Genomic DNA, 52,153 nt, shown 5'->3' on the forward strand with positions numbered 1-52,153 from the left:
TATATTTTTATTTAAATGTGTTGATTGACATGTAATTGCAATTAACCCAACGTAAAATTGGCCAAACATCATCATTAATGCACTTTGTGACTACATTGATACTTGGTCCAGATGATAACAGAGTTTGATCGTCCGCATACATATCAATGGAACTATTTTCAAGAAATAATGGTAGGTCATTAATAAATAGAAGAAATAATAATGGTCCTAAAATCGAACCCTGTAGTACGCCATGTCGAATATTGACAGCATCCGACTGTTTACCCATCAAATACACAACTTGCTTTCTGTCGGTTAAATAAGAATTAAACCAAACAAGGGAGATTGGAGAAATGCCATAAATTGAGAGCTTATTTAATAATACATGTTCATCTACCATATCAAACGCCTTGCTTAAATCAAGGAAAAGCAAACCACACACTAAGCCATCATCCATATTGCTAAGTAATGCATCGCATAGCTTAATCATAGCTGTATGGCAAGAATGTGATTTTCGAAAACCTGACTGCGATTTAGAATTTAAATCATTACTATTCAAATAATGGTATAAGTGATCATGCACGTGTTTTTCAAAGATTTTTGAGATTATTGGGAGAAGCGAAATTGGACGAAAATTACACAAGTCCTGGGATCCACCCTTGTGTAATGGAATAACTTTGGCATGCTTAAACATGTCTGGAAAAATACCTGATGAAATGCTGAGGTTGAATAAATAAACAATACTTTCACAAATGAATGGAGCAGAAATACGCAAAATGAAATGTAATGCTTACTACTTGAAACATCAAAAGCTGAAAATTAATTAATTATGCAAATTAGGTAATTAATAAGCACTGATATTAAAGTAAAAACTATCAGGTTTGTGCAGTGTCCTATGATATCTATGTACCAAGTTTCATTGATATGTGATGATTAGTACTTTAGATATCAGTGGAAAAAACGAAAATTGACTAATAATTATGCAAATTAGTAATTAGGTAATTTTTACCAAAAACTAATCAAAACCTAGCATTAGTTCAGAGCATCTATGTACTAAGTTTCATCGAAATCCAATGAGCGGTTGATTAGATATCAGTGGAACAGTCATGGAACAGCAAAAATTTAGCTAATTATCATGCAAATTAGGTAATTAATATTCATGGCATTTTACCAAAACTTAATCAAATCTGCGCATTGGCCCAAGGCATCTATGCAGCAAGTTTTATAAAAAACTGATGTATGGTTCTTGAGATATCAGTGGAAAAAACAAAAATTGACTAATCATTATGCAAATTAGGTAATTAGTAATTAGGTAATTTTTACCAAAAACTAATCAAAACCTAGCATTAGTTCAGAGCATCTATGTATCACGTTTCATCGAAATTCAATGAGCGGTTGTTTAGATATCAGTGGAACAGTCATGGAACAGCTAACAATTAGCTAATTATCATGCAAATTAGGTAATTAATATGCATGGAATTTTACCAAAACCTAATCAAATCTGCGCATTGGCCCAGGGCATCTATGCACCAAGTTTCATAAAAAAAAACTGATGTATGGTTCTTGAGATATCAGTGGAAAAACCAAAAATTGACTAATCATTATGCAAATTAGGTAATTAGGTAATTTTTACTAAAAACTAATCAAAACCTAGCATTAGTTCAGAGCATCTATGTACCAAGTTTCATCGAAATCCAATGAGCGGTTGATTAGATATCAGTGGAACAGTCATGGAACAGCAAAAATTTAGCTAATTATCATGCAAATTAGGTAATTAATATTCATGGCATTTTACCAAAACTTAATCAAATCTGCGCATTGGCCCAAGGCATCTATGCAGCAAGTTTTATAAAAAAACTGATGTATGGTTCTTGAGATATCAGTGGAAAAAACAAAAATTGACTAATCATTATGCAAATTAGGTAATTAGTAATTAGGTAATTTTTACCAAAAACTAATCAAAACCTAGCATTAGTTCAGAGCATCTATATACCAAGTTTCATCGAACTCCAATGAGCGGTTGTTTAGATATCAGTGGAACAGTCATGGAACAGCTAACAGTTAGCTAATTATCATGCAAATTAGGTAATTAATATGCATAGAATTTTACCAAAACCTAATCAAATCTGCGCATTGGCCCAGAGCATCTATGCACCAAGTTTCATTAAAAACTGATGTACGGTTCTTGAGATATCAGTGTAACAGTCGGACACACAAACATACATACACACACACGCACCCTCCCACCCACCCACCCACACACACCCACACCCACACCCACACACACACATACATACAGACACACTAACTGAAAAGACTCTCATTTTGTGCTTCGCACATGGGAGTCAACAAGCAGAATAAACAGATGAGTTCTGGTAGCCATGGCAACCAGAGTGGCAACAACCGTGGTAATATTAAACCATGGTATTGAAGCTTGGAAAAAAATCCATACACAGGATGTACGTCGTTTAAGAGATGCAGAATTACACAATTGTTACAAGAAAGGACACATCGAGAAATGTAAAACAAGCATAGAAGCAACAGATCTAGACCAAGTGATAAATGACATTAGTGTCGACACTATTGACACTATTTATACACTTATTCAATGTTGTGCGGGTAGGTCATGGAAATTTGCGCCCTCTAGAGATTGAAATTGGTTGAATGCATTTAAATAGACTTAATTAATTAAGTAGACTGAGATTTATCAGATGAAATGTACCCGTGCTTTTGAGACACTCCAGTAAATCAGCGGGAAGGAAGAAAATGCTATGCATCTGTGTGGGCCTGTATGTCATGAGTGTTGAGTACGTCAGGAGCTTGGCATTCCGGGGTGTGGCGAATAGGTCCACTTGGGACTGTCATTCAGCCAAAACAGTCTGGAGGCTACCTATTGGGGTACCTGCCACTTGAAACAGAATCGCCATGAGAGGGAGTCCACTTGAATGTTCCACACCCCTGGAATGTGGTGTGCAGTTAGCTCCACGTTGCTTTCCAGACACCAATGGAGAATTTTGCTCCTCCAAAGCTGACAGCATTGGGGATCTGGTCCCCTCTCTTCGTTGATGTAGGACACCACCTCTGTGTTGTCTGTGCGGAGCAAGACACTGTGGTCCCGAATTACGGGTCGAAAGTGTATCAGTGCTAAGTGTACTGCTTTCAGTTCAAGCCAATTGATATGAACCTAATGTAGGGCTCATATTACTTGGACTTGTTCGTCCATTAGGTGTGCTCCCCAACCTGTGAGTGAGGCATCTGTTATCTAAGTCATAGAAATGGCGAGTTGGTCCAAGGGGACCCCCTGTCCGAGTTGGCCTATTGCCACCCACCAGGGAAAGGCATCCATCGCTTGGTCTGTGAGGGTAACTCGCCTCCCCAGTTCCCGCCGGTTAGACGTTCAGCTAGACTGCTTATCGCGAGGCAATGAGTCTGCGATGGACGTACAAAGCCTGCCTCTGTGTCAAACTCCATGTCCAGAAACACCAACTGACGGGTCGGGTGTAGATAGGACTTTTTTTAGATTTACTAGAAAGCCTAATTGGTATCCTAAATTCTGTGTTAGTCTTACCTGCTTGGCCACCAATCCCTTGCTTTGATCGTGTAACAACCAGACATCTAGGTACGGGTTGATGTGTAGTGATGACTTATGCAGCAGCAGCACCACATGTTTAAACACACTGGTGAAAACGAAGTAGAGCACCACGGATTTGAATACTTGGTCCAAATGGGCAAGTCAATGACTTACTGGATGCATCGGCATGTGCCGGTAAGCATAGCCTAAATCTAGCATGGGTAACCAATCAAATGGTGCACGGAGAGTAAAACAGTGCTTGGAGTCCTTATGCGGAACCAACCCAGACTTACTGCAGGGTCTTTTACCCTGTGTAGGGCGCCTCTGTCTTTGGGGTTCCCCCGTCAGTGCCTCAATGGGAGGAGGCATTGACAGGGGAGGATAGAAGCAGAGTTTCGTAACTGTGCATCGCCACCTGGAGTGTCAAGGGGTCTGTTACCCATTGGTTCCAAGCAAGAATACATTGACGCAATCTGTGTGCGACAGGGATATGCTGCCATGAGTTTGATGGTTCTACATTGGGGCAAACTCTCTTCCGATGAGGTGAGTCCAGATTCTGCCCCAGCCGAACACTTGCCCATCCCTCTTGTTGCAGATGTAAGCATCAAACTTGCTTCCTGTGACATGGGGGCGACCACCCGAGGAAGTTTGCAGAGAGAGTAGGATGCTTCCAGACAGTGGGTGTCGACTTTGGCTGACACGTTTTCATCGCTTGGAGTCTCATCTGTACCATCTGGTCAGTGGCTTCCCGACGTTTTTGAAACTGTACCCTCCGTCTTCTCATCAAAAAAGGTGGAGGAGGAGCAGTCTGCGTAATTGAGGTGGTGACGCAACCTGCGACTCAGTTCGCCAAAAAAACATCCCTCTGCACAAAGGTAGCCTCTGCAAAGACAGCCAGATGACACTGCAGGATATCACACATAGCCATGTGATGTCTCGCTAACAGATATGTCTAGGAGGCTGGTGCGTTCCGCCTCTGAGGCTTCCCAGAGTCCCAGAAATGCACCATAATACATTCCCGTGTGCTAGCCACAAAAGTTGATAGGTCGCAATTCTCAGGGTGTGGTGGACTGTTTCTGACTAAGATACTGAGAATCTGTCCAGTTGGGGGCATGAGGTTTTGCTCCAGACTCTGCTGGCTCCATTACCCAACATTGTACCGATTGGATAGTGCTTGGTCCAGCAGAAGGTGGGTTTTAGTACTATATTCTTCCGCAGAGGACCAACGCCTTCCATCAACACCATCTGTGCGCCCTGCCACATTCAGCAATCTGCTGGACCAGGGGAGCCATGCAATCATTGTTGCCTTGGATCCGACCGTCTCAGATCACGGAAGCCACAGAACTACCAGAATGACTGCTTCAGGACCGAGGGTGATGATGAGGGTATGAACAACATGCTCTGCAACTTGTCCATCCGACATAAATGAAACGAAATTTGTCCTGACAGGCTCTCGAACATCGCCAGAATCCCAGAGGCAAGTTCGGTACCCAGTGAGGATATACCCACAAAGGACCCCACAACAGGCCTCATAGAAGAACTAGGCTCCAGGCACACGACCATTGCCGACACGATCAAGCAGACCCCAGCCTGCAACAACAGGCTGCAAGGATGCTCTCCAGTCAGGGGTGAGACCTTGGTTTCACCACTGCTAGGCTCCCACTCGACACCGCAGCACCCAAGGTACTGGTAGTCGAACAGGAGGACTTCCCACTCATACTGACACTCCTCTCAGTCACACATGTAAGGCCCAAACTGACGGCGCGACTAGCCCGAGGACGGGCGACACGATCAGTCTCGGCAACATGAACACGGTTCTAAAACTATCCCAGATTTTCGGGTCCCAATTAAAGCACACACACTCGTGGCAAAAAACCCGAACACCAAACGCATTCTAAACAAAGGTGACATTTGCTATGTGGCAATTCCTGCCAAACCGAGTCGATTTATTGGATGATGACCCGGTAGGATAAGAGCTCTTCTTGGAGTCCATTTTAACTACACTAAGAAATGACCAAGGCATGCATGAGTCGAATGCAATTACAGTTCAAACTGACACAATGAAGCCCTACAGAAGAGGTCAAATGCATCATCCGGGTTGTTTGTGTGCAGTACAAAAAGAACATGGCCCCTAATAAGAATATGTTATCTTACCAGACACCACGTCTTACTGTTACCAATGGTCACAGAAGGAGTACCTCAGAAAACTCAGTCGAAAAACTGCTGACTGAACCGCACTGTTTTGCTGCAATGCACCTCGTTGCGGAGAAAAAAGGGAAGTTAAGATGGAGCAAGATGGCGCTGGCCACTTTGCCTCAGTCACGGGTTACGTAATGTGGAATCAAATCTATGAGGGCATGTGGCTTCCCTTGACCTAGATTTCTCTCTCCGTCATTGGCTGTATCACAGATTAATGTCTAATTAATAATAATGGGTAATTGAACATAGTGAATTTGAGAATACAAATGGTTATTCTTCCATTACGATGATTGCTACATACAAGCTACAAAAAAAAACTGTACAACATAATGAATAACTAGCTGAGGACACAATCGATGAGCACTGTGGTAGTTAGCGTAAAATGGTGACATAAATGTTATTTCTTGGAAATTCAAATTTGCTATATGTAAAGTATTTACCTAAAGTTCATTGTCCACACTGAAACTGATGCAGGCTGTAGAAAGCAGGACTTATTAGCGTAGCCATGGTATCATGGAGCCGGCATACAATAGTCTCAGTGGCAGTAATGTTCGGGTAGTTTAAGTGACCAGTTAACAACCGTTACCGTAAGAGCGTTCGGTTGATGCCGGGACACAAAGAAGTTGACTTTCATATAGGTAGAAGGCAAAACCATGAGAGTTTCCTGAAACAGATGCAAGGAATAACCACAAAGTGCACAACCACGTGTAGCCGTCAAACCACGCCTGAAACATGCAGCTTCTGTTCAACTCAAATTCAACCACAGTGCTGAAATTCAGACCACATGGCTACCCTATTTAGTTCTTCCAGGGAGTGGGTTTAACATATATCAAAATATGGCTCAGACTGCCATTGAATATGCAAATCAGATTAAATAAACTTAAGACAGAACAATTACTATAATGAATAAATTTGTATAAATGCAAAAATACATTGCTATGATATAAAATATTAAATATCGTCACACCTCCCTTCACAAAAAAGACAGCGAGGAGTTTTAGATGTCATACATTCTTTACAATGAATTACATTATATATATATATATATATATATCAGTAATTTTAATGAAAAAAAAGTACATTTATCTTAGTAATAGTGACACCTGTTGTTTAGTGTGATGAACCCCCACGGTTGGGTACAGGAGCATAGAAGTTTTTAATTAAAATTGTTTTCCATAAGAAAAATGAAACCATCATACATGGCCTTATAAACAGCCTTTTACTTCATAGTGGGGTGGGTGGAGTAAAGCTGTGATTATTTTTATTACTTTCTGACCATCTAGTTTGCCATTTACCATGTCCATATAAACTAAAGCTCCAGCCAATATCAGATTTGACTACTTGTTTCAAGCTATGGCACTTGGAAATGAGTGTTGTGACATGTGGCAAATGTCCAACTGTCTTGGTTAATAAGATTGGCTATATTTCAACTAGAAACAGGTAAACCAGTATACCTGTATGTACGAAGCCAGTGAATGTTATTCAAGCCAAAGAAACTGCATCTATTTATATAAATACACATGGACAGAGAATATTTTCTTGGAGCACTAAATGTGACAATTGCCCTACTGTCTGTGATAAATATACCACACCAGCTACATAGTGCCCGACGAGGAGTTGGGTAGGTAGTGAAGAAAAACATTGACTGAAGCCTGGCAGAGGACTGAATTGTTGTCAACAGCAACAAACATACTGGGAAAGTCAAAGACAGTGAAAAAAAAACAAAAAAAAACACACAGGCATATAAATACTAACTTTCTAGGATCTTTATTGACTCCAAGTAATCCAGAGTAGAACGAGATGAATCAACGCTATACTCCGCCATCTTTATTTTAATATTAGATGCAACCATTATTCTGTAGGGGACAACGGGTCATAACTTGAGGGGAGTTAACACCCATGATTTTTAAAATGCCTTGATCAATAAGAGTCTAAGTTACAGGGAACATTATTTTCATTTTTCAGTGGACCAATAAATGCATTTGACAGGAAAATAGAAAAACTCTACCACAACAGCAATTAGAACAGCTTGCTGCATTATAAGTATCACTTCCCTGTCAAATTAGTGGTTCATGCTTATTTGAATCTGAACATAACAGGCCAATTCTATCACACCTTGCTAGGCTTGAACTTCCATCCAATCAGAGCATTCCAAATGAACATGTTTCTCCACAATACTAGAGGGCGCTCTGACCAAAAAATTGCCATGATCTAAATAAAAAGAACTGAATGTCCACAGTTATGTCTGTAGGTGTACCTTACCTGCATGCAAAATAAAGTCCAAGATTGGTCGGTTATGTACGTACTTATCCAAAATGAATTCATAACCATTTTAACACGTAGCCATGGTAGTGAAATTAAACGGTACCCACCGAAAAATACACAGGGTCAGAACCCTGACCAACACATTGAAATAAAGTCCACGATTGGTCGGTTATGTACGTACTTATCCAAAATGAATTCATAACCATTTTAACGCATAGCCAGGGTAATGAAATTAAACGGTACCCACCGAAAAATACACAGGGTCAGAACCCTGACCAACACATTGAAATAAAGTCCACGATTGGTCGGTTATGTACGTACTTATCCAAAACGAATTCATAACCATTTTAACACGTAGCCATGGTAGTGAAATTAAACGGTACCCACCGAAAAATACACAGGGTCAGAACCCTGACCAACACATTGAAATAAAGTCCACGATTGGTCGGTTATGTACGTACTTATCCAAAATGAATTCATAACCATTTTAACACGTAGCCAGGGTAGTGAACCAATGCATTGCCTGATATTAAATGTTAACTAACATCTTAGTACATAAGTATAAGCATTCAGTAATTTTAATGAAAAAAAAGTACATTTATCTTAGTAATAGTGACACCTGTTGTTTAGTGTGATGAACCCCCACGGTTGGGTACAGGAGCATAGAAGTTTTTAATTAAAATTGTTTTCCATAAGAAAAATGAAACCATCATACATGGCCTTATAAACAGCCTTTTACTTCATAGTGGGGTGGGTGGAGTAAAGCTGTGATTATTTTTATTACTTTCTGACCATCTAGTTTGCCATTTACCATGTCCATATAAACTAAAGCTCCAGCCAATATCAGATTTGACTACTTGTTTCAAGCTATGGCACTTGGAAATGAGTGTTGTGACATGTGGCAAATGTCCAACTGTCTTGGTTAATAAGATTGGCTATATTTCAACTAGAAACAGGTAAACCAGTATACCTGTATGTACGAAGCCAGTGAATGTTATTCAAGCCAAAGAAACTGCATCTATTTATATAAATACACATGGACAGAGAATATTTTCTTGGAGCACTAAATGTGACAATTGCCCTACTGTCTGTGATAAATATACCACACCAGCTACATAGTGCCCGACGAGGAGTTGGGTAGGTAGTGAAGAAAAACATTGACTGAAGCCTGGCAGAGGACTGAATTGTTGTCAACAGCAACAAACATACTGGGAAAGTCAAAGACAGTGAAAAAAAAAACAAAAAAAAAACACACAGGCATATAAATACTAACTTTCTAGGATCTTTATTGACTCCAAGTAATCCAGAGTAGAACGAGATGAATCAACGCTATACTCCGCCATCTTTATTTTAATATTAGATGCAACCATTATTCTGTAGGGGACAACGGGTCATAACTTGAGGGGAGTTAACACCCATGATTTTTAAAATGCCTTGATCAATAAGAGTCTAAGTTACAGGGAACATTATTTTCATTTTTCAGTGGACCAATAAATGCATTTGACAGGAAAATAGAAAAACTCTACCACAACAGCAATTAGAACAGCTTGCTGCATTATAAGTATCACTTCCCTGTCAAATTAGTGGTTCATGCTTATTTGAATCTGAACATAACAGGCCAATTCTATCACACCTTGCTAGGCTTGAACTTCCATCCAATCAGAGCATTCCAAATGAACATGTTTCTCCACAATACTAGAGGGCGCTCTGACCAAAAAATTGCCATGATCTAAATAAAAAGAACTGAATGTCCACAGTTATGTCTGTAGGTGTACCTTACCTGCATGCAAAATAAAGTCCAAGATTGGTCGGTTATGTACGTACTTATCCAAAATGAATTCATAACCATTTTAACACGTAGCCATGGTAGTGAAATTAAACGGTACCCACCGAAAAATACACAGGGTCAGAACCCTGACCAACACATTGAAATAAAGTCCACGATTGGTCGGTTATGTACGTACTTATCCAAAATGAATTCATAACCATTTTAACGCATAGCCAGGGTAATGAAATTAAACGGTACCCACCGAAAAATACACAGGGTCAGAACCCTGACCAACACATTGAAATAAAGTCCACGATTGGTCGGTTATGTACGTACTTATCCAAAACGAATTCATAACCATTTTAACACGTAGCCATGGTAGTGAAATTAAACGGTACCCACCGAAAAATACACAGGGTCAGAACCCTGACCAACACATTGAAATAAAGTCCACGATTGGTCGGTTATGTACGTACTTATCCAAAATGAATTCATAACCATTTTAACACGTAGCCAGGGTAGTGAACCAATGCATTGCCTGATATTAAATGTTAACTAACATCTTAGTACATAAGTATAAGCATTCAGTAATTTTAATGAAAAAAAAGTACATTTATCTTAGTAATAGTGACACCTGTTGTTTAGTGTGATGAACCCCCACGGTTGGGTACAGGAGCATAGAAGTTTTTAATTAAAATTGTTTTCCATAAGAAAAATGAAACCATCATACATGGCCTTATAAACAGCCTTTTACTTCATAGTGGGGTGGGTGGAGTAAAGCTGTGATTATTTTTATTACTTTCTGACCATCTAGTTTGCCATTTACCATGTCCATATAAACTAAAGCTCCAGCCAATATCAGATTTGACTACTTGTTTCAAGCTATGGCACTTGGAAATGAGTGTTGTGACATGTGGCAAATGTCCAACTGTCTTGGTTAATAAGATTGGCTATATTTCAACTAGAAACAGGTAAACCAGTATACCTGTATGTACGAAGCCAGTGAATGTTATTCAAGCCAAAGAAACTGCATCTATTTATATAAATACACATGGACAGAGAATATTTTCTTGGAGCACTAAATGTGACAATTGCCCTACTGTCTGTGATAAATATACCACACCAGCTACATAGTGCCCGACGAGGAGTTGGGTAGGTAGTGAAGAAAAACATTGACTGAAGCCTGGCAGAGGACTGAATTGTTGTCAACAGCAACAAACATACTGGGAAAGTCAAAGACAGTGAAAAAAAAAACAAAAAAAAAACACACAGGCATATAAATACTAACTTTCTAGGATCTTTATTGACTCCAAGTAATCCAGAGTAGAACGAGATGAATCAACGCTATACTCCGCCATCTTTATTTTAATATTAGATGCAACCATTATTCTGTAGGGGACAACGGGTCATAACTTGAGGGGAGTTAACACCCATGATTTTTAAAATGCCTTGATCAATAAGAGTCTAAGTTACAGGGAACATTATTTTCATTTTTCAGTGGACCAATAAATGCATTTGACAGGAAAATAGAAAAACTCTACCACAACAGCAATTAGAACAGCTTGCTGCATTATAAGTATCACTTCCCTGTCAAATTAGTGGTTCATGCTTATTTGAATCTGAACATAACAGGCCAATTCTATCACACCTTGCTAGGCTTGAACTTCCATCCAATCAGAGCATTCCAAATGAACATGTTTCTCCACAATACTAGAGGGCGCTCTGACCAAAAAATTGCCATGATCTAAATAAAAAGAACTGAATGTCCACAGTTATGTCTGTAGGTGTACCTTACCTGCATGCAAAATAAAGTCCAAGATTGGTCGGTTATGTACGTACTTATCCAAAATGAATTCATAACCATTTTAACACGTAGCCATGGTAGTGAAATTAAACGGTACCCACCGAAAAATACACAGGGTCAGAACCCTGACCAACACATTGAAATAAAGTCCACGATTGGTCGGTTATGTACGTACTTATCCAAAATGAATTCATAACCATTTTAACGCATAGCCAGGGTAATGAAATTAAACGGTACCCACCGAAAAATACACAGGGTCAGAACCCTGACCAACACATTGAAATAAAGTCCACGATTGGTCGGTTATGTACGTACTTATCCAAAACGAATTCATAACCATTTTAACACGTAGCCATGGTAGTGAAATTAAACGGTACCCACCGAAAAATACACAGGGTCAGAACCCTGACCAACACATTGAAATAAAGTCCACGATTGGTCGGTTATGTACGTACTTATCCAAAATGAATTCATAACCATTTTAACACGTAGCCAGGGTAGTGAACCAATGCATTGCCTGATATTAAATGTTAACTAACATCTTAGTACATAAGTATAAGCATTCAGTAATTTTAATGAAAAAAAAGTACATTTATCTTAGTAATAGTGACACCTGTTGTTTAGTGTGATGAACCCCCACGGTTGGGTACAGGAGCATAGAAGTTTTTAATTAAAATTGTTTTCCATAAGAAAAATGAAACCATCATACATGGCCTTATAAACAGCCTTTTACTTCATAGTGGGGTGGGTGGAGTAAAGCTGTGATTATTTTTATTACTTTCTGACCATCTAGTTTGCCATTTACCATGTCCATATAAACTAAAGCTCCAGCCAATATCAGATTTGACTACTTGTTTCAAGCTATGGCACTTGGAAATGAGTGTTGTGACATGTGGCAAATGTCCAACTGTCTTGGTTAATAAGATTGGCTATATTTCAACTAGAAACAGGTAAACCAGTATACCTGTATGTACGAAGCCAGTGAATGTTATTCAAGCCAAAGAAACTGCATCTATTTATATAAATACACATGGACAGAGAATATTTTCTTGGAGCACTAAATGTGACAATTGCCCTACTGTCTGTGATAAATATACCACACCAGCTACATAGTGCCCGACGAGGAGTTGGGTAGGTAGTGAAGAAAAACATTGACTGAAGCCTGGCAGAGGACTGAATTGTTGTCAACAGCAACAAACATACTGGGAAAGTCAAAGACAGTGAAAAAAAACAAAAAAAAACACACAGGCATATAAATACTAACTTTCTAGGATCTTTATTGACTCCAAGTAATCCAGAGTAGAACGAGATGAATCAACGCTATACTCCGCCATCTTTATTTTAATATTAGATGCAACCATTATTCTGTAGGGGACAACGGGTCATAACTTGAGGGGAGTTAACACCCATGATTTTTAAAATGCCTTGATCAATAAGAGTCTAAGTTACAGGGAACATTATTTTCATTTTTCAGTGGACCAATAAATGCATTTGACAGGAAAATAGAAAAACTCTACCACAACAGCAATTAGAACAGCTTGCTGCATTATAAGTATCACTTCCCTGTCAAATTAGTGGTTCATGCTTATTTGAATCTGAACATAACAGGCCAATTCTATCACACCTTGCTAGGCTTGAACTTCCATCCAATCAGAGCATTCCAAATGAACATGTTTCTCCACAATACTAGAGGGCGCTCTGACCAAAAAATTGCCATGATCTAAATAAAAAGAACTGAATGTCCACAGTTATGTCTGTAGGTGTACCTTACCTGCATGCAAAATAAAGTCCAAGATTGGTCGGTTATGTACGTACTTATCCAAAATGAATTCATAACCATTTTAACACGTAGCCATGGTAGTGAAATTAAACGGTACCCACCGAAAAATACACAGGGTCAGAACCCTGACCAACACATTGAAATAAAGTCCACGATTGGTCGGTTATGTACGTACTTATCCAAAATGAATTCATAACCATTTTAACGCATAGCCAGGGTAATGAAATTAAACGGTACCCACCGAAAAATACACAGGGTCAGAACCCTGACCAACACATTGAAATAAAGTCCACGATTGGTCGGTTATGTACGTACTTATCCAAAACGAATTCATAACCATTTTAACACGTAGCCATGGTAGTGAAATTAAACGGTACCCACCGAAAAATACACAGGGTCAGAACCCTGACCAACACATTGAAATAAAGTCCACGATTGGTCGGTTATGTACGTACTTATCCAAAATGAATTCATAACCATTTTAACACGTAGCCAGGGTAGTGAACCAATGCATTGCCTGATATTAAATGTTAACTAACATCTTAGTACATAAGTATAAGCATTCAGTAATTTTAATGAAAAAAAAGTACATTTATCTTAGTAATAGTGACACCTGTTGTTTAGTGTGATGAACCCCCACGGTTGGGTACAGGAGCATAGAAGTTTTTAATTAAAATTGTTTTCCATAAGAAAAATGAAACCATCATACATGGCCTTATAAACAGCCTTTTACTTCATAGTGGGGTGGGTGGAGTAAAGCTGTGATTATTTTTATTACTTTCTGACCATCTAGTTTGCCATTTACCATGTCCATATAAACTAAAGCTCCAGCCAATATCAGATTTGACTACTTGTTTCAAGCTATGGCACTTGGAAATGAGTGTTGTGACATGTGGCAAATGTCCAACTGTCTTGGTTAATAAGATTGGCTATATTTCAACTAGAAACAGGTAAACCAGTATACCTGTATGTACGAAGCCAGTGAATGTTATTCAAGCCAAAGAAACTGCATCTATTTATATAAATACACATGGACAGAGAATATTTTCTTGGAGCACTAAATGTGACAATTGCCCTACTGTCTGTGATAAATATACCACACCAGCTACATAGTGCCCGACGAGGAGTTGGGTAGGTAGTGAAGAAAAACATTGACTGAAGCCTGGCAGAGGACTGAATTGTTGTCAACAGCAACAAACATACTGGGAAAGTCAAAGACAGTGAAAAAAAAAACAAAAAAAAAACACACAGGCATATAAATACTAACTTTCTAGGATCTTTATTGACTCCAAGTAATCCAGAGTAGAACGAGATGAATCAACGCTATACTCCGCCATCTTTATTTTAATATTAGATGCAACCATTATTCTGTAGGGGACAACGGGTCATAACTTGAGGGGAGTTAACACCCATGATTTTTAAAATGCCTTGATCAATAAGAGTCTAAGTTACAGGGAACATTATTTTCATTTTTCAGTGGACCAATAAATGCATTTGACAGGAAAATAGAAAAACTCTACCACAACAGCAATTAGAACAGCTTGCTGCATTATAAGTATCACTTCCCTGTCAAATTAGTGGTTCATGCTTATTTGAATCTGAACATAACAGGCCAATTCTATCACACCTTGCTAGGCTTGAACTTCCATCCAATCAGAGCATTCCAAATGAACATGTTTCTCCACAATACTAGAGGGCGCTCTGACCAAAAAATTGCCATGATCTAAATAAAAAGAACTGAATGTCCACAGTTATGTCTGTAGGTGTACCTTACCTGCATGCAAAATAAAGTCCAAGATTGGTCGGTTATGTACGTACTTATCCAAAATGAATTCATAACCATTTTAACACGTAGCCATGGTAGTGAAATTAAACGGTACCCACCGAAAAATACACAGGGTCAGAACCCTGACCAACACATTGAAATAAAGTCCACGATTGGTCGGTTATGTACGTACTTATCCAAAATGAATTCATAACCATTTTAACGCATAGCCAGGGTAATGAAATTAAACGGTACCCACCGAAAAATACACAGGGTCAGAACCCTGACCAACACATTGAAATAAAGTCCACGATTGGTCGGTTATGTACGTACTTATCCAAAATGAATTCATAACCATTTTAACACGTAGCCAGGGTAGTGAACCAATGCATTGCCTGATATTAAATGTTAACTAACATCTTAGTACATAAGTATAAGCATTCAGTAATTTTAATGAAAAAAAAGTACATTTATCTTAGTAATAGTGACACCTGTTGTTTAGTGTGATGAACCCCCACGGTTGGGTACAGGAGCATAGAAGTTTTTAATTAAAATTGTTTTCCATAAGAAAAATGAAACCATCATACATGGCCTTATAAACAGCCTTTTACTTCATAGTGGGGTGGGTGGAGTAAAGCTGTGATTATTTTTATTACTTTCTGACCATCTAGTTTGCCATTTACCATGTCCATATAAACTAAAGCTCCAGCCAATATCAGATTTGACTACTTGTTTCAAGCTATGGCACTTGGAAATGAGTGTTGTGACATGTGGCAAATGTCCAACTGTCTTGGTTAATAAGATTGGCTATATTTCAACTAGAAACAGGTAAACCAGTATACCTGTATGTACGAAGCCAGTGAATGTTATTCAAGCCAAAGAAACTGCATCTATTTATATAAATACACATGGACAGAGAATATTTTCTTGGAGCACTAAATGTGACAATTGCCCTACTGTCTGTGATAAATATACCACACCAGCTACATAGTGCCCGACGAGGAGTTGGGTAGGTAGTGAAGAAAAACATTGACTGAAGCCTGGCAGAGGACTGAATTGTTGTCAACAGCAACAAACATACTGGGAAAGTCAAAGACAGTGAAAAAACAAACAAAAAAAAACACACAGGCATATAAATACTAACTTTCTAGGATCTTTATTGACTCCAAGTAATCCAGAGTAGAACGAGATGAATCAACGCTATACTCCGCCATCTTTATTTTAATATTAGATGCAACCATTATTCTGTAGGGGACAACGGGTCATAACTTGAGGGGAGTTAACACCCATGATTTTTAAAATGCCTTGATCAATAAGAGTCTAAGTTACAGGGAACATTATTTTCATTTTTCAGTGGACCAATAAATGCATTTGACAGGAAAATAGAAAAACTCTACCACAACAGCAATTAGAACAGCTTGCTGCTTTATAAGTATCACTTCCCTGTCAAATTAGTGGTTCATGCTTATTTGAATCTGAACATAACAGGCCAATTCTATCACACCTTGCTAGGCTTGAACTTCCATCCAATCAGAGCATTCCAAATGAACATGTTTCTCCACAATACTAGAGGGCGCTCTGACCAAAAAATTGCCATGATCTAAATAAAAAGAACTGATATATATATATATATATATATATATATATATATATATATATATATATATATATATATATATATATATATATATATATATATATATATATATATATATATATATATATATATATGTGTGTGTGTGTGTGTGTGTGTGTGTGTGTGTGTGTGTGTGTATTTTAAACATACAATTTTATAAGGCCCGTGACAAGGCGTCAGCACACACATTATCTTTGCCACGAATATGTTTGATTTCTAGGTTATATTCTTGCAGAAACAAACCTACCTTCTGTTTTTATTTTTCATACGATGCAAAAATACTAATGGGCTTTGGTCGGTAAGTACGAGTACTGGTTCTGCAGATGAGGTTACATATATCTCAAAATGTATGGCTAAAACCAAGTTTTCTTTTCAACAGTAGAATAATTTTTCTGACAAGAATTGGATTTTTTGGAAAAATACGCAATATGATGTTCAATATTACCATAAAATTGGATGAATACAGCTCCAGCTCCTAGATCACTAGCATCCATAGTTAACTTGAATGGTTTAGAAAAATCTGGCGCTTTCAACACTGGCACTGTACATAGTAAAGACTTAACTTTGTCAAATGATTCCTGGCAAGATTTTGACAAAACAAACTATCTATTCTTTTTAAGGAGGTCAGTGAGAGGTGCAGTTATTTGCAGAACTTTACTTTAACACGACCAAAATCACACTTCTCCAGATTTACAGTCAAATTGGCCTGTTTTAATCGACTAAACATTTGGTCAAGTGAAATCATCTTGCCATGTATCATTGCATACAACAATATCATCGACATAGGTATCCACGTTATTAAAATGCTTTGAACATTTATTCATCATCCTTTTCTGTCTGTATGCCTTGGCACAAGCCCGCACACTTTCAAAATAGCACCCTTAACCAATTTATAGTCAGCATGCTCGGCGAATATGCATCTTGAGCTTCACCCCTCAACATAAATACTAAGTGACCGTCACTACTACCGTGCCTTTGAAGCACATGAACGATAATTTAATAATGCTTCTTAACTATAAGGTACGTTAGACTTTAAAGCGGAAGGGTCGTCACCTGCGCACGTGCGGGAATTGAGTCCCAAGCGACGATAACAACACACGCTAGAAACGCAAAGGCTCATGGGTAGAGCTTGTTTGTAAACAATGAAACGCTATGGCCATCTGACGCATGCGCAGGTGACGACTCCCCCGCTTTAAAATGAATTCCGTTTGATGCACTATATACAGAAATCCTAACGTGTCATCGTGACCGGCAAATTATAAACACCCACTGGACATGAATCAATCAGGTAAAATACCGACAAACAGAAACACAAAGTCAATAAAATCGCCAGGTGAATTAGTATTAGTATTCACAAAATACAAACTGATAAAAAAACTAAAAAATGCAGAGCGGTTATTTTTAGTACAATGATAGTAATTCTATATCGGAAGCTTTGACGGTATGTGACATGATGGTCATGATTAGTCTCGTTATTTTCTGCAAAATATCGAACCCTAACATCCATACAAAATGCACAGCAGAAGGAATAGCGCCACTAATCTCACAAATCGCAAGACAACGTGTTCTAAACGTTTTTATTCCAGTATTTTATATGTAAAACGTACTTCCCAAGCCCTGAAGCCTCCTAAATGACGAGGTAAACTTGCAATTTACACGTTACATAATCAGTTCTTACAATAATAAAAAGGCAGTTTTTCTGGCAAATTTCACACCAGGCTAGCGAGAGTTTATCACGATCACAAAATCCGGGACACATTGACAAAAACAATAATTCGAAGTGTATAAATACCATAATAAATACAGTTTCTTACCTTTGAAATTGACGAGATAGAATTTTGTCTATATAAGCGCTGCAATACAATCCCGAGATACAATATCCTCACACTAAAATGACGGTGCTTTCCACCGAGGCTAGAACTGCATATGCGGTATGCATTATGCTAGTTGTCGTCAATATTTGGATTTGTTAATTTCGGCATTTCTGCGAGATGTTGTGAAAAGACTGATTTTTTCGGCAATTTTCGTATTTTTGCTAGTGAAAAGTTAAAAATCGAAGAAAAACACTGTGGTGTGAATATGTAAGGCATTGAGACATGTGCACCAACTTTGAAATAAATTGGATAGAGCGAATCGAAGACAAACTAACGGACGAACAGAGGGAAGTCAAGTCGTCTGCGAAGGCTAATAAAAAAATGTAGCATTTTTTTTCATTTTCTGTCTGATTTAAAAAATTACAAAATGATCTGCCTTACTGATAAATGTACAACGATCAACTTGATATAGATGAGCTGCTGCATTCATGAATACTTATTCACTGTGTTATTCTGCTATAGTCTGCTCATACGGTCTGTTGCATCGTGGGTGTTCCTTCTAGAAAAGGCAGTCAGAAAATTGAGGTAAATAATCCTTTAACATAATTTAATAAAAATTTAATTGCACCAAACCATTATCAAATGTTCACATGATCTTCTTCATGCCACGTTTTATCAGCATTGGCAAAGGTATTTTTAGGATATAACTAAAACAAATTAAGTGCTACATACACATTCAAACACGTACACAGAGAATCAACTGCAATGACCCACCTCCCGTGCTTCCACTGCATATTATATTTTTATCTAATCTTATGCGAACTGACGCATACGTTCTGCGTAATACTACGTGTGTATTCATGGTACAGAAGTACTTCACATGGGAAGGGCGTGGACTTCTAGGTTAACCTTTGACGGTAGTATACGTTGTACCGTCTTAGTCTTTACCTGTCTAGTATTGTATTCCGTGTATAACAGCGCGTTTTCATCGAAAACATACGTTTAACAAGTTAACTGAAAATAAGTTTTGACAACTTCAGTGCTTGTGAATCTGTGGCCACATCGTGCTGGTAGCTCGCCGCCAAATTTATTGACTGAAATTACCGACTTTTAAACGATGTCACCGAAGATTATTTTCATTTGTATTTTAATAGTAGTAGGTAAGTGTCGAATACATGTTATCTTTATTGTACAAATTACATTAAATTTTATAATCGTTGTTGGCACCAACTACAATATAATTTCACATGGCGGCTACGACATCACTTCAACGGATATTCTATCTGTTTCTAGTTGCTACTTTAGTTGACTTGTTGACTGTATTTGAGGTGGGGCTGATGCAATCTGATTAAAATCCGATGTAGGTATGAGGCTCCAATTTTTTTTTTTTTAATATTTTTTTTTCATATATATATGTATAACCCTTTATATTATATTTATTTGTATTTTAGTTTGAATATGTCGATTTTTTGGTTTTTCTTGCCGTTAATCAGTTCTTAGAAAATTGTGTCCCAGTCGCCTCTAACTACATCTGACTCAATGCCTATACAAATCTCGTAAGTTTTAGTAATATAAGTAATATAAAGGGTTATATATATATATATATAAAATAAAATTGGAGCCTCATACCTACATCGGATTTTAATCAGATTGGGACTGATGCAAAGGCTCATGTAGCTTTGTCGCGAAAAAATGTGAGAATCTTTTTAAACGGCGTTTGTCTATTTCTATGGATTCTGAAATGATGTCCATTCCCCAAACGTGTTATCTGTGCCTAGTGCAAAATGTGTTGATTATTTGTTATTTATTAACTCTACCAAGGCATCTAGAATGCAAAATATGTGGTAGAGGTCACGGGATCGCTACCACAACAACGCCCAGACAATACATTGAAATAAATGCTCTCCAGTGTGAAATCTTATATAATATGAACGGGTCGGTTTTGTAAATTACTATCTTAGCAGTTAATTCATTCCAAATTTTCAACATTTATTTTTTCAAGTTTTCCATGGGAATACAGCCTATTCCGAAACATCGAGAAAGTTGGAAGACATAAGCAGCCGACTTGAGATACAGCTTACTGAACATTTCAGTAAGAATCGTCATCATGACGTCAATTCTGTTAACAAGGACAATGTTAGAAACTATATCAGAGAAACTATGGAAAGTTACAATCTAGAAGTTGATATTCAATATTTCTACTCATTGGGCGCAGATGTAAGTACACAAATATCCTGTTTTTTGAAACATATAATAAATATATTATGTAATATACACATATACACATATGCCACACACATGTGGTATAAATAAGCCATGGACAAATTGCAAGCAATAAACTGTATTCACATTGCCACCAAGATCTCGTTGAAAACAAGAGAGCTTCGTGACCTTACCCCATCCCCCGAATAATCTTCTATACTCTATCGTCATCCCGTGCAGTGTTCTGATCAAGGTAATCATAATATGCGGCACAGTGATTGCGATTGCAGTATAAAAATATAACACTATTTGGGACGAAACAAATCTGGATCTAATGTGGATCTCTCGCTCTATAAGAGATCTCATCGACTATTTGTCAGAAAGTCTATTGAAATAAATAGCTAAAAATACACAAATTCCCCTCGTGATAATTTCTAATTTTACATTTTACATAGATAATTTCTAATTTTCACACCTACCTTACCAAAATCTGGTGTTTTGCATTGGATGGACTAGTGAACTTACCGTAGTAGAGTCCCCTGTCTGAAGTTAAGCACTCCAAGTGCTAGTTAAATCTGTCATCCAGGGATCCAGCGTCCAGTTATATTTTTTACATCACTGGAGGGTCTACAAAAAATGTAGTGATTGGAGGCGGACAGGGGACAGCAAAGTACGACTCCAATATGTAAAATTTCAAATTATGCCGAGGAAAATTTGTGTATTTTATGCGTTAATGTCAACCCAATATTTAGCATTATATAGACTAGTGGGTAGAGCACAAAGTACATCCAAGTGGAATGTGGTCCGCTCGAGATTCAAAGTGTCATTAGTTGCGTTCACGCACAGCCGTCCTTAGCACGGGCTAAGAGGTCAAATTCCTTAGCCCGTGCTAAGAAAACGTGCGTGAACGCTTAGCACGGGCTAAGGAATGCTAAGTACGGGTTAAATCTGACCCGAATTTAAGACGCGGTCTAGACCTTAGCACGGGCTAACGAAGTATGCGCGAACGCTTAGCCCAGGGCTAAGCGCCCTCTGCGGCGACATGCCAGCAGCAGAAATAGAACCTCGCGCATGTCATCCATTTTTCGTTCGTAAATAGCGGCTTACCAAAGGTCACCGACTCATGGCACCCCTTAGCCCGTGCTAACGACTGGCCCTCCCTGTGCGTGGACGCAATTGGGTCTAGCCGAAATGCAAATATGCTAGATAAGCCTAAATCAGCTTAAATCTTAGCCCGTACTTCGTGTAACGTGAACACAACTAAAGTTACCCAAGAAAATTACCCCAATTATGCAGCTACAGACTAAACTTAAACAAGTTAATCTACATTAGACATTAAATGTGAACAAATCTTATCTTATTTGAACTGACACAATAGTTCTGCGTATACTACGTGTGTATTCATGGTAAACAACTATTTTACAGGGCAGTGGACTGCTTTGTTAACCATTGACGGTGGAACACGAGGTGCCGCCAAGTTAACCTAAATTAGACATTAAATGTGAAAATGTGAATTCTTGTATGGGATGCTGTGGTGAAACAATACCGAATAATGTAGTTTTGACTAAAACAAGAATAGATTTCCCGTGAACAAAGTTATTCTAAAGTTTGAGAAATCGCGTATTTATAACAATTAAGACGCTGTCTCTTTCGTGCGACCGACCACAGACTAGTTGACAAGCACCCCAGTCATTTGAAACTCCCAGTCTCAGGGGCTTTATCAGATAAACAAAGGCCAATGAAGATGTTATGATTCGCTTCCTCGTTTCAAGTGTTGCCAAACTTTAGCAGCATGTGTGGTGGTTTATGCAGTGGTTTGCTGCTGAACAATGACACTATTGATTGATTTTCCTGAAAAGCCCTAGTAAATCTTGACCCGACGCTACCTCAGCCTCTACCTGACATTACACCTAGTTTGAGTTGTCTAATTTCGGCGCGCTACCTCGAGACTCCTCGACTCCGGAATCCTCATGGTTACCAAAATGGTCGCCTGATTCAGACATTAACAACTTGCGACCCACTCGGGCCTGACCATGATGGACTCTCTAGCACTCAGTCCACACCAGTATTTAACAGTGGCTTTGGATTTAGGCGAGGCAGTCTCGCCTATAAGGAAAGAATATTGTCGTAAATAACGTCATATGTATTTCAGTATGAAGGCTACAATATCATCGGCGTTCTGCCAGGACCGTTAATTGGAACAGCCAGTGACCAGGTTATCCTCCTTGGGGCACACTATGACTCTGTACAAACTACCCCTGGTGTTGACGATAATGGTTCAGGAATGGCCGTTCTATTGGATGCAGCTGCCATGGTTACCAACAGTGAATGTACGAGCAGAAATACCGTCATCTTCGTTGCGTTTGATTTGGAAGAATGGCAAGAAGGTGAGTAAAAATCCATTTCAACTAGTCTGTGATTCACAAATCAACCACTATATGCCTGATCATCGGGTCATTGACCCTGCTGCAAATAACTCAGCAGTTACTGTTGGACGTGCTTCAAAATATTGCTTATTTCGAGACATTTTTGTTTTTAGGGCCACAGGATATATGTATTGGAAGTCTCTACTTTGTGCAAGAATGGCTTCTACCTTTTCTGACAAATGATGGCGGTGCGGCAAACAGTTCATTTCAAGGCGCTCTCATCATGGAAACAACGTTGAACTACAATAATAAACCATACTCGCAAAAATTTCCCCAAGGATTCAATGAGGTAATCTTCAATAAAAGCCAACTCAAATATTGAAATTGTTCATCGTGTTCAGGTTGTGTGAGAGTTGGGTGGGGTTGGGGATGTTGGGCTGAGGGTAGTGAATCAGTGTTTGTTATTTTTCTTTAGTGGTAAAGATACTGTGTTGGTTATATTAAAATATTTCAGTTCGTAAAAAAATAGGTGCCAGATTTCGTTCCCTGGAATTATAGATTTATATACGCTTCCTCCATATTTGTTTTGCCATATCTGGTATTTTGAAACAGATAGAGGTAAACAGTTTGCATGATCAATCTCTACGTCTGCTCAGTGTGCGTCGTTTAAATTTGAATAATAGACACATTAATCAACTAGAAGGGCTTAATATCAATTAATCATATAATGACAATTAATCAATCAATAAAATGTGAGATTAGCAAGTATACAATCTTTGAACTAGATTGACATTACTTGAAACGTAATGGCGGATGAGATAATTAATACTAAGATTAACGATGTGTTTTATATCGTCTATTTTTTGACTGCCATTTCCCTCAAAAATCTACCTTATTGCAAACTTCCTTTTGGAGGAAGATTTCTAAAAAAAATTGCGTATTGTTTTTGGCCCCTGTGTGTGATGGAAGGTCATTGTCATACCAATTTGTGGATTGATATGTCAAATCTTGTTCCACCAATCTCTCTAAAAGTAACACTGGGTGGATTTGGGTTTAAATTGAAGATTGTTATGAACTCCAAGCCTGATTAAATGTTGTTACAAATATGTGCATAATATTTTGATGATTTGCTTATTAACTGACACATTTCAAAATATTTTATCAATATCTTAACACCAGTAATTTAAAATTAGTTAACACTCATATGCGCATACATGATGTGTTCGAAGTCAATGTAATTTGGAATTAATCTACATATGGTAATTATCCTATTTGCTTACTGAATAATTCATTCCAGCATTAATATTCTAACAGTTTTCTCAAACGGCTAGCAACTTTACATTACATTGTCTGCATAGTTGAACGTCAAAGGCTCGTTTGGAAATTAAACTGCATATATTTTTTATTAAATTTGCATACACATCAACTAAATCTGTTTTTAATTAATCCATGAGCAGACAGAACTGGTTGTATGTTAGTTTTTCACTAAACCTTAAAGCGGAGGAGTCGTCACATGCGCATGCGTAAGATGGCCATAGCGTGTCATTGTTTACTAGCAAACGTCTACCCACGAGCCTTTGCGTTTTTAGCATGTGTTGTAATCGTCGCTTGGGACTCAATTCCCGCGCGTGTACAGGTGACGACCCTCCCACTTTAAAGAATATTGAATTCACTTCACACAGAGTCAAATCGGCAGTTGTTGAAAGTTGAAAATGCTTATCGAGCACGCGCTTCTGCTTCCGCTTTTCATTTATCATTGGCTGCATTCACAGTACTGAGGTCTTCAATCTCAAATCACACGTAACGGAGGTTCTGCCATCCGATGTTATGAAAATATTGCAAAATGTGTAGTGCGTTTTTATACACTTGACAAGTACTTCCTTCTTGTAATCCAAACATCATGGACCGGATATCTATAATTTGCGAGCAATAAATCAACTAGAAGTTCCAACAAAACTGTCAATCTCACAATTTCTGGTTTCACAATAGTGAAAGTAAATAATATGCAGTATGTAATAACCTATGTTCTATTGTCGTTTTGCATTGTACAGTTTTTCCCTGAAGAGTATGCCAGTATCGCAGAGAGGGGATTCCGGGGTGATTTCTTAGAAGTAATTGGAAGAATAACGGATGCTGACTTCGGTGCCAAGTTTGTAGAACACCTTGATAGGATCAACTACACTGACCCATTATATTACACCGAACCCATGGAGCTCCCAATTGAAGGTATCATATACAATATTGGGTTAAACAGCATTAATTTAAATGTAGTTGCTTGTTTTCGTGGGCACGCCGAGTCCTTTTTGAAATATTAAATGTGGGTATAGAAAATGTTAAATCTGGTGGAGCTGCGAATATGTGAATACAAGTCACAGGAGAAACAATTAGTAACGAATTTCGAAATAATGTAACCAGAATTCACTCAAATTAAAGTATCCAAATCAAAGTATGTGTGTCCAGAATTTAAAAACACTGCTCTCTTTTGTAACTTTTTGTTACAATACAAATACGAATAGATAACTATAAATGCACAATGACAACTATAAATAACTATAAATTGTATAATGGTAATGTCAGACGAATATTTTTCTAGTCGATACACCGTGTAAACCATAATCTGTTTTTACGTATACAATTAGTTCAACATCGGCTATCGAACTCAATGTCACGATGTTAATCCCGTTTTTGCTACCACAACTAGAACATCGTATCCTTTTTCGGTTATACACTAGAAGTAACTCTTTCTAGTTTCAATCAGTAATCTATAATACATTGCGGGATGTCTGGAATAAGTACTGTGACATTTTATGGAGATTCTTTAATATCGGACCATAGTACTGACGATTCCATCTGCACTTTCGCCATACATTACACATACACCATCTCATTGGCTGTCAATTCTTTCGAATTATACTCTCTAGTATCCGGCTTCACTTTCACTTGCTTCGATATTTTTCAGCTCGATGTCACGCCGTCAATAATACAAGATGTTTCTCACGTCCGAAAATGTGACTGTATATTTGGCCATACTTCGAAATGTAAAAGACGTAGATCACACTGTTGATACTTGTTTTGATATAAAATACTTTATTTTAGCTGGAATTAATTTTCACTGAAATGACTTTAAGGATTGTTTGTATGCAATTTATTTTCACTGATTTTTGACAAGTTGAATGTAAAATACAGGAAAACGGGTATATTCGCTAGATTTATTTTCACTGAATCATTCTTTTAGCGAAAATTATAAACGAACCACATATAGTAATTTATTTAAGCGACATGTTACCGACAATACCATGTGGCAAGAGTACGTGACATATTGAAAACTTATATTGAGATGTTGGGCTCCAAAATTTTAGGAATAACCAACTGGTTTTGAAATTGACACATTGACACAGAAGTGCTCATCTGTTGAGTCTACTGTTCCCATAGTTACAGTATAAGTGTGGTTGAACCAGCTTCCATTTCGCCTGCTATTATACCGTTTACTTTTTTAAAGCTAGACAAATCAATCATTTCCCTGCTCTTTTAACGTGTTTACATTGTCGCGTTTGGAATATTTAAAAGTAGTATTAAGACATATGACGTGTGACTACTTTACGACATCTAATTGGCGTATTAATCTAACTTCTTCACCAGGTGTACCTAATGAAAATCACTACCGTTATCTCGGTGATTTTTTCAGAAGTGATCACCGACGATTTTGGGAAGTTGGACCACCATACTTAAAGGCATTATTCATAACCGATACAGGTATTTTTATTATTATTTGTGTGTCTGAGTTAGCGACAGTGCTAATAACGTCAAACGCACACAAAACTACGTACTTCCTAACGAACGCCAGACCACGCATACGCGAGTACGTTATTTCCTTTCATGTAATCATGAACATATCTTAACCGATATACATCAAATAATTACCTCAGAAACCCAATCAGTGGATCCATACCTCATATTTGTTACATTCAGAAATTGTATTGCCAAGTTTGGTGGTTAATTTTCTGACTGTTTTGGCAGCAGCATCATAGTGAATCAAACTACCAATTATCGTGATTGCATTTGATTTCTGTCATCATCACTTACTGGGAACAAAATCTAGTAATCTCATGTGACTTTCAATAACTTCACGAAAACCTATCAGTTTCTTCAGTGCAAAAACGCATCAACTCGCCTTATTTTACGATTAAATCTATTTTACTGTTCTGTCTAATTTCAGCTAATTTCCGTACACCAATGGACGTGTGTTATCATCAGGTATGCGACAATCTACAATTCGTTACCGATGAAAACTTATTATTTCTTGCTCGCACAGCACTAGCATCGACTAATATGATAGATGAACTTGCGATGACCTGTCCTGTTGGTAAGTGTGTTATATAATATGGACAATAGCGTGGTGTAAAATCCTATTTTTAAAATTATCATGGGATTTCACGAACTACGTGGTTTTAACAGATTAGTTTATGCTATAGAGAAAAGAAAGACATTTTACCTTTCTTTGCGAAATTTAACTGAATTCGTTTATTTAGTTGGTTGTGTGTAATTCTAATAAAAACTACAATTATATACACAGTACTTTGATACTGATTGTAAACAATGTTCTTGATGATTTTATAATGCGTGGTAACAACAACAACGACAATGAAACATATAAAAGTTATCAGGCTATCAATCTGTTAATCTGACACACACATAGCATCTATAATTTCTGGCTTTACACACTTACTATTTACTATGAACGAACATGATAATGGCCACTCACTGATAAGATATGCTTCAGTCCAATACAAATCCGTCAAAATCAGGGTATCCATTTTGAACACAGGGATGTCGGATGTTGCCAATTGAATGCGTTCCAACATGATTCCATTGTTATTCACATTTCAAAAACATGACATTATGAATAATAGATATTAAGATCAGAATGAAATATCACTCATAACACAAATATTCTAAAATTAAATACTTTACATATCTTACATAACGTTATTTGAATAAGCCACATAAACATTATTCACATATGCATTGACAGTTAATACTGACGCTACTTTTATTCAATCACTTTACGAGTGGTACAAAACTAATGACGTGTAACTCTTTTCACAAAATATTAATGAGTAAAACAAATCAACTTATTAAACTGATTGTTTCTTCAAATCAAAATAAAATATTATATATATAAACAGAGATAGGGGCAAGAGAGGAGAGTGTGAAAGGAAGGGACATTCTACCGTACTTGTTTCGAAAACTCAAATTTCCATTGATACTGTTTTGTGGGTGCAACCAGAGTTTCTACATATTTGTCAACATTTATCGTATACGAACATTAACTCATGTTGCTATCGTGTTTATATTTTAGCATCAGCAAATGGCTTGTTACATAATGAAAAGTTAACATGTCTTATTATACTCGTTTCGATGATGAAGATTGTAACATGCTGGTGAGAACGGCAGATGAAAGTGCATGAATTGGAGACACGACTGTATACGTGACTTGGTCCCTCATGCGAAGTATGACGCAGAGTGAGCCCACCGCCATTTAAATATGAAAATAAATTCGTGTTTTTATTCCATGTTCATCTTGCATAGATCTTATGATATTATGAAATTTGTGTGTTTTTTATTTTTTTCAATAAACAGTCAATTTAAAACTTGTATTTACTCATAACTGATACATACACATGCAAAAAAAGTCGGCGAGATTTTAATTCCATGCATATTATTTTATAATTATAAAATATGTTATTCTATTCTTGAAATTCGTATTATAAAGAATGTGAAATTAATTTTGTTCTTGTACTTTATTGTTCATGCATCGTTATTTGTAGTCTTATAAATGTTTAAAGTAATATTGTTTCTGATATTTCACCTTAGCATATGCAGTAACCCCGGCCACATACAGAACTGTTCTTTCATGTTATTTGTCAGATTCTCTGTCTGCGCAAGCTAAACTTCGTCAATCTCCCAGTAATCAACGGGTCTCGCAATTTAATTCGGTCTGATCATGTCATATATGCAGTGTTAATTATGAATATTTGATCTGAAATGAGAAAATTATGACGACGTTGACGACGACGATGATGATGATGATTGGTCGACTCGAACCGAGGACCACAGCTCCTCTTTTGGCGTACGTTAGATTGAAAGTATTGTGTTGTGTGACAGCGGAGTGAGCGAGTTGTTATACACAACATATATCTGCAGTGTTTGACAATGGAATGATGGAGAGCCAAACAATTTCGTCTGGCCAATGTGACTACAGAACGACATTCCTACTTGCATCCCGCACAAACTGTCTAGCAGATCCATATTCATTGTCTCTAGAAAAAGAAGCTTTGTGCGTTAATGCAAAGTCATCAGCCATAATAGCTGTTTTATGCAATGTATCAGCATGGTTCTAATATCCTCTAGTACAATTCTTAAATTCCTGTGTCAATATTAATTGTTTCAAACTTTAAAATTTCTGAACAGAACAACACCATCGATCAAAATAAGCCTCTTTTTGATGTGCAAACTCGACATAAGTTTGGGAACTATTTCTAGTACCTCTAAATTTCTGTCTGTATGCCTTTGGCACAAACACACACGCTTTCAAAATAGCAGCCTTAACTAATTTATAGTCAGCATGCTCGGCTGACGTCAATGACGAATATGCATCTTGAGCTTTACCTCTCAACACACTCTGTAATAACAAAGGTCACACTTCCTTAGGCCACTTTAAACTATTAGCAACAGCCTCAAAGTGTATAAAATATTTATCAATTTCATTCTCGTGTTAACTCTACCGTGCCAATATACGTAATTTCAATTAACAATCGTTACATAATCAATTTACAATTTACACGTTACATAATTAGTTCTTACAATAATAAAAAGGCAGTTTTTCTGGCAAAGTTCACACCAGGCTAGCGAGAGTTTCTCACGACCACAAAATCCGGGAAACAAAGACAAAAAAACGATAATTCGAAGTGTATAAATACCATAATAAGCACAGTTTCTTACCTTTGAAACTGACGAGATAGAATTTTTTCTATATAAGCGCTGCGATACAATACCGAGGGACAATATCCTCACACTAAAATGATAGTGCTTTCCACCGAGGCTAGAACTGCATATGCGGTATGCGTTATGCCAGTTGTCGTCAACATTTGGATTTGTTCGGTTAATTTCAGCATTTCTGCGAGATGTCTTGAAAAGTCTGATTTTTCCAGCAATTTTCGCATTATAGCTAGTGAATAAAAAACAAATACTTAGTGTGAATATGTATGCCATTCAGATATGTACACCAACGTTGAAACAATTTGGATAGAGCGTATCGAGGACAGACTAACGGACGGACAAATAGAAATCAAGTCGTCCTGGAAGGCTATTAAAAAATACAAAAAATGTATAACTTTTTTTATTTTCTGTCAGATTTACAAATACCACTGCAATGTTCATAAAATTACAAAATGATCTGCTTCACTGATAAGTGTACAACCATCAACTTGGTATACATGAACTGATGGGTTCATCAATAATTACCACCTTCACATATTTCCTGAGCTCATACGGTCTGCTGCATTGTGGGAGTTCCATCTAAGCAAGGCAGTCAGAAAAATGAGGTAAATGAATCGTAATAATAGTATTTTATAAGATATGAACAACAAAATTAAGTATTCCACACAAGTTCAAACACGTACACAGAGAATTGTACACGGGAACAATAATACACAATAAGTTGTGCGAATGATAATAATAGAAAATAATTCAACAATATAGAACTGATAAAATAACAATATAAATTTTAAAAATACACGTACATCAAAAATACATCAAATTTTAATCAGATTATACATGTTATTTAATAATTCAAAATGTGCTGATAAATACTAAAGCATTTTTGTCACCAAAATTATTTGATTTCACTATTTTTATCTAATCCTATTTGACTGACGCATACGTTCTGCGCATACTACGTGTTTATTCAGGGTAAACAACTACTTCACAGGGAAGGGAATGGACTGCTAGGTTAACCTTTGACGGTAGTATACACTGTAATGTCCTAGTCTTTACCTGTCTAATATTGTACTCCATCGAAAACACACGTTTAGCAAGTTAACTGAAAATCGTGCTGGTAGCTCGCCGCCAAATTTATTGACTAAAATTGCCGACTTTTAAACGATGTCGCCAAGGATTATTTTCATTTGTATCTTAATAGTAGGTAAGTGCCGATTACATGTTGTCTCTATTGTACAAATTACATTAACTTTTATAACAGTTTGATTGTTGGCACCAACTACAATATAATTTCACATGACGGCTACGACATCACTTCAACGGATATTCTAGCTGTTTCTAATCTAAGTGGAGTTGTAAAAATACTCCCTATGCTTGTTGACTGTACAGTCATGTACTCATGTAGCTTTGTCGGGAAAAGTGTGAGAATCTCTTTTTCAAAGTTGTCTGACATTTTAAACGGCGTTTGTATATTTCTATGAATTCTGAAATAATGTCAGTTCCCCAAACGTGTTATCTGTTCACCCGTTCATTTTAATGGCAAAGCTTAAAGATATAACAAAATGTATTTCAGTCTAGTGCAAAATGTGTTGTTTATTTATTATATAATATATCACTTCCATAATAACGCCCAGACAATACATTGAAATAAATGCCCTCCAGTGTGAAAACTGATATAATATAAACGGGTCGGTTTTGTAAATTACTATCATAGCAGTTAATTTATTCCAAATTTTCAACATTTATTTTTTCAAGTTTTCCATGGGAATACAGCTTATTCTGAAACTTCGAGAGAGTTGGAAGACATAAGCAGCCGACTTGAGATACAGCTTACTGAACATTTCAGTAAGAATCGTCATCATGACGTCAATTCTGTTAACAAGGACAATGTTAGAAACTATATCAAAGAAACTATGGAAAGTTACAATCTAGAAGTTGATATTCAATATTTCTATTCATTGGGCGCAGATGTAAGTACACAAATATCCTGTTTTTTTTTAAAACATATAATAATTATATTATGTAATATACACATATACACATATGCCACACACATGTGGTAAATTGCAAGCAATAAACTGTATTCACATTGCCACCAATTCTCGTTGAAAACGAATAATCTCCTATACTCTACCGTCGTTCCGTATCATCAAGGTAACCATCATATTTGGCACAGTGATTGCGATTGCAGTATAAAATTATAACACATCTACCTTATCCTATCTGGTGTTTTGCATTGAATGGACTAGTGAGCTTACCGTAGTAGAGTCACCTGCCTGAAGTTAAGCACTCCAAGTGCTAGTTAAATCTGTCATCCGGGGATCCAGCGTCCAGTTATTTTTTCACATCACTGGTGGTCCACAGAAAAAATGTAGTGATTGGAGGCGGACAGCAATGTACGAGACTCTAATATGTAAAATTTCAAATTATGCCGAGGAAAATTTGTGTATTTTATGCGTTAAGTCAACCCAATGTTTAGCATTATATAGACTAGTGGGCAGAGCACAAAGTACACCCAAGTGGCATGTGGTCTGCTCGAGTTTCAGAACGTCAATGTTATGAAAATTACCCCGATTAGGCAGCTACAGACTAAACTTAAAAAACTTAAACTAATGTTATTTTATTTGAACTGACACAATTGTTCTGCGTATACTACGTGTGTATTCATGGTAAACAAATATTACACAGGGAAGTGGACTTCTAGGTTAACCATTGATGGTGGGACACGTTGTGCCGCCAAGTTAACCTAAATTAGACATTAAATGTATGAAATATCTTAGCACATATGAGGATCTCATGTTTGGAATGATTCATCGACAAAATCAGCTTCTACTTGACAGTTTGACTGATTTTTCTGAAAAGCCGTATTAACTTTTGACCCGGCGCTGCCTCAGCTTCTACCTGACATAATGGCGGAACCTAGTTTGAGTTGTCTAATTTCGACGCGCAACCTCGAAACTCCTCGACTCCGGAATCCTCGTGGTTACCAAAATTGTCGCCTGATTCAGACATATCAACTTGCGACCCACTCGGGTCTGACAATGATGGACTCAGTACGCTCCCTTGCACTCAGTCAACACGTGTATTTCTTACCTGAATATACTCGGCAACCGAGTTGCCAGCATCACTATGGCTACCCAAGCATTGCCCCATAACTAGTGTCACACTTGCTGCATCTTGCAACAACTGATGCATTTCCAAACTAAGTTCCCTTACCGGCAGCACGGTAACTGACAATGCCGATATAAATGTTGGTAGTAAATATCACAAGTGCAAGTAAGATTTTTCCTGCATATATTATTTTAATTTGTGCTTTTTTAGAGGAGGTAATGTTTGTTAAACGCTGATACACGATGGGCATTGCTATTTCTAAAGCTCGTATATTTCAAAGTGCACTGTCAATGTCTTGGACACAATATGTGCATATTTCGTGGTTCCAACCCCATCTCACAACCTTCTTTCAAGTATATACTAAAACCAATGAAATACTCTATTAATTCGAAAATCAATGAAATTCAAATGATATAATGACAACAGCCACAAATGGCGATCAAAACCATGTGAACATCCGATACTTTCAGAAAACTATTCTCCAAAACTAGAAGTCAGAATAAAAATTGGAAATGATAAAGTTCTGACACTTAAGTCCTACTCTGATGGTGCCCACTTGTGTGACCAATGAAACATTGGGTTTTGGTACGATAATTTAGACTGAAATTGGTAGTTTTTGCGACGAAGAAATGTTGATTTTAAAATTTTCATTTTTATTGTTTTTTCGTGGTGAAAGTCGTCAATTGTATGAGTTCTGTTTACATTCTACTCTTCTACAATTTTAGAGCTATTCGAACCTGTACAATTTCTTTGTACAGTAAAGAGGGGAGAAGAGCTATATAGATAATGTATAATCAATGAATGGCAACGTGTAAACATCGATTGTTAATAGATGAATGACCTTTGGATTTAGGCGAGGCAGTCTCGCCTATAAGGAATGAATATTGTCGAAAATAACGTCATATGTATTTCAGTATGATGGCTACAATATCATCGGCGTTCTGCCAGGACCGTTAATTGGAACAGCCAGTGACCAGGTTATCCTCCTTGGGGCACACTATGACTCTGTGCAAACTACCCCTGGTGTTGACGATAATGGTTCAGGGATGGCCGTTCTATTGGATGCAGCTGCCATGGTTACCAACAGCAATTGTACGAGCAGAAATACCGTAATCTTCGTTGCGTTTGATTTGGAAGAATGGCAAGAAGGTGAGTAAAAATCCATTTCAACTAGTCTGTGATTCACAAATCAACCACTATATGCCTGATGGTCATTGACCTTTCTATACATAACTCAGCAGTTACTGTTGGACGTGCTTCAAAATATTGTGTATTTCGAGACATTTTTTGTTTTTAGGGCCACAGGATATATGTATTGGAAGTCTCTACTTTGTGCAAGAATGGCTTCTACCTTTTCTGACAAATGATGGCGGTGCGGCAAACAGTTCATTTCAAGGCGCTCTCATCATGGAAACAACGATGAACAACAATAATACACCATACTCGCAAGAATTTCCCCAAGGATTCGATCGGGTAATCTTAAATAAACGCCAACTCAAATATTGAAATTGTTCATCGTGTTCAGGTTGTGTGAGAGTTGGGTGGGGTTGGGGATGTTGGGCTGAGGGTAGTGAATCAGTGTTTGTTGTTTTTCTTTAGTGGTAAAGATACTGTGGTGGTTATATTAAAATATTTCAGTTCGTAAAAAAATAGGGCCAGATTTCGTTCCCTGGAATTATAGATTTATATACGCTTCCTCCATATTTGTTTTGCCATATCTGGTATTTTGAAACGGATAGAGGTAAACAGTTTGCATGATCAATCTCTACGTCTGCTCAGTGTGCGTCGTTTAAATTTGAATAATAGACACACATTAATCAACTAGAAGGGCTTAATATCAATTAATCATATAATGACAATTAATCAATCAATCAATCAATCAATCAATAAAATGTGAGATTAGCAAGTATACAATCTTTGAACTAGATTGACATTACTTGAAACGTAATGGCGGATGAGATAATTAATACTAAGATTAACGATGTGTTTCATATCGTCTATTTTTTGACTGCCATTTCCCTCAAAAATCTACCTTATTGCAAACTTCCTTTTGGAGGAAGATTTCTAAAAAAAATTGTGTATTGTTTTTGGCCCCTGTGTGTGATGGAAGGTCATTGTCATACCAATTTGTGGATGGATATGTCAAATCTTGTTCCACCAATCTCTCTAAAAGTAACACTGGGTGGATTTGGGTTTAAATTGAAGATTGTTATGAACTCCAAGCCTGATTAAATGTTGTTACAAATATGTGCATAATATTTTGATGATTTGCTTATTAATTGACACATTTCAAAATATTTTATCAATATCTTAACACCAGTAATTTCAAATTAGTTAACACTCATATGCGCATACATGATGTGTTCGAAGTCAATGTAATTTGGAATTAATCTACATATGGTAATTATCCTATTTGCTTACTGAATAATTCATTCCAGCATTAATATTCTAACAGTTTTCTCAAACGGCTAGCAACTTTACATGACATTGTCTGCATACTTGAACGTCAAAGGCTCGTTTGGAAATTAAACTGCATATATTTTTTATTAAATTTGCATACACATCAACTAAATCTGTTTTTAATTAATCCATGAGCAGACAGAACTGGTTGTATGTTACTTTTTCACTAAACCTTAAAGCGGAGGAGTCGTCACATGCGCATGCGTAAGATGGCCATAGCGTGTCGTTGTTTACTAGCAAACGTCTACCCATGAGCCTTTGCGTTTTTAGCATGTGTTGTAATCGTCGCTTGGGACTCAATTCCCGCGCGTATACAGGTGACGGCCCTCCCACTTTAAAGAATATTGAATTCACTTCACACAGAGTCAAATCGGCAGTTGTTGAAAGTTGAAAAATGCCTATCGAGCACGCGCTTCTGCTTCCGCTTTTCATTTATCATTGGCTGCATTCACAGTACTGAGGTCTACAATCTCAAATCACACGTAACGGAGGTTCTGCCATCCGATGTTATGAAAATATCCCAACATTTGTTTAGTGCGTTTGTATACACTTGACAAGTACTTCCTTTTTGTAATCCAAACATCATGGACCGATATCTATAATTGGCGAGCAATAAATCAACTTGAAGTTCCAACAAAACTGTCAATCTCACAATTTCTGGTTTCACAATAGTGAAAGCAAATAATATGCAGTATGTAATAACCTATGTTCTATTGTCGTTTTGCATTGTACAGTTTTTCCCTGAAGAGTATGCCAGTATTGCGGAGAGGGAATTCCGTGGTGATTTCTTAGAAGTAATTGGAAGAATAACGGATGCAGACTTCGGTGCCAAGTTTGTAGAGCACCTTGATAGGATCAACTACACTGACCCATTATATTACACCGAAGCCATGGAGCTCCCAATTGAAGGTATCATATACAATATTGGGTTAAACAGCATTAATTTAAATGTAGTTGCTTGTTTTCGTGGGCACGCCGAGTCCTTTTTGAAATATTAAATGTGGGTATAAAAAATGTTAAATCTGGTGGAGCTGCGAATATGTGACTACAAGTCACAGGAGAAACAATTAGTAACGAATTTCGAAATAATGTAACCAGAATTCAATCAAATTAAAGTATCCAAATCAAAGTATGTGTGTCCAGAATTTAAAAACACTGCTCTCTTTTGTAACTTTTTGTTACAATACAAATACGAATAGATAACTATAAATGCACAATGAGAACTATAAATAACTCCAAATTGTATAATGGTAATGTCAGACGAATATTTTTCTAGTCGATACACCGTGTAAACCATAATCTGTTTTCACGTATACAATTAGTTCAACATTTGCTATCGAACTCAATGTCACGATGTTAATCCCGTTTTTGCTACCACAACTAGAACATCGTATCCTTTTTCGGTTATACACTAGAAGTAACTCTTTCTAGTTTCAATCAGTAATCTATAATACATTGCGGGATGTCTGGAATAAGTACTGTGACATTTTATGGAGATTCTTTAATATCGGACCATAGTACTGACGATTCCATCTGCACTTTCACCATACATTACACATACACCATCTCATTGGCTGTCAATTCTTTCGAATTATACTCTCTAGTATCCGGCTTCACTTTCAAATGCTTCGATATTTTTCAGCTCGATGTCACGCCGTCAATAATACAAGATGTTTCTCACGTCCGAAAATGTGACTGTATATTTGGCCATACTTCGAAATGTAAAAGACGTAGATCACACTGTTGATACTTGTTTTGATATAAAATACTTTATTTTAGCTGGAATTAATTTTCACTGAAATGACTTTAAGGATTGTTTGTATGCAATTTATTTTCACTGATTTTTGACAAGTTGAATGTAAAATACAGGAAAACAGGTATATTCGCTAGATTTATTTTCACTGAATCATTCTTTTAGCGAAAATTATAAACGAACCACATATAGTTATTTATTTAAGCGACACGTTACCGACAATACCATGTCGCAAGAGTACGTGACATATTGAAAAGTTATATTGAGATGTTGGGCCCCAAAATTTTAGGAATAACCAACTGGTTTTGAAATTGACACATTGACACAGAAGTGCCTCATCCGTCGAGTCTACTGTTCCCATAGTTACAGTATAAGTGTGGTTGAACCAGCTTCCATTTCTCTTGCTATTATACCGTTTACTTTTTTAAAGCTAGACAAACTAATCATTTCCCTGCTTATTTAAGGTGTTGCATTTAGAATATTTAAAAGTAGTGTAAAGACATATGACGTGTGACCACTTTACGACATCTAATTGGCGTATTAATCTAACTTCTTCACCAGGTGTACCTAATGAACTTCACTACAGATTGCTCGGTGATTTTTTCAGAAGTGATCATCAAAGATTTTGGGAAGTTAACTTAAAAGCATTATTCATAACCGATACAGGTATTGTTATTATTTGTGTGTTTGAGTTAGAGACGAGTGGAATAACGACAAACGCACACAAAACGACACCCTTTTTCCTAGTAGTCCTTTCATGTACTCATTGACACGTCTTGCCTGATATACATCAAATAATTACTCCAGAAACACAATCAGTAGATCCATACCTCATATTTGTTACATTCAGAAATTGTATTGCCAAGTTTGGTGGTTAATTTTCTGACTGTTTTGGCAGCAGCATCATAGTGAATCAAACTACCAATTATCGTGATTGCATTTGATGTCTGTCATCATCACTTACTGGGAACAAAATCTAGTTGAATTGATCAATAACATCACGAAAACCTTTCAGTTTCTTCAGTGCAAAAATGCATCAACTCGTCTTATTTTACGATTAAATCTATTTTACTGTCCTGTCTAATTTCAGCTAATTTCCGTGCACCAATGGACGTTTGTTATCATGAGGAATGTGACAATCTACAATTCGTTACCGATGAAAACTTATTATTTCTGGCTCGCACTGCACTAGCATCGACTAATATGATAGATGAACTTGCGATGACCTGTCCTGTTGGTGAGTGTGTTATAATATGGACAATAGCGTGGTGTTAAATCCTATTTTTATAATTATCTTGGAATTTCACGAACTACATGGATTTACCACATTAGGTTATGCCATAGAGAAAGGAAAGGCATTTTACTTTTTTTGCGAATTTAACGGAATTTACCAAATAAGTAAGTACCACGAGAGACATACATGCCTCTTTTGCTGATAACTCGAATGAAGAATTATTTTGTGTGTAATTCTAATAAAAAACTACAATTATATACACAGTACTTTGATACTGATCGTAAATATTGTTCTTGATGATTTTAAAATGCGTGTTAACAGCAATGACAATAAAACATGTAAAGGTTATCAGACTGTTAATCTGTTAATCTGACACACACATAACAACTATAACCTCTGGCTTTTCACACTTACTATTCCCTATGAACGAACATGATAACGGCCACTCACTGATAAGCTATGCTTCAGTCCAATACAAATCCGACAAAATTAGGGTATCCATTTTGAATACAGGGATGTCAGATGTTGCCAATTGAATGCGTTTCAACATGATTCCATTGTTATTCGCATTTCACACACATGCCATTATGAATAATAGATATTAAAATCAGAACGAAATATCACTCATAACACAAATATTCTAAAATTAAATACTTTACATATCTTACATAACGTTATTTGAATAAGCCACATATACATTATTCACATATGCATTGACAGTTAATACTGACGCTACTTTGATTCAATCACTTTACGAGTGGTACAAAACTAATGACGTGTAACTCTTTTCACAAAATATTAATGAGTAAAACAAATCAACTTATTAAACTGATTGCTTCTTCAAATCAAAACAAAATATTATATATATAAACAGAGATAGGGGCAAGAGAGGAGAGGGTGAAAGGAAGGGACATTCTACCGTACTTGTTTCGAAAACTCAAATTTCCATTGATACTGTTTTGTAGGTGCAACCAGAGTTTCTACATATTTGTCAACATTTATCGTATACGAACATTAACTCATGTTGCTATCGTGTTTATATTTTAGCATCAGAAAATGGCTTGTTACGTAATGAAAAGTTAACATGTCTTATTATACTCGTTTCGATGATGAAGATTGTAACATGCTGGTGAGAACGGCAGATGAAAGTGCATGAATTGGAGACACGACTGTATACGTGACTTGGTCCCTCATGCGAAGTATGACGCAGAGTGAGCCCACCGCCATTTAAATATGAAAATAAATTCGTGTTTTTATTCCATGTTCATCTTGCATAGATCTTATGATATTATGAAATTTGTGTGTTTTTTATTTTTTTCAATAAACAGTTAATTTAAAACTTGTATTTACTCATAACTGATACATACACATGCAAAAAAAAGTCGGCGAGATTTTAATTCCATGCATATTATTTTATAATTATAAAATATGTTATTCTATTCTTGAAATTCGTATTATAAAGAATGTGAAATTAATTTTGTTCTTGTACTTTATTGTTCATGCATCGTTATTTGTAGTCTTATAAATGTTTAAAGTAATATTGTTTCTGATATTTCACCTTAGCATATGCAGTAACCCCGGCCACATACAGAACTGTTCTTTCAAGTTATTTGTCTGCGCAAGCTAAACTTCGTCACTCTCCCAGTAATCAACGGGTCTCGCAATTTAATTCGGTCTGATTATGTCATATATGCAGTGTTAATTATGAATATTTGATCTGAAATGAGAAAATTATGACGACGTTGACGACGACGATGATGATGATGATTGGTCGACTCGAACCGAGGACCACAGCTCCTCTTTTGGCGTACGTTAGATTGAAAGTATTGTGTTGTGTGACAGCGGAGTGAGCGAGTTGTTATACACAACATATATCTGCAGTGTTTGACAATGGAATGATGGAGAGCCAAACAATTTCGTCTGGCCAATGTGACTACAGAACGACATTCCTACTTGCATCCCGCACAAACTGTCTAGCAGATCCATATTCATTGTCTCTAGAAAAAGAAGCTTTGTGCGTTAATGCAAAGTCATCAGCCATAATAGCTGTTTTATGCAATGTATCAGCATGGTTCTAATATCCTCTAGTACAATTCTTAAATTCCTGTGTCAATATTAATTGTTTCAAACTTTAAAATTTCTGAACAGAACAACACCATCGATCAAAATAAGCCTCTTTTTGATGTGCAAACTCGACATAAGTTTGGGAACTATTTCTAGTACCTCTAAATTTCTGTCTGTATGCCTTTGGCACAAGCACACACGCTTTCAAAATAGCACCCTTAACTAATTTATAGTCAGCATGTTCGGCTGACGTCAATGACGAATATGCATCTTGAGCTTTACCTCTCAACACACTCTGTAATAACAAAGGTCACACTTCCTTAGGCCACTTTAAACTATTAGCAACAGCCTCAAAGTGTATAAAATATTTATCAATGTTATTCTCGTGTTAACTCTACCGTGCCAATATACGTAATTTCAATTAACAATCGTTACATAATCAATTGACAATTTACACGTTACATAATCAGTTCTTACAATAATAAAAAGGCAGTTTTTCTGGCAAAGTTCACACCAGGCTAGCGAGAGTTTCTCACGACCACAAAAAAACGATAATTCGAAGTGTATAAATACCATAATAAGCACAGTTTCTTACCTTTGAAACTGACGAGATAGAATTTTGTCTATATAAGCGCTGCGATACAATACCGAGGGACAATATCCTCACACTACCGTGCCAATATACGTAATTTCAATTAACAATCGTTACATAATCAATTGACAATTTACACGTTACATAATCAGTTCTTACAATAATAAAAAGGCAGTTTTTCTGGCAAAGTTCACACCAGGCTAGCGAGAGTTTCTCACGACCACAAAATCCGGGAAACAAAGACAAAAAAACGATAATTCGAAGTGTATAAATGCCATAATAAGCACAGTTTCTTACCTTTGAAACTGACGAGATAGAATTTTGTCTATATAAGCGCTGCGATACAATACCGAGGGACAATATCCTCACACTAAAATGATGGTGCTTTCCACCGAGGCTAGAACTGCATATGCGGTATGCGTTATGCCAGTTGTCGTCAACATTTGGATTTGTTCGGTTAATTTCAGCATTTCTGCGAGATGTCTTGAAAAGTCTGATTTTTCCAGCAATTTTCGCATTATAGCTAGTGAATAAAAAACAAATACTTAGTGTGAATATGTATGCCATTCAGATATGTACACCAACGTTGAAACAATTTGGATAGAGCGTATCGAGGACAGACTAACGGACGGACAAATAGAAATCAAGTCGTCCTGGAAGGCTATTAAAAAATACAAAAAATGTATAACTTTTTTATTTTCTGTCAGATTTACAAATACCACTGCAATGTTCATAAAATTACAAAATGATCTGCTTCACTGATAAGTGTACAACCATCAACTTGGTATACATGAACTGATGGGTTCATCAATAATTACCACCTTCACATATTTCCTGAGCTCATACGGTCTGCTGCATTGTGGGAGTTCCATCTAAGCAAGGCAGTCAGAAAAATGAGGTAAATGAATCGTAATGAAAGTATTTTATAAGATATGAACAACAAAATTAAGTATTCCACACACGTTCAAACACGTACACAGAGAATTAACTCCAATGACCCCCCCCCCGTGCTTCGTACACGGGAACAATAATACACAATAAGTTGTGCGTAATGATAATAATAGAAAATAATTCAACAATATAGAACTGATAAAATAACAATATAAATTTTAAAAATACACGTACATCAAAAATACATCAAATTTTAATCAGATTATACATGTTATTTAATAATTCAAAATGTGCTGATAAACACTAAAGCATTTTTGTCACCAAAATTATTTGAGTTCACTATTTTTATCTAATCCTATTTGACTGACGCATACGTTCTGCGTATACTACGTGTTTATTCAGGGTAAACAACTACTTCACAGGGAAGGGAGTGGACTGCTAGGTTAACCTTTGACGGTAGTATACACTGTAATGTCCTAGTCTTTACCTGTCTAATATTGTACTCCATCGAAAACACACGTTTAGCAAGTTAACTGAAAATAAGTTCTGAACTCTTCAGTGCTTGTGAATCTGTGGGCACATCGTGCTGGTAGCTCGCCGCCAAATTTATTGACTATAATTGCCGACTTTTAAACGATGTCGCCAAGGATTATTTTCATTTGTATCTTAATAGTAGGTAAGTGCCGATTACATGTTGTCTCTATTGTACAAATTACATTAACTTTTATAACAGTTTGATTGTTGGCACCAACTACAGTGAAATTTCACATGATGGCTACGACATTCTTTCAACGGATATTCTAGCTGTTTCTAATCTAAGTGGAGTTGTAAAAATACTCCCTATGCTTGTTGACTGTACAGTCATGTACTCATGTAGCTTTGTCGGGAAAAGTGTGAGAATCTCTTTTTCAAAGTTGTCTGACATTTTAAACGGCGTTAGTATATTTCTATGGATTCTGAAATAATGTCAATTCCCCAAACGTGTTATCTGTTCACCCGTTCATTTTAATGGCAAAGCTTAAAGATATAACAAAATGTATTTCAGTCTAGTGCAAAATGTGTTGTTTATTTATTATATAATATATCACTTCCACAATAACGCCCAGACAATACATTGAAATAAATGCCCTCCAGTGTGAAAACTGATATAATATAAACGGGTCGGTTTTGTAAATTACTATCATAGCAGTTAATTTATTCCAAATTTTCAACATTTATTTTTTCAAGTTTTCCATGGGAATACAGCTTATTCTGAAACTTCGAGAGAGTTGGAAGACATAAGCAGCCGACTTGAGATACAGCTTACTGAACATTTCAGTAAGAATCGTCATCATGACGTCAATTCTGTTAACAAGGACAATGTTAGAAACTATATCAAAGAAACTATGGAAAGTTACAATCTAGAAGTTGATATTCAATATTTCTATTCATTGGGCGCAGATGTAAGTACACAAATATCCTGGTTTTTTTTAAAACATATAATAATTATATTATGTAATATACACATATACACATATGCCACACACATGTGGTAAATTGCAAGCAATAAACTGTATTCACATTGCCACCAATTCTCGTTGAAAACGAATAATCTCCTATACTCTACCGTCGTTCCGTCTCATCAAGGTAACCATCATATTTGGCACAGTGATTGCGATTGCAGTATAAAATTATAACACATCTACCTTATCTTATCTGGTGTTTTGCATTGAATGGACTAGTGAGCTTACCGTAGTAGAGTCACCTGCCTGAAGTTAAGCACTCCAAGTGCTAGTTAAATCTGTCATCCGGGGATCCAGCGTCCAGTTATTTTTTCACATCACTGGTGGTCCACAGAAAAAATGTAGTGATTGGAGGCGGACAGCAATGTACGAGACTCTAATATGTAAAATTTCAAATTATGCCGAGAAAAATTTGTGTATTTTATGCGTTAAGTCAACCCAATGTTTAGCATTATATAGACTAGTGGGCAGAGCACAAAGTACACCCAAGTGGCATGTGGTCTGCTCGAGTTTCAGAACGTCAATGTTATGAAAATTACTCCGATTAGGCAGCTACAGACTAAACTTAAAAAACTTAAACTAATGTTATTTTATTTGAACTGACACAATTGTTCTGCGTATACTACGTGTGTATTCATGGTAAACAAATATTACACAGGGAAGTGGACTTCTAGGTTAACCATTGATGGTGGGACATGTTGTGCCGCCAAGTTAACCTAAATTAGACATTAAATGTATGAAATATCTTAGCACATATGAGGATCTCATGTTTGGAATGATTCATCGACAAAATCAGCTTCTACTTGACAGTTTGACTGATTTTTCTGAAAAGCCGTATTAACTTTTGACCCGACGCTGCCTCAGCTTCTACCTGACATAATGGCGGAACCTAGTTTGAGTTGTCTAATTTCGACGCGCAACCTCGAAACTCCTCGACTCCGGAATCCTCGTGGTTACCAAAATTGTCGCCTGATTCAGACATATCAACTTGCGACCCACTCGGGTCTGACAATGATGGACTCAGTACGCTCCCTTGCACTCAGTCAACACGTGTATTTCTTACCTGAATATACTCGGCAACCGAGTTGCCAGCATCACTATGGCTACCCAAGCATTGCCCCATAACTAGTGTCACACTTGCTGCATCTTGCAACAACTGATGCATTTCCAAACTAAGTTCCCTTACCGGCAGCACGGTAACTGACAATGCCGATATAAATGTTGGTAGTAAATATCACAAGTGCAAGTAAGATTTTTCCTGCATATATTATTTTAATTTGTGCTTTTTTAGAGGAGGTAATGTTTGTTAAACGCTGATACACGATGGGCATTGCTATTTCTAAAGCTCGTATATTTCAAAGTGCACTGTCAATGTCTTGGACACAATATGTGCATATTTCGTGGTTCCAACCCCATCTCACAACCTTCTTTCAAGCATATACTAAAACCAATGAAATACTCTATTAATTCGAAAATCAATGAAATTCAAATGATATAATGACAACAGCCACAAATGGCGATCAAAACCATGTGAACATCCGATACTTTCAGAAAACTATTCTCCAAAACTAGAAGTCAGAATAAAAATTGGAAATGATAAAGTTCTGACACTTAAGTCCTACTCTGATGGTGCCCACTTGTGTGACCAATGAAACATTGGGTTTTGGTACGATAATTTAGACTGAAATTGGTAGTTTTTGCGACGAAGAAATGTTGATTTTAAAATTTTCATTTTTATTGTTTTTTTCGTGGTGAAAATCGTCAATTGTATGAGTTCTGTTTACATTCTACTCTTCTACAATTTTAGAGCTATTCGAACCTGTACAATTTCTTTGTACATATATTCGTGTTGCTGATAACGGGAAGAGCTATATAGATAATGTATAATCAATGAATGGCAACGTGTAAACATCGATTGTTAATAGATGAATGACCTTTGGATTTAGGCGAGGCAGTCTCGCCGATAAGGAATGAATATTGTCGAAAATAACGTCATATGTATTTCAGTATGATGGCTACAATATCATCGGCGTTCTGCCAGAACCGTTAATTGGAACAGCCAGTGACCAGGTTATCCTCCTTGGGGCACACTATGACTCTGTGCAAACTACCCCTGGTGTTGACGATAATGGTTCAGGGATGGCCGTTCTATTGGATGCAGCTGCCATGGTTACCAACAGCAATTGTACGAGCAGAAATACCGTAACCTTCGTTGCGTTTGATTTGGAAGAATGGCAAGAAGGTGAGTAAAAATCCATTTCAACTAGTCTGTGATTCACAAATCAACCACTATATGCCTGATGGTCATTGATCTTTCTATACATAACTCAGCAGTTACTGTTGGACGTGCTTCAAAATATTGTGTATTTCGAGACATTTTTTTGTTTTTAGGGCCACAGGATATATGTATTGGAAGTCTCTACTTTGTGCAAGAATGGCTTCTACCTTTTCTGACAAATGATGGCGGTGCGGCAAACAGTTCATTTCAAGGCGCTCTCATCATGGAAACAACGTTGAACTACAATAATACACCATACTCGCAAGGATTTCCCCAAGGATTCGATCGGGTAATCTTAAGTAAATGCCAACTCAAATATTGAAATTGTTCAGCGTGTTCAGGTTATGTGAAGGTTGCGTGGGGTTGTTGTTTTTAAAATAGGAGCCAGATTTACTTCCTTGGAATTATATATTTATATTCGCTTCCTCCTTATTATTATGCCACATCTGGTATTTTGAAACGAATCAAGGTAAACAGTTTGCATGATCAATCTCTACGTCTACTCAGTGGGCGTCGTTTAAATTCGAAGAATAGATTAACATTTATCAACTAGAAGGACTTAATATCAATTAATCATATAACAGGCATTATTCATTCAAGCAATAATATTTACAACCCACAAGTGGAATCAGTAACAGGGAATAAGTATTCCCCCTATTTCGGGACAATATGTAAGAATATCAAGTATACAATCTTTGTATGGTTGAACTAGATTGACATTACATGAAACGTAATGTCGGATGAGATAATTTGCACTAAGATTAACGATGTATTTTATATTGTCTCTTTTGTTTTATTTTGACTGTCACTTCCATCAATAATCTACCTAATTGCAAACCTCCTTGTTTTGGGAGATGATTTCTAAAACAATGCGTATTGTTTCTGGCTCCTGTGTGTGATGGATGGCCATTGTCATTCCAATAAGTGGATGGATATGTCAAATAGTGCTCCACCAATTTCTCTAAAAGAAACACTGGGTGCATTGAAGATTGTTATACGCACGTACGTGATGTGATTGAAAGTAAATGTTCAAGAGTAATTTTGATTTATTCTACATATGGTAATTATCCTTTTTGCATACTGAATAATTCATTCCAGCATTAATACCTTAACAGTTTCTCAAATGGGCTAGCAACTTTACATGATACTGTATGCTAGTTGAACGTCAAAAATATACTTAAACTATTAAACTGCATATATTTTTTTTATCTAATTTGCATACACATCAACTAAATCTTTTTTTGAATCAATCTATGAGCATGCAGAACTGTTTATATGTTAGTGTCGAAAGTTCAAAAATGCCTATCGAGAACGCGCTTCCGCTATTGGTTTATCATTGGCTGCCTTAAATCATCAAGACAGTTCAAACAAAACTCTTCCAATCTCTGGTTTGTTTGTATTTTGGGGACCAATTTTTCATATCACCCACACAACAGTGAAAGCAAATAATATGCAGTATGTAATAACCTATGTTATATTGTCGTTTTGGATTGTACAGTTCCCTGAAGAGTATGCCAGTATTGCGGAGAGGGAGTTCCGTGGTGATTTCTTGGAAGTAATTGGAAGAATAGCGGATGCCGACTTCGCTGCCACGTTTGTGGAGCACCTTGATAGGATCAACTACACGGACCCATTGTATTACACCGAAGCCCTGAAGTTGCCAATTAAAGGTATCATACACAACATTGGGTTAAACAGCAATAATTTAAATATAGTTTTATAGTTAAATATAGTCCTTTTTGAAATATTAACAGTGGGTATTAACAAATGTATAATCTGGTTGGGCTCTTCCATTTTAAATATAGTTTTATAGTTAAATATAGTCCTTTTTGAAATATTACAGTGGATATTAACAAATGTATAATCTGGTTGGGCTCTGATTATGCCAATACAAAGAAACAGCCACGGAAAATAATAAGGGTAAAAAACCGTGAGAAGAAAGGCACGGATCTTTCCTCTTCCATTTTAGGAAAATTCTTGAATATCGGTCAATAGTACTGGCGATTCCATCTACACTTTCGCCATAAATAATACATACGTCATCTCGTTGGCTGCCACTTCCATCAAAATATACTGTCAATAAGGATCTCTACACTTCGGATTCACTTTCACTTGCTTGGATATCTTAAGCTCAATGTCACGCCTTCGATAATGCAAAATATTTCCTACGTCCGGTAATGTGTCTGTGTATTTGTCCATAATTGGAAATGTGAAAGACGTAGATCAAACTGTTTATATTTTTGTTGTTGATATAAAATATTTTATTTTTGCTGGAATTTCTCTGAAAAGACTTTAAGAATCGTTTGTATGGAATTTATTTGCACCTATTTTTGAAAAGTTGAATGTAAAATACAGGGAAACAGGTGTATTCGCTGGATTTATTTTTACTGAATTATTCCTTCCGCGAAAATTGATTCCAAGCGAAAATAAAGTATTTTACAGTACTGCTTATACAATATGCTACATTATGAACGAACCACATATAGTTATTTATTTAAGCGACACGTTACCGACAATACCATGTCGCAAGAGTACGTGACATATTGAAAAGTTATTTTGAGATGTTGGGCCCCAAAATTTTAGGAATAACCAACTGGTTTTGAAATTGACACATTGACACAGAAGTGCCTCATCCGTCGAGTCTACTGTTCCCATAGTTACAGTATAAGTGTGGTTGAACCAGCTTCCATTTCTCTTGCTATTATACCGTTTACTTTTTTAAAGCTAGACAAACTAATCATTTCCCTGCTTATTTAAGGTGTTGCATTTGGAATATTTAAAAGTAGTGTAAAGACATATGACGTGTGACCACTTTACGACATCTAATTGGCGTATTAATCTAACTTTTTCACCAGGTGTACCTAATGAACTTCACTACAGTTTGCTCGGTGATTTTTTCAGAAGTGATCATCAAAGATTTTGGGAAGTTAACTTAAAAGCATTATTCATAACCGATACAGGTATTATTATTATTTGTGTGTTTGAGTTAGAGACGAGTGGTAATAACGACAAACGCACACAAAACGACACCCTTTTTCCTAGTAGTCCTTTCATGTACTCATTGACACGTCTTGCCTGATATACATCAAATAATTACCCCAGAAACACAATCAGTAGATCCATACCTCATATCTGTTACATTCAGAAATTGTATTGCCAAGTTTGGTGGTTAATTTTCTGACTGTTTTGGCAGCAGCATCATAGTGAATCAAACTACCAATTATCGTGATTGCATTTGATGTCTGTCGTCATCACTTACTGGGAACAAAATCTAGTTGAATTGATCAATAACATCACGAAAACCTTTCAGTTTCTTCAGTGCAAAAATGCATCAACTTGCCTTATTTTACGATTAAATCTATTTTACTGTCCTGTCTAATTTCAGCTAATTTTCGTGCACCAATGGACGTTTGTTATCATGAGGAATGTGACAATCTACAATTCGTTACCGATGAAAACTTATTATTTCTTGCTCGCACAGCACTAGCATCGACTAATATGATAGATGAACTTGCGATGACCTGTCCTGTTGGTGAGTATGTTATAATATGGACAATAGCGTGGTGTAAAATCCTATTATTAAAATTATCTTGGAATTTCACGAACTACGTGGTTTTACCACATTAGGTTATGCTATAAAGAAAGGAAAGGCATTTTACTTTTTTTGCGAATTTAACGGAATTCGTTTACCAAATAAGTAAGTACCACGAGAGACATACATGCCTCTTTTGCTGATAACTCGAATGAAGAATTATTTAGTCGGTTGTATGTAATTCTAATAAAAACTACAATTATATACACAGTACTTTGATACTGATCGTAAATATTGTCCTTGATGATTTTAAAATGCGTGTTAACAGCAATGACAATAAAACATGTAAAGGTTATCAGACTGTTAATCTGTTAATCTGACACACACATAACAACTATAACCTCTGGCTTTACACACTTACTATTTACTATGAACAAATATGATAATGGCCACTCACTGGTAAGATATGATTCAGTCTAATACAAATCCGATAAAATTAGGGTATCCATTTTGAACACAGGGATGTCGGATGTTGCCAATTGAATGCGTTTCAACATGATTCCATTGTTATTCGCATTTCAAAAACATGACATTATGAATAATAGATTTTAAAATCAGAATAATAAGTTTTCATTGGTAACGAATTGTAGATTGTCGCATACCTCATGATAACACACCAAGTTTCATTTATTTTATTTAATTTACTTTATTTAACACTTTATCTAAAGAGGGTAGGCCAATATTCAATAAAGTAATTTTCATTGGGCCCTCTGTAGGGACAAAAACTATAGGCTTGAGCCATTTACAACAAATTTTTCACTAAGATAAATTTTGTAAGTTTTCTTAAAAATGCCTAAAGAGGCTGGATTTCTGATATGGAATGGCAAGTTATTCCATAGGGTTACCCCTCTATACTGAAACGTCCTCTGACCCATGGATGTTTTCCATTTAGTAATGTGTAAATTATTTTTAAGAAAGTAACGTGTACTATACTTGTGGGTTTGGGAGATAAGACTGAACATTTCACTTATATATAAAGGCGCCAAGCCATTGGTTGTCATATACATTACGATACCTAGAAAATATGAAATTCTGTAATCGATAGGCAAGATACTATGTTTTTTGAACAGTTCAAACGACGATTGGCTGAAGTTGTCAGAGGAAATCACACGAACTGCCCATTTCTGAAGCTCATACACCCGACATAAATTTGATTGACTTGTATTTCCCTCATACTATACAGCAATAGTCCAATAACGACTGAATAAATGAAAAATACAATGTTCTTCTGACTGAAATAGGTAAGAAGCTGCGAACTCTCATAAGAACACCAATTCTTTGGCTAAGCTTTTTACAAAGCATATCAACATGATGATCCCATGATAGAGTTTTATCTATAACCACCCCGAACGACTTTTCGAAACTGACTGTTTTAATTATTTCACCATTGAAGTTAACCAGAAAATCTTCACCAATATTATTTAGCTTTTGACGGGATCCAACAATCATAGATTTTGATTTAGATGTGTTGATTGACATGTAATTGCAATTAACCCAACGCAAAATTTGCCAAACATCATCATTAATGCACTTTGTGACTACATTGATACTTGGTCCAGATGATAACAGAGTTTGATCGTCCGCATACATATCAATGGAACTATTTTCAAGAAATAATGGTAGGTCATTAATAAATAGAAGAAATAATAATGGTCCTAAAATCGAACCCTGTGGTACGCCATGTCGAATATTGACAGCATCCGACTGTTTACCCATCAAATACACAACTTGCTTTCTGTCAGTTAAATAAGAATTAAATCAAACAAGGGAGATTGGAGAAATGCCATAAATTGAGAGCTTATTTAATAATACATTTTTATCTACCATATCAAACGCCTTGCTTAAATCAAGGAAAAGCAAACCACACAATAAGCCATCATCCATATTGCTAAGTAATGCATTGCATAGCTTAATCATAGCTGTATGGCAAGAATGTGATTTCCGAAAACCTGACTGCGATTTAGAAATTAAATCATTACTATTCAAATAATGGTATAAGTGATCATGCACGTGTTTTTCAAAGATTGTTGAGATTATTGGGAGAAGCGAAATTGGACGAAAATTACACAAGTCCTGGGATCCACCCTTGTGTAATGGAATAACTTTGGCATGCTTAAACATGTCTGGAAAAATACCTGATGAAATGCTGAGATTGAATAAATAAACAATACTTTTACAAATGAATGGAGCAGAAATACGCAAAATGAAATGTAATGCTTACTACTTGAAACATCAAAGCTGAAAATTAATTAATTATGCAAATTAGGTAATTAATAAGCACTGATAATACCGTAAAAACTATCAGGTCTGTGCAGTGTCCTATGACATCTATGTACCAAGTTTCATTGATATGTGATGATTAGTACTTTAGATATCAGAGGAAAAAACGAAAATTGACTAATAATTATGCAAATTAGTAATTAGGTAATTTTTACCAAAAACTAATCAAAACCTAGCATTAGTTCAGAGCATCTATGTATCACGTTTCATCGAAATCCAATGAGCGGTTGTTTAGATATCAGTGGAAC

General features: G+C 36.6%; 1 protein-coding gene across 1 annotated transcript; it reads left to right on the top strand.

Annotated features, from left to right (window-relative positions):
• The first annotated feature begins 2,360 nt into the window (after positions 1–2,360).
• LOC146738099 (uncharacterized) lies at positions 2,361–28,594 on the top strand. The gene is made up of 8 exons (XM_085503560.1): positions 2,361–2,598; positions 20,584–20,798; positions 22,936–23,170; positions 23,323–23,498; positions 25,201–25,375; positions 26,789–26,902; positions 27,366–27,512; positions 28,509–28,594. Exons 1-8 carry the CDS (start codon positions 2,361–2,363, stop codon positions 28,592–28,594), a joined length of 1,386 nt encoding a protein of 461 aa, XP_085359686.1.
• Positions 28,595–52,153: the final 23,559 nt, after the last annotated feature.

The sequence above is a fragment of the Saccoglossus kowalevskii genome, chromosome 9, assembly GCF_978046115.1.
Source record: "Saccoglossus kowalevskii chromosome 9, keSacKowa6.1, whole genome shotgun sequence".
In the NCBI taxonomy this organism is placed as follows: domain Eukaryota; kingdom Metazoa; phylum Hemichordata; class Enteropneusta; family Harrimaniidae; genus Saccoglossus; species Saccoglossus kowalevskii.

Bases quoted from the DNA above. Each gene is read 5' to 3' on its own strand.
- LOC146738099 (XM_085503560.1), top strand. From the start codon at position 2,361: ATGGCAACCAGAGTGGCAACAACCGTGGTAATATTAAACCATGGTATT. The intron at 2,599-20,583 runs GTAGGTCATGGA...TATTTTTTCAAG, and splicing joins ACTTATTCAATGTTGTGCGG to TTTTCCATGGGAATACAGCC. The intron at 23,171-23,322 runs GTGAGTAAAAAT...TTTTGTTTTTAG, and splicing joins TTTGGAAGAATGGCAAGAAG to GGCCACAGGATATATGTATT.